General features: G+C 39.7%; 1 protein-coding gene across 4 annotated transcripts; it reads right to left on the minus strand.

Annotated features, from left to right (window-relative positions):
- Positions 1-25,050: 25,050 nt before the first annotated feature.
- LOC113037463 (uncharacterized) lies at positions 25,051-39,305 on the minus strand. 4 transcript variants are annotated; one of them, XM_026194565.1, is made up of 7 exons: positions 37,259-39,305; positions 28,094-36,011; positions 27,847-27,933; positions 27,380-27,759; positions 26,063-26,431; positions 25,745-25,881; positions 25,051-25,658 (listed from the first exon to the last, which is right to left on the minus strand). In XM_026194565.1, exons 2-4 carry the CDS (start codon positions 34,763-34,765, stop codon positions 27,754-27,756), a joined length of 6,765 nt encoding a protein of 2,254 aa, XP_026050350.1. In that variant the 5' UTR covers positions 34,766-36,011; positions 37,259-39,305; the 3' UTR covers positions 25,051-25,658; positions 25,745-25,881; positions 26,063-26,431; positions 27,380-27,753. The 4 variants fall into 4 exon arrangements, with proteins under 4 accessions (XP_026050350.1, XP_026050349.1, XP_026050346.1 ...); XM_026194564.1 differs by having other exon boundaries at positions 27,380-27,933; XM_026194561.1 differs by having other exon boundaries at positions 26,063-26,416; positions 27,380-36,011.
- Between the last annotated feature and the right edge of the window lie 32,784 nt (positions 39,306-72,089).

A 72,089-nucleotide genomic window follows, 5' to 3' on the forward strand; every position in this document is an offset into this window, starting at 1 on the left:
ACCTCTGTTTGAGCTCCTGAGAGGTGCTGTGAAGAAGGGCAAGGGAACAACTAAGGTGAGGCGGCCATGCAGGAAGTTGAGTGCTTCGGATTGGACATCCAGAGAAGAGGAGGCTTTTGAGAAACTCAAGAGCTTGATGTTAAATACAGTCGTTTTGGCTCACCCAGACTTCTCTCGCCCCTTCTTGCTTTCGACAGACGCATCACTGGATGGCATTGGAGCAGTGTTGGCTCAAATCCAGGACGGTGGAACTAAGCCCAGACCGATTGCTTTTGCCAGCAAATCCCTGTCTCAGTCTCAAAGAAACTATCCAGCACACAGGTTGGAGTTTCTGGTGTTAAAGTGGTCGGTCTGCGACAAGTTCAGTCATTGGCTCAAAGGTCACAAGTTCACCGTCTGGACTGATAACAACCCCTTGACCCACATTTTAACCAAGCCAAAGCTGGACTGTTGTGAACAACGCTGGGTGGCTAAACTTGCAAGCTATGACTTTGACATTAAATATGTCCCAGGCCGTCAGAACGTTGTGGCAGATGCCCTGAGCCGATTGCCTTTTGTGAAGGATAATGTAAGTGACAGACTGCTGGCTGAGAGATATGCAGACTTCCTTAATGAGGCAAAAGATGTTTCACATGCATCAATCCAGGGGGCGTTTCGGTGGTCCACCGACTGCAAGGTGAATGGTGGATCCGGTGGTGGAGCTTCCATCATGTCCCAAGGCACGCAGAGTCTGCATCCCTTGGTTCTGGCTGAAGATGCTGTCACAGCTGTTTTGCAGTCACATGTCGAGTGGGATGTCGGCCCAAGAGGGAGAGCAATAGAGGCTTTACATCACCTGCCACAGATGGTGTCCCCCAGTCTGGAGGCCTTACCTGCCCATTCAGAGAGAGAACTTAGGGACGCACAGCTGCAGGATGCAGTGCTTTCCCGCGTCGTCTTCTACGTTGAGAGACACAGGAGACCCTCGAGGAGAGAGCGGGTAGGGGACCCAGTCCTTGTTAAAAGATACCTGAGCCACTGGGAGAAGCTGGTCCTCAACAACGGCATGTTGTACAGAGTCTCCAGAGACCAGATATCAGGTAACAGACGACTGCAGTTCGTGGTTCCCGACTCGTTGAAGGCTGAGGTCCTCCGAGGGATCCATGATGATGCCGGTCACCAGGGCCAGTTCAGGAGTTTAGACCTGGCTAGAAAGAGATTTTTCTGGTTGAACCTTGGGCGTGATGTGAGAGACCATGTACGGGGATGCCAGCGCTGTGTAGTCAGTAAGACTATCGAACCAGAGGGGCGTGCTCCTTTGGTCAGCGTGTCCTCGTCCAGACCGTTGGAGTTGGTCTGCATCGACTTTTGGTCGGCTGAGGCCTCACACAACAAGTCCGTCGATGTCTTGGTCATCACAGACCACTTCACTGGCTGGGCGCAGGCCTTCCCATGCAAGGACCAGTCGGCCAAACAGGTTGCAAGGCTTCTCTGGGACAGGTACTTCTGTGTGTTCGGGTTTCCGGAAAGGATACACAGTGACCAGGGTGCTAATTTTGAGAGCCAATTGATAAGTGAGCTCCTCAGAGTCTCTGGTGTAAAGAAGACACACATGACACCTTACCACCCGATGGGGAACGGCAGTGTGGAGCGCTTCAACCAGACTCTGGGTGGAATGATTCGTGCCCTACCACCAGACTCGAAAGTGGACTGGCCACGTCGCCTACAGACTCTGACGTTCATGTACAACTGCACCGCACATGAGACAACTGGATTTGCACCCTTTTACCTAATGTTTGGTCGCACGCCCCGGTTGCCTGTTGACATTCTGTTCCGCTCTGTCCTGAGCGATCCAGCTGTTACCTGTTATGACAGGTATGTGGTTTCCCTCAGGGAAGATGTGAAGGAAGCAATGGTCATTGCACGTGCCCGAGCTACGCAGGAGAAGCGTCGTCACTCGCAACTCAATAACAGGAGAGTGAAGGGTTCCAGGATTGAGGTTGGTGACAGAGTCCTGGTTGCTAACAGGAAAGAGAGGGGAAAGAAGAAGGTTGCCGATCGGTGGGAGTCAACGGTCTACACCGTGATCGATGTGAACCACGATACTCACACTTTCAAGATCCGTGATTCTGTGAGAGTGAGTGATCCACCGGAATCTGCTGTTGGTGGCGAATTTCCTGTCCCTGGAGGATGATGCTGGGACCTCGGATCACGTCTCCTCTACGTGGGATGTAAACACGGCGCCTGAAGATGATGATGGGGCTGCATCTGGGGAGGGGGATTTGAATGCCCCTGCTGTGAGCTGTGTTGGTGCTCATGGTAACCGCTCACCCAATGCCATGGGTGGGACAGCTGACCCAGAGGTTATCTCTGAACCTTTGGACCCTGGAGAGAGGACAGTTGCATGGGTGTCGCAGTTGACGGAGTCCAGCCGGTCTCAGGGAGATGTTACTGATGTTTCAAGCGTGGATTCAGTCTTGCCAGCCGCATCGGCCTTGTCTGTTGAAGTGGACTTTGACCAAACCGGTTCTAGCATGGCGTCCCAGGAGGTCAATATTGCTACGAGCTGTGGGGAGGGTGTACAAGTATGCTCTACTACACCTGACGTAGTGGTGGATGTAGTTGCTCCTGCCATTGCTGCTCAGTCCCCAGTGGTTGACTATAGCCAAACCGGGAATGGTTCCCAGATCAGAACCAGACTTGGGCGACTTGTCAAACCTGTGAATAGACTGATCCAGACAATGTCAAATCAAGTCGTGGTTCGTGACAGGTTTGATGTGAAGTCAGTTTGCAAGTCCTTGATCCCATCCTTCTCTAACTAAATGTTCTGTTTATATGCCTACCTGAATGATGGGATTTGTACTTGCTGTTATGTACTCTACATTTTTGCTTTTGTTTTTTTTTTCCTTTCTGTTGAGCCATGGTACACACCTTGTAAGGGGTTATTAGTAGGGTGTATTTCGGGCACCCTGCTGCCAGTTGCTGGGTTGGGAGTTTGGCGCTGCTCCCATCCCACTTCATCCTTAGGGATACGTTTAGTTGGTGTCTGTGATTTTTGACCTCTGGCTGGTTGGTGCATACTAGTGTGGGTACCTGAGGCTCAAATTTGATAAAATTCAGTGGGGGTGAGTGTAACGGAGTTAAAAATACATATGAAAAACATGCACTTACCTGTTCTTAATTATCATTTTAAGTGTGAATTTTATCATTTTTTTTATTGTATTTTATTTTGAAAACCCAGAAACCGGATCTCACTCTAACGTTTAGAAGCTGCTAAGGCTTCCGCTCCTCACAGCGCACATTTGCACTGTGAGGGAGCTACAATTGCTGTACCATCAGAAGACACCTGTTGAGTGTGTTTTATGTCTTCTGCAGGAATAAATCGTGAAAAGCCAATCTTTCTGAGCTTCTGTGATTTTTGAAGAGCTGGAAGTGTTACACTAGCGCACGCAGGCTTTCAATTAAAATCAGTTATACAGCGATAAAAAGAAACACAAAAATGTCAAGAAGCCGTTGTATTATTAACTGCAATAGCCGGTCGCATGACAGCCACGGGAAGCCGACGGGTAAAGAGATCGGTTGTTATCGGATTACGTCATTGAAGAGAAATTGTTCAAGCCATGTTTCCGAAGTAACAAAGACGCGACGGATGGCCTGGATTGCAGCCATTCAAAGATCAAATATAACGTCCCAGAACACTCCAGCTCACAGGTTAGTCTGCTCCAAGCATTTACACGAAGGTCAGTGTTTTTTAGTAGTTAATGCGTCATTTTTCTTAACGTAATTGGTGATATAGGTTACAAGCAAGTCTGGCGCTGAACAGAAATTGTTGCGCTATGCTCCTTTATTTATTGTGCATAAATAGTGAATTGTCCTGACACAATATTGTGTTTCGCTTCTGTTATTATGGTACATTGACAAAAACATATTCTTTTATTCACAGGATAAAACAGGTTTTTTGTATCACTAATTGCCCAGTACGATTACAGCATACAGTATTATTGTCACTGCTACATTTCTGTGATGGGTACCAGAAATTATTTCCACTACTAATTAATTACCGTTGAGCTCAAAGGTCCTATTAATAAACGGTTAAGGAATGTGTATTTATGACGACAATTTGTGAGACTGGTAAACTTATGATACGTACGATGGTCTTTCGTTCTACACGGTGCATTTCAAGGTCCTGTACCCATCCGTCGGTAAACTGTACCTGGGCTTGTTGCAGTGACCTGAAGTTACTAAACTTCATGAGTGTATGCACTCACTCCAAGAACCGTATGATTATAAATATGCATATAAATATGCTACGATGAGATAGCTGACTTCATCTAACTAGCAAATGTTGTCCAGGCTACGTTGGTGATACAGTTTTTTTTTAATGTGTATGATATTTTTGTCATGCAATTTTAAAGCTGGTCCTACAACCGCATCCAAGAATAACATGCAGCGTATCTCAGAACTGTCGGTGAAAATTATTCTTGGAGCTAGGTTTAATTGAGCTGCATTTTAAAGAGGTGCAATTTCACAATTTGTGTATATTTTCTAAGTTCACTATCTTGTCATGTGTTGAGAAAAACACAGATTTTAAAATTACATGGTCTAATATTTACATTTAGCATATAACTGCAACATTATTTTTTCGTTTTTTTTTTTTTTTTAAAGACTCGAAAGGACTTGAAATTCAAAGTTTCAGACTTGTGACTTGACTCGGACTTTTACACCAGTGACTTGAGACTCGACTCTGACTTGCCTGACATTACTTGAGACTTGACTTGAGACTTGAGGATAAAGACTTGAGACTTACTTGAGACTTGCAAAACAATGACTTGGTCCCACCTCTGGTTTTTGAACACTTAAGTACATTATACTGGATGATGCCATGAGCCTGATCCAAAGCCATTACTCCTTGAAGCCACTAAATCATCTCACCCAGTATTTGCATGTATTCATTCAAAAGTATAATGCCTCTTTCTTATTTGTCTTCACTCTTCCCCATAACTAAAAAAACAGAATGGTACACTCATGCACATGTGAAGATTAAAGCACACACATACATAAATCTTGGTTTCAGACATTTGTGGAAAGCATTTGGGCTGCATAAACACATGTGTCAGAGGTGATGACTATGTTATTGTTCCCTATGGACTATAGGCACCGCGTGTCCACGTCACAGTACAAAAACAGTCTTAAACCTCGCCGTGCTGCTGTGTGATAATAGTGCGCCGTGTGACTTGGATGTTTTTCCTGCTAGATTTTAGTTTATATGTTTTTAAGCAGATCATCACAGTTTTGTTTTTAACCTTGAAAAAAGTTTTCTGCCTATCAATGTGGGAAGGGTTATAAGGCCATTTCTAAACAAGTTCAAGTCCATCATCCTACAGTGGGAAGGCTTACTCACAAATGAGAAGCATTCAAGACAGTTGCCAGTATTTTCACAAGACACCACAGCAAATTCCAACTATGCAAGTGCTACATCTTAGACTTTCCAAACTTTGGTTAGCATGTTAAATATTAAAGGTCACGACCGTACATTTAGAAGAAAACTGGACAAATATGGCTTGTTTTGAAGGGTTGACAAGAGAAAGCATCTCTCTGATAGAAAACGTCAGCACAGCTTAGGTTTGCAAAGCTGCATCTGAGCAAACCACAAGACGTCTGGAACAATCACCTCTGGGCAGATGAGACCAAAGTGGAGATGTTTGTCTAAATGTACAACACCACGTTGGGCAAAAATCAAACACAGCATGTCACAAACACCTCATACAAACCGACAAGCACGGTGGTGGAGGGCTGATGATTTGGGTTCGTTTTGCAGTCACAGACCTGGACACCTTGCAGTCAATGAGCTGACCGTGGACTCCTGTCAGACAGCTAAAGCATGGCCAAAGTAAAGTCATGCAACAGGACAATGATCCCAAGCAAAGCCGCAAATCTCCAACAGAATGACTCAAAGAAAATAATTAAGGTGCTGCAATGGCCCAGTCAACATCCAGACAAGCAGACCAAAATGCTGTAGAAGGGCTTTAAGAGAGCTGTGCACAAATAAATCCCCACTAAACTCAATGAACTGAATCAGTGTTGTAGAACAGCGGTCCCCAACCTTTTTTGTGCCACGGACCAGTAATGTCAGATAATATTTTCATGGACCAGCCTTTAAGGTGTCGAGGATTAATACAACAAAATAAAGTGATATGTCCAAGACAAAAACTGTGGAATTTTGTAAATGTAATAATAAACGCGAATTCACTCTGTGATTGCGTAACTTTATTAGCAGCGTCCTCCTGAAATGCGCCTACAACATTGAAAGTAACATCCTCCTCTCTGCCCCTTAATGCTCTCTGGTCGCTATAGTAACGTGTAAATATTTCTTTCAAAATAAGACACAACTACAACACAGGAAAAGACCCAGGGAAACCGAGTTGACGATAAAAACCCTGAAAACCATAAACTTCACACCTGAGTCTCAACTCTCGCGGCCCGGTACTAAACAACTCACGGTCCAATATTGGTCCGTGGCCCAGGGGTTGGGGACCACTGTTGTAAAAGAAGAGTGGCCAAATGTACCCAAAGGAACTTTGGTTTCCTTTAATGACACAGTGTAACAGGTCATGTGTTGCTGTTCATCTGAGGTTGTGTTTCAGTAATTTTAGGACCTTGTAAGGAGTATTTATTTTTTACATTTTAATCACTTCCTGATACATAAATCCTTGAACTGAAAAAGGGTGTACACAAGTCTTATCACAAGATTTATTTTAGCCTCTCATACTTTTATGTTTTGTGTTCATCCCTCCTAAAGTGTAAGATTTAAAACCACCTTCGCTGTGACACTACAGGACATAGGTGTGTTATTAGATTCTAGAATTCCAATTAAAAGCTAAGTCAAAATGGACAAGTCTCCAGGCACCACTGCCATAACAGATTAAAAACCCCATCATCTTTTCTGTCTTAGCTGACAATAGCTGCCTCAGTACCGTTGCTTCTGTAATATTGCTGCTCCTGCAGCCATTTATCTGCATATTATGGAACATTTATTTTTCAATTACTGGTCTGAGCAAAAAAAAAAGAAGTGTACATTACATTTGAACCCTCATGTGATTATGTGAAAAATGTCATTTTGAACAGAAAATAGAGTCCTTCAAATGTTACCAAAATTTGCTGTAGAACTGAGTGAAGACAGTGAAGCTAAAAAGCTATACATACTATATGTATAGTTTTTGTTAACGTCCCCTTAAGCATGATCACTGAGCATGAACGGTCAAATGTGAGTTTCCTGGCTTGCAAAATAAAGCAGATGTATGAAGCAGCTGTCAGGTGTGAATATATAGTATTTGTGTATGAATGGGATGCGGGCTGATACAGTATTGCAGTGTTGGCATGATTTCCTCCTTTTCCCCCTGTATTTCCCTTTTGTTTTCTCCTTTTGTTTCCCATTGGATTGCCCCTTCTGTCTTTTCCTATTGTGTGTGTTTATGCCAGGGGATAGGTTTGTGTGTGCATGTGTATGTGTAAGTCACTGTGTACGCTGGGTGTGGCTGCAAGCTCTCCAACTGCTTGATCAAACTGCACACCTGAGGCTTATCTTCTCACGTGACCCAACTGGATAACTCTCTCCTCTACTGGGTTCCAAGATGTTTCATTTGTCATGTAGGACTTGTGGCTACAGCCAACTTTTAGTTTTGTGCTTTGTTTACTTTGAGCTTTTAGTAACCCATCTCTCCTGTGTTCTATTACCTGCTCTAGTTCACCACACCAGCCCCCCTCTCCAGCCATTCAGTTCAGTCTGCAACTGCAGACAGCCAACCAAGGCCATCTGCCATTCTCCTCAGTTTCTTCTCTTACTACAATAAATCAGACTCAAATTAAACCATAACTGTATTCCCGAGTCCTGCTGTTGGGTCCAGATTCACAGGTCAAAATGCACAATTCAAGAGAAAAGCATGAAAAAGTGTTTATACAGCCTGTACCAGATGGCACACATGCTTGTTAGAGTTTGTCTGTTGTACCGACTGAAAGGCAAAAACAAAGAAAAGTGCTGTTTTCGCCACTCGTATCAAACTGTCACCACCCAGCACAGCATTATGTTGGTGTTGCTATTCTTTTGGTGTTTATCAAAGACCTGCTCATTAGCCTAACATCTGGGTTTCAGAGTTTAACTTTCATTTCAGCAAGACTGTATGAAATATTGAACAGCCCACATTGTCTATGCTCCAAAAACAAATAATGATGCATATTTTATACCACGCATTCTAGCCATACTCCTCCTGTACTGTACTTGAGTCTGTACAGTATATTGTGTTGTGGTAGCTCACATGGGTACGGCTGTGGCTCTGTTAAATTGTATGGCCTTGTTCTGTTCGTCCACTGAATCCACACTTTTCCCTCTAAATTGTAATCCCAACTCAGAAGGAAAAGCAGAGTAGAAACTGGGACAATTTAATTTATAAAGTGCACTAAGCAAACACAAATTTGCTTGAAAATAGTTGAAGGGGTAAATGGGCAAAATACAAATTGCAATTTTGGGATAATAGTTAACAAAATAAAATAAACATATCATTTTGAATGGCTATGCATTTCTGACTTGTCTGCAGTCCAGTTTCTCCCTCAGATTTATGATACAATCTGTCCCGCCGTGCTTCTTGTCTCAATCGGCTTCCTTTTCTTTTCTCGTGAGCATTTATAAAGTCGTGCTTTTGTTAAAAAGCCGACCTCCCAAATGCAAACCAGACATTATAAATTTGAATGTTAAAATCTATAAATCCCTTTGAATTGAACTTATTAGACGTTGTGCCTCCAGCCTGCAGGCTTGAGTCCACTCTCCCAGCTGGAGAAAGCGTGGTGTTAGTAGTGCCCCTTTATTCCCTGCTTAGGGCCCCCTAACCCTCTGCCCATGGTGAATTTTAAAACCAGCTCTAGATGGATGGAACAAACATGAGGGTCCTCCAGTTTTACCCCTAAAACACTTAAAATACCTCAAACGACATGGTTCAAAGACTTGAAATATGATCATCTGGCAACAAGCACATTCATAAACTGAAATTGGGTAGAGAGGTTATATAAAAGATTTCCTGCTTGTTCCCACATCTGGAGTCCATTAATTATATTACCATGTGTTATTATAGTCTATGCACAATTAGTTTATCAGTTGTCACACTGGAAACACAGAAAGCGGATATATTGCACTATTGCTATCTAAAGGCCTTTGAGTGCTTATGTTCTACCTAGTAATGGTTCATATGAATGCTCTGTAGGTTTCGAGGTTATAAACCTGGCGCGTGGATGGGGAACCTTGATAAAAGGAAGCGCAACTTCCCCTTAATTGTGGAAAAGAAAATGTAATTTTCAACAAACTAATAAAGGCTTCATTAAAAATGCTCGCATTGTGAGCCAGATAAGCAGCCCATTTGTTTTATCCGTGTCTTTCCCCCTTTCTTGCTCAATGTGGCCGATGAATTACTCGTCAGCAACTGCTTCTGTTTAGGCAATCGGTTGCTTTGAGAAGGAAGCTAGTTATTGGCTTGACATTTGTATCTACGTTTCTATTGGGTCAAAGGTCATGGTCACCACCTTTCACCGCATTTTTGTTTAACAACCTCAGTCACATAAATACATGGGATGGGGAAAGCTGATAGACTCATTTGACATGACAGAGTAATGAATAAAAGTCTGAATGTGACCTCTAAAACACGGGGTCATAAACACTTTATGCTCTGTGTGTAAGAAAAAGATGGGGAACGCATTACTTGCAATAGCGAGGCGTATGCCTTCCACATGAAAGGTTTGTTTTGTGCACTTGGGAATAAGCCCAGTCAAGGCCACCTCAAGTCTAACTTAAGTCACTGGAATGAAACGTGTTTTGTTTGACTGCCAACTCGAATCAGGATTCTTTGACGACTTAGCCATTTGTAGCTTTCAACAAAACACGATCTAGCGGTCCAGGTGTGGTCCGGTGCAGTGCTCAGACCTGCAGTACAGTATTTATTCTTTTTTGTTAACTAAAGGTGCAGGCACTTTTAGAAGGAATGATAAAAAATAAGAACTGCAGCGTCTGTCTAAGTTGATGAATTTGCTGAGAGGTTAGACGAGACGTCTCCTCTAAACATAGATCTTGGATTTTCCAGAAAAAGTTGAACTTGAGAAATTAGTGTAACCTACACATAATGAGTAAGCGCATTACTCAGGCATGTAGGTATGAGACATAGCTTTTCACATAACCCTGTGTAGCCCTGTGCTGTAAGCACTTCAACATTTAACTGCAACAGGTTCAGATAAGATTAAAGTTGACGCTGTAAAAAAACGAGATAAGCCCAACCGCTGTGACACCAGTAAAAAAAAGAAATAAAGAATTTGATTAACAAGCTTCTCTATAACCTCTCCACCTCCTCCTAATGTTACTAAGTAGAAAAGAATCTGAAGTAATTCATTATATAAAGTCATAATGATGTTAATGGAGCAACTATTTAGGTCCAAAGGCAAATATTCAGATAACCATCCATCTGTTTTCTTCCATTTATCCAACTCTGGGTAATCTGGGACCCTACATACAAACAGGGAACCACCTGGACAGGTCGCCAGTCAACAGACAAATCACTAAGTAACCTAACATGCACGTCTTTGGACTGTGAACATCCAAACTATTCTCAGAAAGACCTGAGCTGACTGGTAGATTCAAACCTGCATCAGTGTGCAGATATTCAGATAATCTCAACTTTAAAAATCAGTTATTTAAAAAAGGCCTTTAAAAGTAATCAATAATTGAGTTAGAGAATGATTTATGCAAAGATAATAACATAGTAATCAATGCAGCATGCACTCTAGCTGAATATGCAGGCTCATATTAGACTTTCATGTCAGTAGGGTACTTATTACAGCATCTAAAGTAGTATGGAATACATGATGAATATGTCAAGCCAAGCCTGTTCATTTTTTAAAACTAAACCTTACTAGTGTGTGTTCATGAATCATTTATATTAAATCTCACCGACTGCCACAGATGAGGTATAGTGCCTGCTGCAAGATGCCTCCAGAGAAGCAGGTGCTGCTAGGTAATAAGTGAGGTGACTTTGTGAGTCGACACGGAGGTGGAGGACCAGTATGAGCTCTTTATGTTCCAACAATGATATGATCAAGGAACCACTTGTAGTTGCCAGATGACAGAGTTATTTGTAAACCAGGCTGTATGTGTACATGATTGTGCACGTCACAGTGTGTGCTGAAGCAGTCGGTTTTTGCTGATGCCCTCCCTTTCTGTGTTTTCTCTTTTTCCTCCATGTCTCTGTTTTGACTCAAAGGGTCAGATTTACTGAGCAACGAGAGTTAGCATGAGGTCACAATTTAAAAAAAAAAAAGATGTGAGTGCCCAGTTCTGTGGGTGATCAACCGACAGCACACAAAGTTATGAAAACTGACACAGCTTGTTCTTTTCAATAATGTAAGGCCAATATACCAAAAGCAGTGCAAACTAGCAAGCAGGACTGAGGAGGGTGGGACGACCACTAAAAATACTTGTAATGTGATCGGCTTTGTAGTACATAGAAAGCTATCATCGGTTTTTCTCTCACTAAAACACAGACCAGGAGGAGAACGAGGCAGAGGACGCAGTGTCTTCTGCTACAAGTGCAAAATCTTCAGGCAGACAAAGACAAAGACTAGTTAGGCTCTTGAAGTTGGGGACACTTCTGGATAAATTCTAACAAGCCCAAGACTTCGGCATTTATCTTAAATATGTACTGTACAATCTAGGGCTGGGTAATTTGAAAAAAAAAAAGAGTTACATGTCAGACCTAAATCCCATTAATAGCTGGATTTTGACAGACACATTACAGACACGAGCCGAGAGAGAAGTCAAAGAAGCAAAATAATTGAAATTTGATTTGAGATGTTGATCAGCTCTGTGCGTGCACACTCCTGCTGACTAAAGACGTGAAGTGAAGCTTTTGAACTCTGTATTTTTCATTATGGAGCTATCCATTTGTAGAAATATGAAGAAAAAAACCCTGAAAAACTTGGAAAAATACTGCTCTGCCCACCGTTACAGGCTGAAAAATATCTACAACCTTTGTGCTTCTTCTAATGAAAAGCATTGTCAGCTGAGCTTTTCAGTTATCATTAACTCTCTGGACCTGTTTGTTGTAAGTGACATACCTGCATACTGCTGACCGCTTGCTATTAGCTTGCTTAATGCTCCAGATTCCTTGTGGGATGCTTGACATGCATTTGACATTTACTGTGTCCCATGATTAGCAAGAGTTATCAAAACGTATCATCCTTATCAGCTAAGGTCAGGAATATCAAGATGTCACGGAATAAATGTCAGTTTAATGAGCTAGCTAGTGTTTGGGTACATTTTGAAGCTTCCCAGAAAAACAAAATAATCTTAAAGGGTGCTGCTATAGCTCACTTGGTTGACTGAAAGTCACTCCTGTTACTCTTTCTCTGTTTTCCCGTCTTCTCTATACTGTCTTGTTAAATAAAGGCTAAATAATAACAATGAATTTGAGACTAATGCCAACACATGCTTTTTAAAGGCTGTGTCTGTATGATCCAATGTTTTAAATAATATATAATTTCATTTTACCCTTGTCAGGCTTGCAAGCTGTGCTAACAAATCATGAATAGGTTGCATCCATTCTATATCAGTTATTAGTCATGATATTTGTTTATCAGCATATATTATTTGTGCTGTTAAAACTAGCATGCCTCTTTTCCTGTACTGTGTGATTAAATAAAAATGTGCATTCACAGAAAAGCAAACATTGAGAAAAAAGAATGAAAACATCAGATGAACACATCCATCCATCCATTCGCTTCCGTTTATCCTTTTCAGGGTCGCGGAGCCTATCCCAGCTGTCATAGGACGAGAGGCGGGGTACACCCTGGACAGGTCGCCAGTCTGTCGCAGGGCCAGATGAACACAACATAGTGTTAATATATCAATAAACTAACTGAAAGTAGGGCTCAAACTCTTTTTCTGAAAAATGATCCTAATGTATAGTGAGAAGTGTATGAACAAACCATCTCAACTAAAATCCATTTTTCATGAAGCTCAGAATAGGTTCCGGGACAATGTCAGAGCCTTGGAGCTTGAAGAGTTCTTATCCTATTACCTGTCAATCATGTCCTCCCACAACTCGATTATCCTCTATACCTGTGACTTCAATTACCTTCATTGGGAAGGCAAGGTGTCAAAATATTGATTTTCTTAATGTCGCACTCAAAATAATGACACTCAACTGAAGAGTTATGGCCTTCTGGATAAAGGACTAATAAGCAAGAAGTAATCAAAGGATGGCAGTGATGAAGCGGGTGACATTTGGAACTTGTAAAGAAGTCTGTAGCGCTCCAAACAAAGGAAAGCCCCTAGTGTCTGCAACAGCGGCGTCATCCATCTAGATCTATTGATGGACTTCTGTTACAGCTGGCCTTTTAACTAGAGGATGTCACTTGTCATTTTCTGGTCCTGGGATAATAGGTATCATAAAGACAAAAGGAAAACCAAGCCATAAACTGAACAAAGCCTCAATTTCCGATTCTAACAATTGACAATTTTGCTTTATGCGCAAGTGCCATATTTCAAAAATCCAAAAACTGGGTAAAAACAAATGGATAAAAATATATATGATATTGTTCAGCCTGACAGTATTTCATCGAGCAGATTCAACCACATTGGATTTAGACGAGACACTGAAAAAATAAAAATAAGAATCGATGGATTAAATGTTTAAATAAAAATATCTGGTGCACTGTTACACTTATGGATCCTTTTCATCAGTGATGGGTTTCAAACAGCCAATAACTAAAGTTAAGGGGAATAAAAGTGACAAGACCGACCTAGACCATCTCCTGTTTCCACTCAGTTTATCATCAGATCTACTGCTGGGTTTTTTCCAGAATACTTCCACAAGTGTGACGTGTGCTTACTGTGTGTGTGCTGGAAAAGCATTTGTTTCTGCAATGGAAAGCTCCAGTCTTTTACTGCTGATTGGTCTAACCACAACATGAAGTTTGCTTGGAGATCCTAAGTAAAAGGTGTGCTCTTATCGCGAATGTATCTGCTGACGCGCCATGTGCGGAGACACGGTCTTTCAAACAAAACTGCAACACATTTTACCATTTACTGGCAGCAGAAGAAGAAAATGAGGGGTGGGAAACTAAATGCTGCAATAGCTGTTTCATGCCAGAATAGTTTTAGGGCGCCAGCAGCTAAATTGGTTTACAAGTTGATGCATTAGAAAAACACTGATGGAAACATAATCAAAAGCACCGGGCTAACTCGGCATGCCAGCGAGGCGACATATAAATCAGGAAATAGCAGATAAGAGGGAAAAGGAGGCCAGGAGGGCAAGCTGAAGACAAATAACCATTAAATCTTCGGGAGACACTAAGCAATCTAGACCAGACGGCACAATTATATAGCGCCCGTCATAAAAGTCCCAGGGATTTTAGGCCAGGAGAACTGCATGGTGATTTTCCTGTTGCGGTGTTAGAGGAAGTGAGCCAAAGACTCTGGACCATTTCAGTCTAAACCTCCAGGCAGGTGTTTTACAGTAAGAAGTCATTGTGTGTTTGCAGTGTGTGCATGTCCAACAGCGTGCACACACTTCAGAGAGTTTTTGTGGATTTTTCTCAACCCTAAAGGGAGGAAATTGCTTAATAAAATAGCTTACTCATTGTTGAGCTATTAAGCATTTTGCATTTCCATACACATTTATTTAAAAGCAACATGCTATTCATTTGCAACATGTGTTTGCTCTGACAGAGCAGACGTCTTAGCCCTCTTAGAGACAATAGCAGATATGTGTTAAAAGTGTGGTGTCAAGCAGAGGAGAACGGCAGCCTGGAAACATCTTTCAAGATATGACAAGAAAGTGTTGAGCTTGTGTAGCCCAGACATGAGAAAACAAACTTCAGCTCAAGCAGGCTTTCCATTACTGAAATGTGTATTCACTCGTTTGACCTGTGCTCAAAATAATCTGCTGTGTCAAAAAATATTTACTCCTTTTAAATATAGTCAGAGACCTCAATTAAGTCTGCTCGCCACCTTTCTGATGGGGCTAAATCGACTAACTTCTTCCAAAAAATTGCTTCTCATGCAGTCTATTGTGGATACTTTCTGGGAAACGAACAGGCAATTCAGATATTTCTTTTGGAGACTTAATGCGTTTTTACATTTAATTTTTTTTTTATCTAAAGCTTAGCTATTCATTGGGCACAATATGTTCTTCCGGTAAAAATGCCCTGTGAGAAAAAATTCAATTCTTAAACTGTTTGTCTAACCCATCGTGCTTTGTTTCAGTCTTTACAGCCAAATAATCTCGCAACTGTTTGCCAAAGCATATCTGTGTCTGAACCAGTTACATGCAGTAATTGATAACATATTTATGAGGGAATGAATACATATCATTGAGCTCACCTTTCAAAATGTCTCAACACTGCTGTGTCACCGGCTGTTTACGAGCAAATCCGAGACTGTGACAAAAGCACTCTTTTTTTTAAGCAAAGTCAACTTTTCTCTCTTTACATGAATTATTAATGTGATTTTGTGGTGAAAACATGCAAATAGAAAATGGTATGTAGCTTATTTTTACACCTACACCCTCGTAAAAATGAAACAGAGTAATTTACAAGCTCAAAGAATCAAAACCACGCATTGCAAGACAGGCAAAAGCTCCACGCAGTCAAGAACAAGAACTGACATTTTGACTTGATAGATACATTAAAGATTATATAAAGGTAAGAAAATTCCTCCAGGCTATAGGTTCAGATCAAAGGTTATATTTAAATAATGTTTTAGAACTGAGTTGAACTTCAAACACAATTCAATCCAAGTCGACTTAGACTAAAATTTGCTAAATTAGGGTTTGTCCTTGTCCCTGTAGGTACTCAGTCAACCAGGTTGTAGTAGTCTTAAGAAGGCCACTGGATAGTTCACCTCTCATCCAAGATGCTTCTTCAGTTCTAAATCCCAAAATATAGAGTTGTACAATTTGTCCTTTTGCCTGTCTTATTGCTTGGTCTACAAATTTTTCATATTTATCCAACATAACCGCTTATATCACTGCAGTCTCATGCTATGCAAGCATTAAGTGACTCTTAAAGTATGGTAAATCAAGAAAACAAATCTGTAAATAAAGGCATTTCTGCAGACTTTGCACAGTCAGAGATAAAGAACTGGACATCTAATAAGATCCAGACTGAAGATAGGCCGAGCTTTACATTAAACTAATACATAAAGACAATTTTTAGCCCTATTGGTGAATTAAAGCCGTTTTCTGTCACACTCTGTACTTTTCAAAATCAGAGCTCAATAATCAATTTGCAGTTACATGTACAACTGTAGACTAACATTATCTTTGGCCCTAAGACTGTAGAGAACTACAGACGATTCTTATGCGGTGTTATACTGTAACCATTCGCTTCACATCAATTGGCTATATTTCCCTTTTTTCCCTCTCTGCTAACCCATCTGCAATTCTGATTCCACCTCTGTGCAGCCAAGTGTGTCCATTCCAGTGCCTGACAGGCCCACTGAAAGTGTACAGGCAGCCTCTTTAAGCTGCAGAGGATGACGGATAGCCAACGTACCCCACTGGTCGGGTGTGCTCATGTTTAATTCTGATTGCAACCTTTTTCACAGCCAGTCATCCAGGTGCTCAACCCAGGCTTCAGTCTGGAGCACCAGGGGAGCTAGAGAGAGTGTCGGTTCCGAGCAAGGGCCCTCTGTCCATCACCTTCAACATTTGCCTCAGCGATCATTCAATTTATTTTATAGCACCACTCCACTTGATAGCACTGACCTCTCAGATCCCTTGGCGAGTAATGAGATGACTGAACTGATCTCCCTGTTAAGACTCAAAGACAAACCATCTAGTGAGGATCTTCAAGAAAGTTGCTCTGTAATAAAAAGAGAGTGGGGACAAAAGGGGATTAATTTCAGTCAAGTGGTTTTCTGATTTCGAAGACAGCTGCTCCTAAACCCTGCTGAGCACTGGTAGCATTGTCCCTTTGGTTTGTCGTGGATGAGATCCATCATGAAATCTAAATACACTGAGGTTTTTTGTTTTATTTTAATGAGACGCTGAGAGTCTGACATGATGCCCCCCAGAAATTGAGTGAGAATGTCACAGCAAAGATCAGGGCTGTCAGGAAAGAAGTCACATTTCAATTTGAAGAGTGCCATGCTGTGGCCAGAACGTGGAAATACATTTGGAATTTGACTAATATTAAGAGAGCAAGTATTCTTTGTCAGTGATGATCCAAGATTATTAACCAGTGGCCTCATGGGCTGTAGCTATTATGCCAGAGCTGTTAACCCATGAAAAATAATCACGATTTGGGGATGGCACTGCATACTTATCCAAGTAATACTGGAAGTAACATCTCCAATGAAGCATAATTTCTGTCTCCTGTGGTCATATCAAGTCTCCATTGTGTCAACATTTCAAGAAAAGTAGAACTTTATGCTAAAAAGAGTCAGGAAACAAATCTTTGAACTTATTTATAAAATAAAAATAAGATTAAAAGAGTTTCCCGTGAGCAGTTTTTAGAGAAACTAAACAATGAAATTAGGAAATGGTATTTTTCCACAGTGGTGTTTAACATTTTAAGCTAAAAGCTGTGGGTTGTCTTCAACTACACCTTCAAGCCTCAGACAACAGATGTAATGGTAATCATGATGAAACCAGACCATGCCGAAAGAAACAAAAGAACCTTTAATAGATTTTTATTTCAGATAGAGAGACAAATATACTTTATTTACCATGCTGTTCAAAAATCTCGAGCCACCCATTCAAAGCTCTTCTTTGGATGTTGGCTGCGTTTTACTCTGTTCCCTATCAAAATGATCCTACACTGCTTCAGTAATGTTGAGGTCCAGCCTCTGGGAAAACCAATCCATAAAAGATAGTGTTTCACTGGGTTTTTTCTATCCTTACTGCATTGGCAGCATGTTTGGCATCATTATCGAGCTGAAAAAATGAAGCAATTGCCAATCAGATGCTTTCCAGATAATATTGCATGGTGGCTTAAAATCTGATGCTGTTTTTTCTGGTCAAATTTCATCAATTTTGAGAAGATCTCCAAAACCACTGGCTGAAATGCAGAGCCTCTACTATGTTTTACAGACACTCACTGTTCCAGCTCCCATCTGATCTCCTCCATACATATGGATGATGTTTCAAGTTTGGATGAATTACTCAAAATGACCTTTTGCCACAGATTTTTGGTACTATCAAAAACACTATGAACATGGCATCATGGCAAAGTCATTTTTTACAGATTTCATTGTGTTTCATCATAGTTTCACGCCATAATCTTCGGTCGTTGAAACTCAGCTTGCATTGGCTGTTCCAGCCTGGAGCCTGAGCCACAGTTTGAAAATGATGCTAAACCTTGGTCGTATATTAAACATTAATAAAACAAATTTTCACTAAAATAACACAGAGATACTTAAATCAATTTAAATATATGCGTCGCATACACACGCTGCAATAACTGAAGGCTATAAAACCAATCATTTCATACATAACGTACACATCACCAGTCTCTTTTTTTTCCAGCGCTCTGTCACATCTACACCCAAAGCCAAATTCCTTCCTGCCCCACTGATTAATGCAAACATAAATCAGACCTTCAGATGATTGCTGTAAACAGTATTGATAGTCCATGTGGCCTTGGTGTCAGCACGTTTCTCCATGTTTATGTGAACCGTTGCCCATGCTTCTTTCTACACCACCTGCTCATTAGCATCTCACCAGCAAACTACAGCGCAGCCTAATTCCACTGGGAGGAAAGCATGAAGGGGAAAGTCTGGAGGCAGAAAGAGAAGAGGTGGTTAGTGTGAGAGAAACTTGGAGGCTGAAAGGGAGGAAGTGAAAAGGAAATTGGGGAGAGGAAATTAAGTCAGTGACAGAAAAACGTAAAAGAGTTTTGCAAAGAGGAAGTGGCTGAGAGTGTGGAAGATGGAGAGGAAGAGAAATCTGGCAGAGCCAGAAGTCCTTGAAGATGAGAAACAGAGAATGTGACACTTGGAGAGGGTGAGGACAGCTGTGTCTTCTTGATGGCACAGGGTAGCGTTTGGGTCCTGTCTGTCTTGAATGCATACCATGAATTTTTCTCCTGTGAATTTCTAAATAACGCTTTTCTTCTTCGACAGCCTCTGGAGAGAAAGGTAGCCTTCCCCTGGGTTAGCATAAGAGAATGACAGTTGGGGTGTTTTTTTGGAAGAAAGAAAAAAAATTATATGACAAACTCAGTTGGGCTGTTGAATCTCAATTATTCTCTTTGGCGCTCTCAAACACAACTGTCTTGACAGCGCTGAGCCTTCAGCCCAGTCCCAGGCAGTCCTTCAGGCTTACTGCAGAGGAATGCAGAGCAGGACTGACGGAGTTATAAATATCCCATCTTCTCCTACATTTGTTGTGATTAAACACTTTTTGAAGTCCACACACAAGAACAAGGAAAAAAAAGAACCTTTCTTTATTAATGTGATATTGTTTAGGTTCAAAGCCCCCACTCACAGTTTCCACAGCACTTCTCGTGATTGTGCGCAACATGGGCCAGAGCCTCATGATAAGGATCATGCTCATTGAGACAATTTAATGCTATTTCTAGGGAATTTCTCTCCCCAGACTGATCCCTTTGAACTGGTTAAATTAGCACGGAAACACTATTTTCCACTCCATTCCCCAAAATAAATGAATAAATACATACAACTTGCTCTTTCTGTCGATAAAAGAGCCATATGGAGGGCTAGAAAAATATCTCGGGGAAAGAGTGGGAGAAAACTTCCAAATAAGGAATTGGTATGATGAAGCAAAGGGGAAAACAATGTTTTAATCATTCGTGATTCATGACTGATAACAACAATCGCCACGATCTGCACTTGCGTTGGTTTCGACACACTCTGCCGTTGTATAATTTTAACGAGAAGACAGAACATTGCAGAGGGGTTTCTGGCAATCTGTGCTGTGTGCTTTCACACCAGGTAATTTGTTGTGACAGAGGTGGTCTGGCCGCCTTAACAAAATATGTGCTCGATCCAGAGCTTTGATTTTCGAAGATGTGCTAATATTATTCCCCTACCTTGCAGGCTTATCCTGTGCTGCCCTGCCTTATTATTAGATTAGTTCCTTCCTTTTCCCTTAAAACATCTGGAAGCCATATCTGTGGCTACCAAGGACTTTAAAATCCAAGGGCAGGGACTAAACAGCAAGGGTATCATACCATAGGGGCATTTATGTGGCTGGTGGGACACAACAGTGTGGGCAAAACAGAGAAGTCAGCGGTTTTCTTATTTATTTATTTTTGGCAAATGACTCTTGGCAGCATGCTTTTTGTTCTGAAGTTAACTGAGTAACAAGGACATAGTCAACACTGGTCAAATGATTTAAAGATTTTAATCATAGCAGCTTTGGCTAAATGGTATGGACATTTATGCTTCATAATCCTTTGCTGTAGGTGCAAGGAACAGGGCTTGGTAGAGTTATTTAAAGGTGAGACTAGAAACCAGTGTGCGTGGATACTAGAGATGGACCGATCCGATATTACGTATCGGTATCGGTCCGATACTGACCTAAATTACTGGATCGGATATCGGAGAAAAATAAAAAATGTAATCCGATCCATTAAATATCACGAAAGCACCTCACAAAACTTGCAACACGCCGTAACTCGCCTCAGAACGTCGGAGCAGTATGCATCACGTGATAGAGCAGCTGTGGCATGCGGGACCTGTCGGTGGTCTGGATAGCATTTGGAGCTTCGCTAGCAACCTGGCATTTCATCTCCGACAAAGTTATCCCCGAGAGAAGTAAAGCAAGTGTGTAAGTCCATCTCTGAATGTTTGTAAAGCATTCCCACGTTAAGCTTAACGAGCGACTGCCTCTCGCTCTCCGGCTGCTACTTCAATCGTGAAACTGCTTAAATCAGCTGATCGGCTTTTCTGTCGCGAGTCTGTCTCTCGTTTGTTTTTGGTCCACTTTGCACCAGAAAGAGGAAACCAGCGGCTGAACAACAGCAGCACGTTTAAGCTTGATAAGCTGTTGTTACAATTTATTTAATATTACTTTCTACACCAGGATCTTTTTCTACGTAGCTGACGCTGGTAACTGTGCAGGGGCGGATCTAGCAAAGTTTAGCCAGGGGGGCCGATAGGGCATTAACTGGGAAAAGGGGGCACAAAGACATACTTTTCTTTCTTATTCTCATTTAAAATGTCTAGCTTTTAATAACTAATTATCTGACACCCAAAGTTTTAATTTGATGTAAAATGAATAGAAGTCAATTACTGTATATAGTGACTATTAAGTCTAATATATATATCCTAGTAAGCTATAGTACATTTTCCTTTGGGAAGGTACCATCTGTGCAGTCTGCAATTTTGTTGAAGAAAGATGTTGAATCTATTTAATATTTCTTGAAAAATAATTGATTTCTGTGCATTTTTTTTCACACTGCATCAAATTAAGGTTGATTACGTTGATTAAGCATCATGAGGTGGAGCGTGAGGGGTGGTTCCCTATTTTTTATTTATTTATTTTTGTTGTTGCTGGGAGTTGGAACCCTATTAGTTAGGTTGCTTAATATTTACGCTAAGTACTCTTTAAAATACCAGAATAGGGAGGATGGTGTAGGTCTAAGTTTATTAGATTGATCAGTATTGCTGAACTATGAAATATTTTTTTTGTATACAGGTATAACAGAATAGCTTTAGTGTAGTTGTTGTTTTAAACTTGAGTATGAACTTGCAGACTTGCAAAATGCAGCAAGATATTTTAAAAAACAGTTTTGTTGATTAAAAAACACTATATCGGATTCATATCGGTATCGGCAGATATCCAAATTTATGATATCGGTATCGGTATCGGACATAAAAAAGTGGTATCGTGCCATCTCTAGTACAGACAGCTTCAGCCCAGCTGATAGGATGAGGCTAACCGCTCCTGCCGCCAACATTGTTGGCTTATAGCTACAGTATTTGTGTTAAAATGTGAACGTGACTGTATTTCAAAGTTAAAGAGAATTTACACCTGTGGCATTGTTTAAATAACATATTTGACAATGTAAACCGTAGATCATGCACCATTTCCTGTCCATAGCATATTCCACTATAACCACACAGCCTAATCTTATACAAAGAGATGGCAAGGGTTCCGGCACTTCGTTTTACTCAAGTTGAACTATGAGTTTTCATTGAGCTTTTTCATGTGCAAACCTTATCAGATCTCAACCACTGAGTTGACACATCAGAAAGTACTCAGTTGATAATTTCTATAATGTTATCTTTAACAGTTTAGAAAGGTTAGAAAACAGTGACGTGGTTTATTTGTAGAGAAATTATAATAAACTTGTTTTATTGTTTGGTTTAGGGGTCTTGGAAGGAGCACTAAATCACAGCAACAGTTGTCTCAGGGCGCTTTATATTGTAAGGTAAAGACCCTAAAATAATACCCCAACAATTATATCACCCCCTATGAGAAAGCACTTTGGCGACAGTGGGAAGGAAAAACTCCCTTTTAAGAGGAAGAAACCTCCAGCAGAACCAGGCTCAGGGAGGGACGGGGCCATCTGCTGCAACCTGTTGGGGGTGAAGGGAGGAAAAGAGCCAGAGATTAATAGCAACACTAGAAAAATTTGCATTTCCTGCGAAAATGCAGTGTGGATGCTTAAAGCTGAAGCTGTCTGCAAAAAGTAGCTGAAAAAGCTGAAAAGTTGCAGAAATTGTAAAAACTTTGCAGAAGCAAAAGAACTTTGCTAAAATGTAATAACTTAGCAGAACTGCAATCACTTAGAGGAAACTGTAAAGCTGAAGCTGTCTGCTGAAAATAGTTGAAGCTGAAGAAATCAAAGTCAGTGTTTAAAAAGTTGCTGAAATTTTAATAACTTTGCAGAACAATATCAAGTTAAGAAAAATGTAATAACTTAGAAGAAATGCAATAATTTAGAATAACATAACTTAACATAACATAACAAACAAAAGTAGTGTAACCTAGCAGAAATAATATAATTTAGTAGAAAATTAAAAACTTGGCAGAAATATTACAACTTATCAGAACTGCTAGAAATTTGCAGAAATGTAATAATTAGGCAAAACTGTCAACAGATAACAGCTGAAAATGCTGAAGTAACCTCAAAGTTACTTGTTTAACTGTGAAAAATTACCAAAAACATTAGAAAAGGAAGAAAACGTGCCGGCAGATAAACTAATGTGGAACAAAACCAAGGTAAAATTGCGAGTTTGCACAGCTGGTGAAATCTAAAAATGGCAAAAAAACATAACAAAGGCAAGACCCACACAAACAACATTTAGGTAATAAATGCACAAGATGCTGCGGTCAGAGATTAAAACACCCAAAAATAATGTTATTGAAATGCCAAAAAGTGGTAGAAAGTTTAGAAAGTAGAAAACCAGTAGTAGAAAAGTAGAACATTCAAATATTTTTAGAAACATATGATACAAAATATTTACTCAGTTGTTTCCAATGATTACAATAATGGCATAAAGAAATAAAAATACCATTTGGGACAAACAGAAAAATATTAATAGAAAATGCAAATCAAATTGATCTAAAATCTATACAAACAATTGAAGCATCTGTTGGAATTGTGAACATATCCTTGTTTGCCATGTTTATGTTTATGGCCCTAAGATGCGCAGACACATGATAGGCTATTAACTGCAAAAATATACACATATATAGCAAGTGAGAGACAAAAATATATCCTCTGATTTGCTGGAGTTTTGTGTAAATACCATTTGGCAAGGATAAACAACATGTTCCTATGCCACATTAAAATTTTCATAAGCTTAATTTTTTCAATTAGTTTACAGTTTCCTGATTTGATGATAAATATGGTACCAATCTACAAAATACTGTCAAAATGAAGTCCACATTGTGATATATTTGAGGTGTGGAGAGTCACACAGCTGAACAATCGATTTGCATATTTAAAGAAACAAGGATCAAATAAAGAACATCGTTGTGGAATAAATTACAGTGAAAAATAGTCACTGCTTTGCGTTAGAGAGTGACTTATGATGAGGTATTAATTGGCTTAACTTTACCTCTAACATCTTTTCACATAGTGCTGTGACCAGGCTGAAATCCATCATAAAGTAACTGTAAACAGTAGAACCATTAGCATGAATGTTATGGTTCTACTCTGATCAAAACTCAAGTCAGCTGTGTGACCTGATATAAAATGATAAAGAGGAACACATATAAATGGATGTGACCTTTATGAACTTTTCAAAATGACTTTATATGTCTGACCCATTATCTATATATATTACAGCAGCGGTCCCCAACCCCCGGGCCTCGGACCGGTACCGGTCCGTGAGTCGTTTGGTACCGGGCCGCGAGAGATGAGGCTCAGGTGTGAAATGTATCGTTTTCAGGGTTTTTATCGGTTTTCAGCGTTATTTTGTTATCGTTTTTATCGTTTACTCGGTTTTCCTGGGTCTTTTGACGTGTGTTATGAATAAATTTTCTTTTTTTCGGTACCGGTACTAGTTTTATTTTGTTATATTTATCCGCGACACCTTAAAGGCCGGTCCATGAAAATATTGTCGGGCATAAACCGGTCCATGGCGCAAAAAAGGTTGGGGACCGCTGTATTAGAGCAGATGTGGAAAACCACTGTTAGACCTACTCTATACTAATGTAGTTACTGACACCCCATACTAAGGCAGGATTCATACAAACACACATTATTTATTCTCTTAAACACTTTCTTTTTTCACATTTTGAGATTGTGTAATTTCTAAAAAGAATACATGTAATGGTTCAATAGATATAGTTATTTAAATGTCCATAATAATCACATGATCATTTTTGTACATCCTACAATCCAGGATTTAGAGCTGTGTGTCTGTATGAATTCAGCTTGCTATACTTATAGACTTAGATATATTAATCCACTATTTACCCAAACAAGTTACATTGTTTGGGTAAATAGATTGGGTTTGTTCTACAAAATAATTATTCAACAATAAAAAAAACACAAAAAAAATCTGCACATTAATCCAGAGTTCAGTTTCATATGTCTGATATTGTTTGTTAAATCTGGTGACACAAACACAGTCAATAATTCATTGCTAGTGTGACATGTGGTCCTTTTTGCCTTTGACCAATGATATGCTGGTTACTTGGACCAGTTTAGTATTTGCTGTCACAGAGGAATGTTAACCATAAATCCAAAAGACAAAACTGAAAAAAATATGTTAATTGCAAACATGTTTTTGCTTAGTAAGAGGATTGAAATTACATGGAAACTGTCACCTTAAAGCCTCATTGTAAATATCATCACAAACAGATGTTTTCCACACGGTTAACAAAGCTCCACCACATCCAATCACTGCATATAAATCTAAAAGAAAACAAAAACAAATAAAAAAAATAAAATTAACACAAGGGAAGACTTTTGACTTAATAACTACGCTTAAAATAAGTGTTACCTTTGAATATTTGTGGGAAAAATCTGATGCTACCCCAAGAATACAAAGCCACACTGGAAACGATGACAGGCTTGCAGCCCTCTGTCTTCCTGGAGTCAGGTGCCTGATCAGTAGCAGTGAGTTGACAGAAGTCGGTGTCTGTAAGAGTGGCCAAACACTGATACTCTGTCCACTTGAGTAGAGTCTAAGAAGCTGGAATGCAGGCACACTGGACGAGCTTGTTCTAAAAAATACAGAAAAAGGAACATTTTATTTGTGTTAAGGCCTAAAAACTACAAATAAGTTATGCAATGAACAATGTTGAAATACCTTATAGGTGCTGCAGGCCACATAACCAGAATCCAGAGCAATCTCACACTCACATGATGGTGAGGAAAGACATGAGCTCTGCAATGAGGTTTGAATGTCTCAGTTGGGACACTGAAGAACTCAGAAGACAGCAATACCTGCACAGAGAGACAGAGTAGAAAAAGCATAGATTTGTAATCCATAATGTGAATTAAAACTCAAAAAGTGTCAACAAGTATAATCATTTGAGTGTGGAATTATTTATGCAATAAACAGGATTTTAATTAATTAATTGAATTAAAAACACTGACATTTTTTATCAAAGATAAAGAATCATACCTCTCTCTGCTCTGAGGATCACTGAGCATCTCTGACAGGAAATACAGTTTCCTCAGTAGGAGTCATCATTCATGGTCTCAGAGGTGTGTAGTGTGGCAGCATGATGATGGTCTCCAGATCAGGCAGGAGGTCAGGTGATGGGTGTGTCATCTTCTCCATTGAAGACACACTGGTATGGCAGTTCATAAAACAGCAGTCTCTGTGTGGCATGTAGTTATCTGTGCAGTCCAGCACTGATGGATCAGGTTTGGCTTAGCAGTTCATGAAGATGGTGTTAAGATGTTGTTGTTTCAGCTGAGGATGGTGAAGTTTGAAGGTTTTCCCACAAAGGAAACAGGACTGTGTGTGCCCTGTCTGAAAAAAATACATCTACAAAACATACAGTGCTTTTAACACCACCCACCCACCCTCCCCACCCACCCATCTCTGCCCCCAAGTGTCTATATAATGCTGGTATGGGGTGTCAGTTACTAAATCTAATTAGTGCGTCAGAAAGCGGGGGCTACACCTAAAGCCCCCGCTTTCTGATGTCTTTGTTTATTAGCAGCTTTTTCCAGCTGCTCAGAGAATTCTGACTTGGCCTTTATCCACCCAAACCCAAACCCACCCGGATAAAAGCCAAGTCAGAAAATTGATGCAGAAACTTTCCATGTACTTCTAAATCAGTTTTTATACAAATTCTGTAAGCTGTGAAAATGTTTTTCTCTACATAATGTATAATTATAGACATCTCTGGTAGCCTAAAGATAGTTTAAAACTTTTAACATTTTTTACCTGTAAAACATGATAAGCAAAACCTCATTCATCCAAAAAACATTTGATTCTACAAAATTTACTATAATCAAGAAAATATAATTGTCTGTATTTATTCATGTGACCCATAATAAATACCTGCATTTATCTGTGATTTATTTATTTACTATTTCATATTTGAAAGCATCTTGGAGGGGAAGATCTCGTTTGTTGAGATACATACGTCAGAGTAAAAAAAGTATCAAAAAAGGAGATGACAATTAACATCCATGAAAAAATGTATAAGTAGATTTAGTCATTTAAAACGTGAGAATAAAAAATAAATTATGTCCGTTTAATGCAGTATATTTCAGATCTGAGGTGCATGATAACAGAAAGCAGATCTCCCGGCTCTGCATGAAGTACAGCCATGATTTGGTGACATGATTAATAACATTGCAATAAGAAAGGGTCTTCTTACAGACAGAGTAGGGAAGACAATTTTTTCCAATGAAAAATATTTTTCATACTCTACAATCAGTAAACTCTGTAACAAACATGATCTGTAATTGTTTCAAAACTCACCAGACGACTTCATGATTGGCTCGAGGACAGGACACAAAACACAGGGTTGTGGTAACTGTAGTATGATCTCAGAACACCGGAATGGAGACATTGATCTGGCTGAGAAATAAAAATGAGGTCAAGCAGGGTGTTCTTGTCTGTAGTGGCAGAAGTGATCAGCTGTGAATACCCTCTCGACTGAAACTGCTCCAGAATCTGTTTTCTTCCACTCTGCAACTGGTTCTCATTAAAATCTCCACACACAATGATTGGGTGACAGTCCATTATTTCAAGTGAATCTAAAAGACTTACCAGGTTTTGCATGAATGGTGTCAAACTGTAGTCAGGGGGTCTGTACACAACAGCAATGAGTGCAGGGAATGGAGCCTGAACCTTCAACACTAAAAACTCAAGATCAGTGACATTATGCAGATACTGTTTTACCTGAACCTGAAAATGATTCCTCAAATACACAACAACTCCACCACCACTTCTGCTGGCCATGTGAGGAAAGTTTGTGTAGGACACATGTCTGTTGCGTTTGAACATGGTGTAGCCGTCCAAATGAAGACTGTCTGCAACAAAGGAGCCTTGGAGGTGAGACTCTGTGAGACACAAAACATCTGCTAAACACATTTCATGATGACTCTTGATGTCACTGATGTGAGATGGCAAACCCTCCGTATTGTGATGGATCAGTGTAAGAGTGTCAGGTCTGCTGGCTGTTTCTCTGACCTGAAGAAGAGGCATCATTTCCTCAACGCTGGCTTGTCTCATGGTTTGGAGTGCTGCAGTTACCTCGGGATTGGAGTAAATCTTTTTCTCATCCAAGTCCTGCAAATAGAGTCCACTGAGAGACGTCACCCTGCTGAGAGCAACATAAGCCATACCTGGTTCAAAAATGTTCTTCATTGAAACTACAGCTGTCTGTGTTGTAAGACCCTGAGTTTTGTGAATTGTGCAGGCAAATGCTAGCTTTACAGGAAACTGTCTGCGTACCGCTCCTTTAAACTTCAGACTCTCCTCTGCTCTCTCAATGTAAACCAGATCATCAGATGCTGCATTAGCACTGCGGTTGTGTCTCATAGGCTGCCGGTTGTCCATTCTGAGCCCCAGTTTGATTATGTGTCCATCATTTTCAGATCTCACCACCTTTACCAGTATACCAAAAGCACCGTTGACTAAACCGTTTAGTGTGTCCAAGTTTCTGGTCAGCATGACTCGAGCTCCTTCAGCAACATTCAGAGTGTCAGGTAAATCATTTCTCCCACCTGTAAATGGTTTGTCTCTTCGTTCCATTCTGCCTGTACGTTTATCCTTCTGGAAATCGTCTGCAGTGATGATTATGATGTTTGAATGAAGCTTCTTCAGGGTATCTGTGTTATGGGATTCCACATTCTTGTTGGTGGCATAAATGTGTAAGACCTCAGTTGGACATTCTTCTGGTGCAGTCACAGCCTGTGACAACAAATCTCTGTCGCACTGAGAAAGCTCATCTGTCTTTTCTTTGACTCTAATCCTGTTCAGCATCTCTGCAAAGGCCACATCATCTTTCTGACGCATGATCTCGGTTAGAGTGATCATCTGAAAATGTTCCTGCCATAGGTCAATCTGTTCTGGATCGTAAACACAGAGAGGTTTAGACTGTCGCACTGGTGGCAGCTGGTAAAAATCTCCAACAGCTAAAACTGACATTCCACCAAAAGGTCTCTGAGTGCCTTTGATTTGTTTCAGTCTTGCATCCACATAAGCAAAAAGGGGTTTTGAAACCATTGAAATCTCATCAATAACAATAATTTCAGCATTCATCAGCTCAGATCTGACTTCATCCAGTTGGTTACCAAGTCCTTGAATGGGTGGTTTCAGACTCCTGGGTAGTTTCAGTAGAGAATGTAACGTAGAGCCACTGATAGAAAAAGCTGCTGTCCCGGTAAATGAAGTAAGTAAAACAGTTGGATTTGATATGTCAGCTTCTTCTGCATTAGCAGGCAGTCTGCTCAGGATCTTTGATGCTTCAGAGTGAATACATTTAATCAGATGTGACTTTCCAGTTCCTGCACCACCGTTGATATAGAAGAAAAATGGATCTGGGTTCAAACCACAAACTCGCTGAATACACCAGTCTCTTATGGCATAGAACACGCAGGCCTGCTTCTGGTTCAGATTCTGATACATTACACGTACCACGGCTGGATCGACTGCAGGTTGTTCTCTGATGGCTCTGATCTTTGTTACAGCATCAGACTGACGACTGTAGTCAGGGACATTCTCCTGTTCGTTCTCATCATCAGAATGTCTCTCAGGAAGATTCTCATCACATTGCAGCCTCACAACTTCAGATTCAGGAGCAAGATTACACCATTCATCAATCACAACATCCCTATTTTGTTCAAACTCTTCCAGTGCACTCTCAATATCCTCAGAGTTCTTCTCATACTTGTCTTTATTTCTTTTCACAATCCGTTTCACAGACTCACTGTGGTCTGAACATGGAAGTCGCACAAAACCCGAGTTGTAGAAGGACTGATAGGTTTGGAAACATTGTGGTTTCAGTTCCTGCTCTGATCTGTGTGGAAGGTAAAGTCTCAACAGTCGACCATAATATTGCTCAGGATCTTTTTCCTGTGAACAGTGGTAATATCTGATTATAGCTGGTTTATCATTCTTTCGCCTTTGTACAAATCCAAGCTGGTTTAGAAGAGGAAGCACATCTTTTCCTTCATTTGGACCACTCACCAACCTGCACAAGGCAGCAAAATCAGCCAGTGACATTTCCTCATATTCTGGGGTCTCAGGTCTGCATTTGTATTTATCACTCAAACTTGTCATCCAAATATTACAGCTGTCATGTGTTGTGCTTTCCAGGAAGCTCATGGGCCGACTCATTTTTACTGGGTTATCATCTGTTGGTACAAATACAACACTGCGGGAACATTTTTTCATTTTTAGGCCACAGACTCGAGTCACACACTCCTGTGCGCTGATCTCTCTCTTTTTTGAGTAAGCCTGCATCACAGCTCTCATTTCATCACATTCATTGACGGTGTTCTTATCAGAGTTATCGATAACTGTCTTCAGGTATTCAGAGAGGCCAGATTCTTTCTTTGTTATATATTTACAGAGGTATTCTACACATGAATAGGCATTCAAAATGAATGAGACATCTAAATTAGAGTTCCAGGCTTCAAGCAGATCTGGGTTGTAATTGTTGATCCAACAGTCCTTTGGGTCACGTTTCAGAATCAGAGCTGTTTTCTTGTTTATGTTCTGGAGGCATTGTTCATACTCATTCATTGTCAAGTTGCATCGTGACAGAATCTGCTCTATGGTGAGGGAAGCAGCTTCAGGTTCCTTCAGCAGGTTCAACAAAGGTCTGAGTTTGGCTTTTGCAGCTTCAGTGTCTGAATCCTCATCCTGTCTCACAATCATTGTTCTTGTGGATGGTGGTTTTGGAAACCCAAATCTACAACCAGAGTTCACACTCTTAAAGCATGTCTTTGTGTGGTTCTTGCTGTGCTTTTGTAGTTCAGAGACTTTTTTGTGCAGTTCAGGTTGTTTTTCTGGATCAGGGAGTTGAGCTGAGATGTATCTGTCCACAAAGTCACAGACAGTTTGGTCATCATCCACATCTGCTTCTACCTTTTCTCGAATCCACAGCAACATGTGTATATGCGGACTACCTCTGTGCTGGAACTCAACTCTGTAAAAGTAATCAATGATCTCACCAAGGGGCTGTGCAGGAGAAAAAAGCAAATCTCTGAACAAAGCCTCAACACGCTTATCAAACATCCGCATGGTGGTTACTGGATTTGATCTTAGAATTTCACACTTTTCTGACCAGTCCAGGGCTTCAAAATCAACCTCTTCACCTTGCTGTCTCTTTATTGCTTGAATCACTTCAGGCCATCTCATCTCAGCAGCAGAGAAAGTGACAAAGAACTGAGGTGTTCCTATTTGACGAATCATACTGAATAAATCTTTGGTAGTTTTCTGCCAGTAAGCTGGAGTTCCTCTGAGTGGCTGCATAAATCTGATTGCATCTTTATTTCTTACCAGCTTCTCTACTTCTGTCTTACTTTGTAACATTCCTGATGTGATTTTGCGTCCATCTTTGGTCATAGTTTTACCTTTCCTTAGCTGTATTGTCATGCTGGAATTAGCCAAATGTATTTCAGTGACAAACTGTGAGAAAAACAGGTAATTTGTGTCTTTAGCAAATCTTGCATCAGTGTTGAAAAGCCTTGACTTGAAGTAAGCACTTGGTGTGAGTTTAAGAAGTCTCTTTTCATCCAGTGTATTCTGACCAGTAGGAAACTGCACAGGAAATGCCATGGCTTCCAAATGAGGAGTTCTGAAGAAGCTGACAGGATTGTTTCTTTCTGCAGGAGCCACACAATATGTGTTATCACTGAAACAGAGAATCTCTTCTGAAATGTCTACAGGCTGCAGACAACTTTCTAGAGCAAAACCTCCATTGTTCAAATCACTTTCTGGTTCCTCTGGATTTTGTTCCTCTGGTTGTTCATCACAGGATGCCATATTAATATCTTGTTCTATTTCAGACTCGTTTTCGCACAAAAGGGCATCTTTTTCATAGTTGTCAATTTCCATTAAATCTGCTTCATTATAATCATCACTTGCCATGCTGGCTTCATCACTGCTGTCATCATCAGGTAACGTTGGATCACAAAGCAATGCATCATCTCTGATAATAATATCTGTGTACTGTGGATGAATTTGTTTCAGTTTACGCAGGGCTTGAATGAGTTTAGACCAGGTGACAGTCTGGAACAGCTGATGGCCTTTGTAGCACAGTCGTCTTTTCAGCTTTATCCTCATGATCTGTGATTGGCTTCTGATCCTCGGTAAACTGTCAACTGTTTGTTGGACTTCAGATGGTACACACACCACATTACCACGTATGAGTCTCTGTCTCCCCTTTGGAAGAGGAATAATCTTAGCAAATGGTATGCATTTGGCAATCAGATGTCTCTCCAGAATGTTGAGATCACAAAGTTCAGCTGGAATATCCTGCAGTTCTAAACCGTTAACAGCAGCAAGCCTGGGCATGCATCCACTTTTGAGGGAACTGTGACACGTGTGACAGATATACTCCTTTTTTCTCTCAACAGGAAAGCTGCAGTGATCATGACATGCTTCATCACACACATGAACAAATTTACCAGTTAGACACTGCTGAGCTACAGTCTGGTGTTTTGAGTAATTTTCTCTTTTGCAGATTTTCACCTGATTAGGAAAAGAAGCTTTTAGACAAACAGTACAAACATAAGATGGTGCTGATTTAATGTTGGATCTGAAACGAGATATGGCCTCATTCATTAAACTGTTATCTGGATGACACTGTAAACTTTCAGCTGGTCGATGCATCTGACGATATTTTCTTTTTATGTTCATTGCACATCTGATATTATGCATCTGTCTAAAAGAAAAACCGTTCCAATATTTTACTCTCATTCGTTCTCTCATATTGTCCTTGTGTTGCTGCTGAAATTGTCTCTCTTCTCCATAACGTTTAGTGATGTAACATTTTTTTTTCTGTCTAAATTCTACACTTTCTTTATATAGGTTAGAAACATATGACCTCATGTAAGCTTTATGTTTCTCTCTGAATCCAGCACAAGTTCTGTATATTCTTCTTATACGCTCTTTGTGCTTTTCTCGGAACACGGGAGATTCTCTGTATGTTCTTCTTATACGCTCCTTCTGCTGTTCTTTGAATATAGGAGATTGTCTATAAGATTCTTTATATGTTTTTCTCATACGTTCCTTCTGCTTTTCTCTGAATAAAGAATCTTCTTTATACATCCTTATGACACGTTCTCTTTTTCTCTCTCTAATTTTAGCACTATCTCTATAGATTTTTCTAAAATGTTCTCTCTGTTTCTCTCTATATGTAGCATTGAGTTTATACAGATTATTTTTGTACACACTCTTTTTCTTACTGTGATCAGGATCATGAGACTTTCTACTAGAATCTTTTTTCTTTGCCTTAAAGCTTTCATCAAAAGTGTACATCTGTCTTTCTTTCTTTTTCTCATTTTCCTTTCTCTGTGGTAGTTTTTCTTGGACCAACAGTCGTCTCCTAATCTTTCTCCTTTGCTGTTTATTATGCTTCAACAGTTTATGTGAGAGTTCATCTGTTGTCATAGTTAAACAGGAGGCAGTGTTTAAATCATTCAGAGGAACAGAATCTTTTGTTACCTGAGTGTCTCTTACAGAAGATGCAGAGGTTTCTATTTCTAAATAATCAGAATTGTTCAGCTCAGCAGCTGGCTCATTTGAATAATCCACTCTGGATGACATCACTTCAGTAGCTAAAGTGTCGGCCACAGTTTTCTGTGTTTTCTCAGTGGATTTGGGGGTTTCAAATTTAGGTTCATTTAAAGCTGGTGCTGGAACAGTTGTGGCTGTTTGTCTGTTTTCATCAGCATTTCTTTGGTCAGCAACGTTTTCACTGTGGAACTCAACAGGCTGTAGCTCATAAGCACAGGTTGGTGCGATGCTACACATTCGGTACAAACGTTTGATCCTGTCAATCATGTCGTTAAGACGTGTGAATTTTAACATAACTGCAGTTCCACCACTTACACTTAGCGACAATGGCATTCCTGTAGACTTACGTGGGTGAGGATCAAAATATGCGTATTCACCTGAAGTCAGCCTGGAAACTGCGATGGCTGTTCCTCCCATGACTAGCAAAGCATAGCAAATGTCTGAAGCCAAACACTGTAGTCCCTGTTCAAGGCTCGGAAGATGATCTGTACCGTCAAATGTGCCATAAAGAGCAAACTGAGACATGTCGACTTGATACTCGTGTCTGCGGCTGATGATCACAGTGGGAAGTTCATCACAGGCTAGAAACACGCTGTTCACAAACCTCTTTCTGGCATCTGAATACACGGCATGGCCTTTGTCCAACACACGGTTAAGATCTGCTCTGGTAATGAATTCATCCTCGTGTAAGAATGACAGGAAAACCAAACTGTTCGCCATGCATTGCTGATTCCGGTACTTTCCATACTTAGCATTGGCCTGGCTTCGGGATGCACAGATGCTACTCACTCGTGGACGACTTTCACTGTTTGTAACCTGTACATGAGACGGTCCTGGAGCTTCTCCATCATGCTGCGTTTGCACAGTTAGCTGGGGTTTAGTCTGGATTACCTGCTGTACTTTAGCATTTGGCACCGATGATGAGCAAACACCTCTCTTTACCACATCTGCATAAGACACTGCGGCTGTCTGAACGCTGAGCTGCACTTCTGGACTGGGAATACTTGTAACAGACACCTTTACCTGTTCACCGGTCTGAGAAAGATTTACCTGTTCCTTCTGCTTTTGCCATCTAAGCTTCTGGGACTGTGACCTTTGACCTTTCCTTGGCATTTTGTGCAAGTACAAACTGGACCTTATATGTATTTATACACAAATGTATACAAAAATCAACCTGTAAACACTGAAAAACTCCTCAAGTTTCTATTAAATGGATAAATGTAAAACTATACAAATGGTAAAGTGTTCTTATAACTGTTTAATTGATGTAAAAGGCTGACTTAAATACAAACTCAATATAAAAGTTATTGAAAGATCTTTAAAAAGTTTTATTGTAGCTTTTTCAAAAACTGTATATTATACTTTTTTTTTTAACCAGACTGGTTAATGAATAGGTCTATACTTCTGTGAAGTAATATGCAGAATAAATCTCAACAATCAATCAACAGGCTATAATTAAACTCTTAGTTTTAAAGTAGACTTTGTGTAAATCTTTCAGATATCTAAAATCTAAAGCAAATATAAGGAGCTGTGGTGGTGTAGTGATCAGATGACAGGCGATGAGGATTCTTCAGCTGGATGTTCTGCAGCAGTCAGGAAACAGGAAGTCTGGGTTCTCAGGGCAGCCTCTAGATGACAATTGTAACTGAATACTTACACTGAGTGACAAAAAAAGGGTTTGTCCTTAAATAATAATAGTTTAAACTTGTAGTCAAATGTTATAGCCAGTGAAACAGACTTGAAAAATGTATTTGAATCTAATTTAATATTTATCTAAATAGAGCAGTCTGAATGTATATATTACAAAATAACCAGATTGTCTTATTACAAATAAACCTTTAAGAGGTGTATATTTTATATAATTTCTCAAAGTAATTGCACCTGTAAGCCAAACAGCCAATCAATGTTTATTCCAAAGTGTAATGCAAAATTAAAATGACAAATTTAGGGCTGTGTAAATAGTTTCTACAGTGACTTCTACTGTACTGTATATTCAACTTCTTACTTGTAATTTCCAGTAAAATGAGTGGATATGAGAGAGTTTAACGACAGGAAAGAAGGAGCAGTGAGAGCAGAGATCTCTCAGATTTCTGAAAACAGATCGTCGAAGTTGCGGTAACTTCAATTTCCAAAAACTTGGTTTGTTGTCAACCTTGGTTTGTTGTCAAACTTGGTTTCTTGTCAAACTAGGGCTTATGCTTGTCAAAATTAGATAGAGTACATGGCGGAGAAATGATAGAAGATAGAATCCCTTGTCAAAAAAGATGGAGCAGGGAGAGGGAGAGTGATAGGACAGACTGAATTTGCTTGTTAATGGCTTGTTAATGATAGAGGGAGAGGGTTTTCTGCAGCAGGTCACCTGTAAGACAAAAAGAAAGTGGAATTAGACACACTTCCAATAAACCTGGCTTTACCGTATTTTTCAGACTATAAAGCACATTTAAAAGCCTTTAATTTTCTCAAAAATAGACAGTGCACCTTATGTATGGTTGTGCTTACTGATTTCAAACCAATTCTATGTGGTACACGGCACTCTGTCAAATGTTTTAGTATGACTTTGGTAAGCTACAAAGCAGCACCACTTGATGTATCGTCGGAGCATGGCTACCATAGTCAGCACCCTCGTAGAGTAATTCGTACTGTGCTTCAACATAATATGGTGTGTGTGTATAAGGGCCTGGCACCTGTTGAGAGCCATGCTTATGTAGCAGATTTCAAACTGATCAATCCACATTCATCAGTCCATAAATCCTGAAAAGTAAGTGTATTGTTCTGTATTTTATGTCTTACAACTGAACAATTTTGAGAGTTATTGTAAATGAGTTGAATAAAGTTTGACTTATCTGTTTTGTTTGGCTTAATGTGCCTTAGAATTTAGTGCGCCTTACAGTCCGAAAAATACAGAACATATATATCATTACACACTGAAGAGTTGTACAGTACATTATTAGATTCAACTGAATAAAAATGTTTATCATATGGTGGTGGAACATTTCTAAGGACATTTTCGCATTCTATTAACACAATAAAAACAAACAGAGTCTGTAAACCAAGATATGGTGCTATAGTAACTTACTATAAACATTATATGGTCAAGCTAAACCCACACAATGAAGTCAGAGCAGACAGTTTCAGACCACCTGCTTTAAACACTTCACATGCACTCAACTCACATGATCCTAAATGCCCAAAGGTCTCAAATTCCCGTTTCTGTGTGTACTTACCTGGTACAACAGTATATCATAATGTCTGGGGAGCAGTTAACATAAAAGTAAAAAATAATTTACTCAGTATGACTTTTGGCAAAATGAAAAATTTGGAGACAGATGACTCCTAAACAGCAGTTTCTACATTTTTTCAGTCAAATTTGGGGCATGTTTAATACACACTCCACTAAATCTACAATAAACTTAGCATGGCCGATATTAGGGCCTAATTAAAAATGTACTATGATGATAAGAGAGATCTGTAAGTCTGGAAATGTTTACATAGACTTTTCTATGATCTGATTATTCCCAAGAGCTGTGCTGACTCACTGCACTAAACTGAATGTCCTATAATGAGAAACATTTCCCAGAACTGCACCTCAGACAAACCTTTACTTACCAGACTGAGACGATCAGATCAGCAGTCTAGAGAAAGGAAACAATTCATCAGATCACTGTTTGATGATTCAGACTGTTGAGCCTCTTCACACACAATCCAATTTACTGTGACATAAATTAACTAGTAAATTTATTTAAGGCTTTATGAGCTTACTGTAGTCTAAAGAGGAGATAAATGAACTGCAGCGTCTCACATGGCTATAGCAAGTGTAATAAAAGCATTCTTTACTACAGAAATACAAAGAATAGCCACCAATATTTGTTGGCACAAGTGCAGGATATACCAAATATTTCCTACACAGAAGCTTTGTGGCTCCAACATTTTCTACAACAGGTCAGTACTAGTAAAGTGTGAAAACCAAAACTTTTAAAAATGTTAGATACAAAGTAATTATATAAATCAGAAGCAACAGAAAACCTCATCATGTCTGATATGAATATGTAAATTTTAAAATAAATATTGACATGTTACAATAGCAGAGGTGCACCATGTTTTGTAATTAAAATTAAATGTCTTAAATTTTTACACTAAAAAGTCCTCTCATTGTACCCGTTGCTAGGAATATTTATGTATTTTGCAGTGTACCTTTTTGGCAACTTTTCTATTTAATTTTAAAACACATTATATTCACCAAATAAGTGATAAACGAATTAGACACACTGGCTGTAATGTACCTAACAATGTCCACTCACACCTCTGGTTCTCTTAGTTTTTCATTATGACTTTGTGTTTTTGCCAATCAGTAAATGGAAACATATCACAAAAAGTCAGACTACTGTATGTAAGTTGCCAAATGTGCTACGCAATGCCAGGTTCATACTGCTTCAGTTACAATCACTGTTTACTTACCAGCAAAGGCAAAACCAAAGATCTCTTTCACTCTGTGTAACAAAAGACAAAGCACAAAAACACAGAATAAGACAACTCAAATCAGCATCACAGTCAATACTGCATCACTCTGTGTAGTCCAAAAGATTCAGTACACTTCTTTGTTTACCACAGCAACAAACAACTCACCTCTTTTTTCTACACCTTATTAAAGATTACGTCTTCATTAAGGTAAAATGTGGTTTCATCCATTTGTAATAAGCCACACACGTTTCTCAGTTATGTGATAGCTCTATTAGTTTGGTGCTATTAGATAACACAGTAGATTTAATAAGCAATGATTTACTACACCTAGCTCTGCACACTTTATCAAATTCTGACATCACAATTTCAAAGCATGAACAATCATAAATGAAAGCTTGGATGATATTTTTGTAGGCTTCAACATTTGAGTTCGTCTGCATTCAAATTCTGCTTCCTAAAAATATTATCACCTGCACACAGTATCATTTAATATGCTGTTGTTTTAAATATCTACATATCATATTTATAATATTAATGGTGCACTGCTGCATTTTATTTATTTGAAGGTGGACGTTTTTTATATTTCGTTAGTTTTTCACAAAGTGAGAAGTTAAACAGAACTGCAGGTGAAGGTTTTATTTAAAAAAAAAAACAACCTGCACAAACAAGTGTTTGTTAAACAGTTCTTAAAATTTAACTAAAAAACTAAAATTACCTAATTAAAAAAAACTTCTTGTTAAGAGATGTTATTATTCTTATATTATGTGTTTCATCCTCACTCTCTCTCTCCCTTCTGTTAATTAACCCACAGCACAAAAACACACCGGTACAGGCACGTGACTCTTCTTCTCCCGGCTTTCAATCAGTAGCTGTGTCCCAAAATGTCGGCTGCATCCTCCGGAGGCCGCATTTGAAGGCCGATTATGTCACAGCCAGTCGACGAAGGCTGTCTCAAATGCCGCCGACAAATGAGTCCTTCATTTCATAAACTTTTAACATATTTTTAGGCGAGAAAGTAGCGGTGTAAATTGCAAATATCTGCTTGGTTTATCAAGACATCGCATATTTGCAAAAGTGTGCCGACGTTTTCAGAGACGTCTGTCACCCACCGGCTCGATGGCAAGCCGGGAGGGGGGTTCAGACCCCCGCTCTTTCGCTACTCAGGTTAAACATGATATACAAGTCACTCTGATAACTTAAAAATGTAATTGTTTGCCTTTTTCTGTGTTTTATTTGTTCTGGAGTAAATCGGTTTGGCTGAGATCAAAGTTATTAGATTATTAGATTAAATAAAGCTTTATTAATCCATCCGGTGGGTTCCTCCGGGATTTTCACATAGCTCAATAAACGTTAAACGGTCGAGAATTTACGCCAGTGTCCTGTTATATTTTAAATAGCAAGGAGCAGACGGCCGAGTTTATTAAACTCCAGCGGTGACGCAAATCTGAAGGCTAGACCGTCCAGTTTCACAGCCTTCTCGGTCCACGTAGACCGCGAAGGCCGGGTCCTCCGAAAGATGCAGCCGACGTTTTGGGACACAGCTAATGGCGGTAAAATGGCTCCTTTGAAGTTGCCGACCCTGCTGCTTCAGCAGCTAATCAGTGGTTCTAAAATGACGGCTCATTACCTTACAACCGAAAGAATGAGGCCGTTTTTAACTGACTGATTTGTGAAGAGAACTAACTTCAGCTTCCCTAACAGACTCAGAAACACTAACACACCGAATGAACCAAATACAACACAATAACTGTAATAAACAATCAAATGAACCATATTAATTTCACACTGGGCCTATAGCAGCTAGGCGTTAGCACTTAGGGCTAGCATACCAAACACTCCTTTTAAATAGTAAAATTACAACGTTTCACTAAAAAAGCAGCCATTGTGTTACTTTAACACGACTGGCTTCATAAGTCACTAACAACAACTGGGTAAATCCCTCATACAGCTTATAGACATTTCATTTCAGAAAAGAGAGACAGAGAAGCAGCGCTTACCGGTGGGGATCGAGCTGAGAGTGGACGGAGATTCAGGAGTCAGGCAGAGACGTTAAAAAAAGAGGCATTCACGGGTAGTGGGAAACTCCGCAATTACACAAAATTGGCATGGAAAACGTGAAAAATATATGTAAATTTAAATATTATTATACTAGATTTTTTTGCAACAAAAAGCAACTAGCAGAAATTTAATTCTATAAGTTTAATAAATGTTTAAAACAGGATTCTTTGAATTTGAAATAATGGTTAAAAGACATAAATAAACACAAGGTCATTATGTTAAAATGTACTTTATTATGATAGATTTATTTAACTGACTGCAGTAATAAGAACAGTCTTCTGCTGAACACCAACACCAAGGAGCTGGTGTTGGTGATCGCCTAAGCATCCTCACAGTAGGAGCTGCAGAGGTTCATCTCACTCCACTGCAGGACTCAAGAGGTTCAGGAGGTCCCTTAACCCCACTGCTATGAGACTTTTTAACAGGGACTCCTGATATGTTCATTGCACATTTGTTTCTTTTATTCTACTACATATTGGTTGTAATCATGAATTCTGAATTGCTTTAAAGCTGAAGCTGTCTGCTAAAACTAGCTGAAAAAGCTGAAAAGTTGCAGAAATTGTAAAAACTTTGCAGAAGCAAAGGAACTTTGCTAAAATGTAATAACTTCGCAGAACTGCAATATCTTAGAGGAAACATAATACTTGGCAGAAATACAATAGCATAGCAGAACTTTGCAGAAATATTGTAACTTACCAGAAACATGATAACTTCTCAAAAATACAAGAATTTAGGAGAAATAGTATAAGATAACAGAAAGAATATATTTAGCCAAAAATACTTAAACATTACAGAAACACTATGATTTAGAAAAATAGTACAACAGAGCAGAAATATTGTGATTTACCAGAGACACTGTGATGAACTATGAATATTGTAATTTTAAATTAAGACTATGTTTTAGCACAAATATTATAATTTGGCAGAAATACTATAATTTGGCAGAAATACTATGTTTCAGCACAAATACTCTGGTTTAGCACAAATATTATAACATAGCAGAAATACAATTATATAGCAGAAATGCTATATTTAGAAAGAAAAATATAATATAGTAGAAATAGTATGATTTAGCAGAAATACTGTATTTAGCACAAGTACCAAAAAGTAGCAGAAATACTATGATTTAGCAGAAATACTATGATTGAGAAGAAGTACTAAGATGTAGTAAAAGTACTTTGATTTAACAGAATTACAATTATGGAGGAGTAATACTTTAAAATGGGAGAAATAGCCTAAAGGGAAGAGTATTTGTGCCATGGAGTGTTAACAAGAATGTGAGGTCCATATTAGAAAAGCTGGTAAAATCACAAAAGTTTGCAGAATTGTAATAAATGATGAATATGAATTACTGGTCTGTGACAGTGTATTAATTTGTAGGGAAAAAAACATGTTGACCAAGGTGGAATTGAACCCACAACCTTTGGTTTGCAGACCCGTGTCATTACCAACTGCGCCACTTGGAAAGAGAGGAGCCGCTTTGAAAAACAGGGTGATGAGGAGTCCGAATTAGATCGCGGTGAGAGGCGGAAAACCCCATTTTTTGCAGTTACAAAATGTTGTGTAACTCAAACACTGGTGTACTTTGACTGCGATTTTCATTGCTCTATGTACAACCGTCACTGAGATATGACGAGAGAGGAAACGGAAGACCTCAGATATGATTGGCTGACTGGGAAGCCGTGCAGGCCCTGATATGTGATATGTGTCTGAGTCCTCACAGAGGATTGGCTGCCTGGCAGAAATATATAGAAATAGTATGATTAAGCATAAATACTACATTTAGCAGAAATACTATATTAAGCACAAATCCTATAAAAAGCAGAAATACTATATTAAGCACAAATCCTATTAAAAGCAGAAATAGTATGATTTAGCACAATAGTAATAAGTTAAACAGAAAAATCGGAAAAGCAAAATGGACAGCTGAAAAAATGCTGAACATGCTGAGGTTCCCTCAAATATACTTGTTATATACTTGTTAATTGAAAAATATCTGCAAAAAAATCTATAACAGCCACACAATCACAAATATGTACACATAAGGAAACACACATGCACAGAGAGACACACACACAATATCCAATTCAGTCAACCAGTCTAAATATATTGAATTTGAATCTTACAATGAGATCATCCTATTAAAAGCCTCTCTCTCTCTCTCTGTCTCTCTCTCTCTCTGTCACACACACACACACACACACACACACACACACACACACACACACACACACACACACACACACACAAGATCCAATTCAAACATATTGAATTTTAATCTTACAATGAGATCATCCCATAAAGAGGCTTTCTCTCTCTCTCTCTCTCTCTCTCTCTCTCTCTCTCTCTCTCTGTCACACACACACACACACACACACACACACACACTGGGATCATCCCATAAAGAGGCTCTCTCTCTCTCTCTCTCTCTCTCTCTCTCTGTCACACACACACACACACACACACACACACACACACACACACACACACACACACACACACACACACACAGGGAGAGAGAAGTAAGTTTCTAGGTCAGCCTGGGAGCTGCTGAATTTGAATCCACCAATCAGAGAGGCTGTGTACTTTTTCCCGCCAAAACAGGTGCACACAGGCTGTACAGAGAAGGGGAGAGACACAGGATTATTCCAGTCCATTTCTCATAGTGACGACTCCCCTCAAACAAATGACTATAATTTCCTAACCGTAGGGGCTAGAGCGGTCATTCTTACACCGTTTTGTTCAGAAGAGATGGGGGAATCTTCCAGTGTTAACAATTTATCATTAAAATATGAATTATTAAAGATATTTGACTTGTAATGCACCATAACTGAGTAGAGCGAAGCAAAAACTGCCTTGACTTGCCCTCAAACAACGCTTTCTAACTCTAAATCTATTTGGAGTATCGATATCATTCTTTCACCGTAAGAGACAGCAGGCTTTGGTGAACAATCATGGAAATTTTCAGGTCTCTGTGGAAATCCAACAAAAAGTTATGACGAGAGAAAAAAGGGGTTCATTTCCAGAGCTTGAAATCTGAAGAAATCTGAGCGAAGGACGAATTTCCTACCCTCAAACAAGTCCAACTCATTTCAGAACGGTAATAGGTGAGAAAGAAATTCTTGAATTGTGAGCGTCAGGGGTGTCTGAAGATATTCGGGGACAAGCCTCATGTCTTAACTTTGCTTCGTTAAGGAGATATGACGATTCGAATATGCCTCTCATTACAGAAATGCAGCGGTGATTTTGAACAAGCTCTCCATTGACTTTATATGGAGAGTTTTCTGACCTTGTGTTAGTCTGAGGAGATTTGCCAAAATTCTATAAATCCCACAACAATGATGGTGACATTTTCTGAAAGCCAGCAAAAATACCTACGTTTTGATGTATAATTTGTGGAAGTTGAGTGAAAATTGAGCAAGTAGCAAACAGTTGTTTGGATATGAAGTGAAAATTGCAAAACCTTCAGTGACACACTGGAAGCCAAGAGCATAGCAACGATAACAACGCATGTATTTTGTGAAAAATCACAATTTTGCAACTCAAAACTTTAAGAGGCATAAAAGTAAAACAGTAAAATATTTGAAAAAGCTGAATCATACCTGAATAGCCCAATAATTTGTGAACATTTTAAAGTTTGAATGGTTGTTCTATGTGAAAGTATGAGGAAGTAGTTAGGTTTCAAAAACAAGCAAAATTTAGCAGAATTTTGGAAGTTTTCCATTCATTTCAATGGGACAAATTAAAGGAAAAAAGCTTAATATTTTAAAAAGTATAATAGCAAAAAATAGCAAAAGTCATAGCGCACATTAGCAGAAATAGCAGAATAGTTTAAAATTTGAACGGTGAAAATCGGCTGAAAATTGTGGAAGTAGTTAAGTGCCAAAAAAAGCACAAAAAGTGGCAACTAGAATAAAGTAGAATAAAGAATAAAGAGAAACAGGAACTCAATAGTGTGGATGCTTAAAGCATCCACACAATTAGCAAACAGCGAGTTATTATTATAGCATCCCACACTGAGTCTTTGGTAGTGTTTAATCGTGTGCCTTGCAAACTTACAAAGTTAACTGAGCTAATGATCCACTCTCTGCCTCACAGAAATACTGTCTGCAGAACACAAATGTTGCTCATGGTTGTGAACTACAATATGAGATTTTTACTGGTGTTGTGTTTGGTAGGTGGCATTTATAAAGTCTATATCTTAACCTTGGTCCGCACAGACTCGAATTCTGTGGAACAGCAAAACAGAATGATGGTTTTAGAAAAACACATTTTTTCGGCTTTGTGAGTTTGTTTAATCTGTGCAGCACCCACTTTTGTACTCAAACTGTGTCACCTGGGAGTGATCTTTGACAGCACTTTAACTTTTGATAAACGTATGAATGCTGTTGTTAAAAGTAGCTTCTTTCAACTTTGGTTACTTGCAAAGGTGAAGCCATTTCTGTTTCAGAGACTTTGAAAAGGTTATTCAAGCCTTCTCAACTGGACTGCTACAGCAGTCGTTATTCAGATGTCAGTCTGTTACTGATTGGGCGACAGCAGCTGGTCTGCTGCTCTGCTGTTATCTGGCACACACATATCACCTATACTGGCTTCCTTACATTGGCTGCCAATCAGTTTTTTAAATAATTTTAAGATTTGGTTATTTGTTTTTAAGTCTTTCCATTGGTTGATGCCTGTTTGCTTCACTAATCTTTTAACTCTGCACACTCCCACCAGAGGACTGAGGTCTTCTGAGCAGATGCACCTAGCTGTCCTGAGGTCCAGATTAAAATACAGAGGAGGATGGGTTTTTCAGCAGATGTCTCTAAATTGTGGAACAAACTGCCTCTGTGTATCAAGACTTCTCCAACATTAGACATTTGTAAAACTCACTTTTATTCTTTGCCTTTTTCTCAGTTTATTTTTTCCTGTTAAGAAAATGTGTGATTGTTATTTTAATCGTTTAACTGTACAGCACTTTGACCAGCAGCAGTTGATGTTTAAATGTGTTATATAAATAAATCTGACTTCACTTGACAAAACATGCACATGCGCAACTTGTCAAGAACACTTACAATTCTTGGCGTCCCATTTGAAAGCACCGAGAACGCATCGTTTCTTTCAGTCTGCAAGGTTAACGTAATGTTGTTCAGCATTTTAAATGAGTTTATGAATCTAAACCTGTATTTGTGTCCAAACCTACCATAAAGCTCACAAAGCTGGGCATTTAATATGTCTTTGGCCAGTGTGTGTGATGCCAGCAGCATCTGACAGACCAGTAGCATGGTTGTCTTGGGGATGGGAATACATTGGTGAAAGCACAGCCCCTTTCCCAGACATCACATTTGAAGGGCCTTGCTAAAGGTCTGCAGTTGCTGAGAGAAAGTGAGGTGATACTGATTTCTGTTCCTGGAAATGGGGTAAAAAAACTAATTAGACTGTCGGACTGAAGTCTCTCACTGCAAACAAGTGTTACTCATTTTACATTATCATATGCACATTCTCCTTTAACAAGGGGTCTGGAGCAGATCTAAGGAATGAATGTAACATGTACCGGAAAGAAGTGACAGAGCTCTACAGTGTTGAATTACTCGAGATCCAGCTGTAAGGTTTCTGGAGGCCTGGAGGCATTGTTGTTTTATTTTACTTGGAACAGAGGCCATAGCTGGAGCTTTAATAACATTGACCACAGTTGGAGTAGCACATCATTACAAGGTGGAAGACCGGGAAAGGGGGGGAGAGCGAAGCAGAGGAAAGGATGGGCTAAATGAGTTTTTTTTTTTTTGGTTTTTTTTATATCACCATATATGAAACATTAAACCCACCACAGAAAACTCACAGCTTGACCTGAACAACACATCTAACCTTTAGCCCAGACTTTTTCACTCAGCTGTATATAAACTTCTTCTTATCCCCTCCCTTTACATCTCTTTCTTTTTCTTCCTTTCCCTGCATCTTCCCTTCTTCCTTTCAGTTTCCTCTTTCACTCACCCACGAGACCTAGTGGTGATACTGTCTGTTTACAGAAAAAATCTCAGGAAGTCAACATCAGATAAGCAGATTCCTTGGATACACAAGAGGAGCAGATATATTTCCAGTAAGACATCTCAATGTTATTGCCCAGGGAAGGATGTGAGTTGAGAGTTCAAGGGTAAATGAACGAATGTGTGCGTGCATTCGGAAATTTAGCACCGTTTCCAAATGACAACATATTTGGAAAGTTCTTGATCACCCATCTAGCAAATAACGCAAAGACAAGGTGCCATTAACAAAAACCTAGCCTTCCTGCCTCACTGCATAGTATTTTTTTTCTTCTTCTCTGTTCCAAATTTCCTAATTGTCCTTTACGCTCTTGATCATGACACTACTTTGTGGCCAAATTTTTAGCCAGCTTAGAAACCAGCCCTCCTTTCTCCACCTACTCCTTTGTGCCGCATTGCACAAACGTCATGCACTCTAAATGGATACCAGGTGCTTCCTCACAGCGCAGCTCATCATTCTGAGTTTTACTCTAAAGACAGTGAGGAAAAGCTTGGCAGAAACAAGTGCACAGTGTCTTGTCATAGCTTGTGCTCGCCTACCAATCTGCCATCTTTGTCTTGAAAGAATCGTTCCAAGTTTTAGGAAATACAGCTACTTTCTCTCTGTCAGCGAGAAGATTAATACCACTGTCCTAGTTTATGTCCAGCAAATAGCATCACAAAATCTTACTTCCAGACACCATAAACATTAAACAGCGTGCTTCATTTAGTGTAGATAAAACTCTATGCAAAAAAACTACAAATTTTGTACACCAATAAACAAATAAACATCTGCAAAACATCCAACTGTCATTTTTACAAGTCAGCTTTTGAACCGTAACCTCCTATTTAAAGATTTAAATGAGATTTTAATGCAGATTTAACAACAAGATCAAATAGTGCAAACATAGTTTTTATTCTTATAAACAGACATTTTCTCCTTACTTGCACACAGCTGTGAGTCTATTCTACAAATCTAATAGCTTGCCCAACCAGGTTTACACAATATGTCATTTAAATTGGAGACTTTAGTCTATAAAGTGTTCCAATCCAGCACAGAAAAGGTGCACAGAGCCAGGTTTCATCCCAAATGAAGGACTCGCACAAAAGGTCGGCATTTGTGGAGGATGCGTGTGGAAAAAGAAAGAAGGGAAACTGTTCATATCCCCGCTGATCTCCTGACACTATTAATACCTGCTTATTTAAGATAAAGTGGCACCAACAGAGGGGAAATCACTGGCTCAGCATGAGTCAATAAAACAAGGCTGATTGCATTGTTTAGACTCAGGGTCACATCTCTGCAGTGAGACAAAGAAAGAGGGAGAGAGACCTTCCAGTGAATCCGTCATTATTTCCAAGCTGGAGAGGAGTGGTGAAGAGCTGCAGTAATGAGGTGTCTTATACCTGCCACTTCAATTGTTCCATTTATCTTTTCATTCCTGTTTCTCTCCCATGTTTCCAAATAACACTTAATGCTTGGGTTGTACTTTCTTACAATCTCGTGTTATTCTCAATCCCACTTACTTATAAAAATCTTCTAAAGTATATCAATGGAGAACTAAATAGATGGTCATAGATATTCCCAGTGGCACATGTGTTAATTGTTACTCATGCCCGATTTTGCTTCATGTAATTAAAACTGCAGAATTTCCAATTAATACGTCCACAATTGCGTCTCATTTTTGCACAGGAAAAATGAAACATTTTGAAGACAGATTCAAAGAACTGATGAACTGAGCTTACCTTTTAATTACATTTGTCAGTAGTAAATTAGCTCAGTAGCCCACTGCCACCCGCGGATTGAAATGGTTCATCCCTGTACACTGCAGTGGATGATAATTATGTGCTTTCGGTGAGCGATCCCAGATTGTTTCTGACTGTTTTAAGCCACCTGAGTTAATGCAGTGGCTCGTTCTCTGTTGGGATGTTTTGATTAAACTGAGGATGATTTGCATGGTGGGCCCAAAGAATTCAAACATATCTGGGAGATACATCTATGAGTCCTTGAAGTAATTACTCCTCAGCTCCAAGATGAATCACATTCAAGTATTCGTCTGGCCCACCAAAAACAACACGGCGCACTTCTCCTGTTTCGACGGGAGACGAATGTCCCGGGCCAAGAAGTCAGTTTCGTGTTGTTTCGGATGTTGTTTTCGGACACGCCACGTCCCCCTTTTAATAAATGTTTTGACTCTGGAATTATGCCTGAGAGCGCAGCTTACAACACTAAGATCACATGTCTGCAAAGTCAACCTGCCACCCTCCAACCTTGCTATTTGTCCTAGCACAACACTTGGAGTCAACCTGACATATGATGAAATGTTGGTCCCTTGTGACTATAATTTCTCAGTCCCTGTACAGTGAAGGAGCGATGAGCCGCAGAGTAATCCCTCTCCAGAGGACCACAGTCTCATTCAACCTTATCATCACTTTGTTAGCCTGTGCATGAGAGAGATTTGTGTGGTGTGACAACCAGCAATTTCCAGCTGTGTAGTTACTTATCTTCAGATTCAGCAACTTTGATAACCGCATACTTTTTTTTTTTACACGCCCTACTAATGTATAAAATCCAAACACTGACATAAATTTGGAAACTTCCTCCCTGATTAGAGCTGAATTACATTTACAGCTTTAAGCATTAGTAGTTCCTAATATTAATTATACGTTAATGTATTTGATACAGGCGATGGAGTTTTACTATTCTCCCTCTGTTTGTTAGCAGTCTACCATCCACAGGTTTTAAGATATCATTTTCAAATTTTGTGTGAAAATCAGGTCTGTTACACTAAATTATCCACAATTTTTTTTTAATGCATTATCTTCTGAATTCACAGCAAGATAACGGGGCGGGTATCTGGCATGGCAGGCATGAGTAACTTGCGCTTCACCTTGACCTTTATTGTAAGCGACCTTGAAAAAAAACATTTTCAATATCGAGAGACCTGCACATCACACTTATTTCAATAAGACACGCTACGACGTTACAAGGACAACATAATAATAGGTTGAGGTCATCATACTGTAATAAAAACAAGCAGATGCCAGCATGTTGCAATAAAAGTTTAATAAAACTTCAGTTTTAGTATAGTCCTTGCCCATCGGAGAGGAGTTGTGCTCTCAAAGTGCACTTGTTATTACAGCAATTGTTCCCATCAATGCCCATATGGAAAAGATATATAAATCTTATAAAGTTTGTATCTGCCTTGTGTGAAACTTCTATGAAAAGCATACAAGAGTGAAAACAGATATAAGATCCCTTGAAAAATTATATAAATGAAACTTGTATGTTTTGGATACTTCCTAAAACAATATATGAAAGTAATGAGAAAGTGGCCACTTTCATGAGTAAATCATGTAAGCCTTATATGATTCACTATATGAAGTAGGCCACATCTTATGCAAGTCTTTTATAAGTTTTTACTATTTCTTTTCCATATGGATGGGAATCCAATCATGTTAATCTTTTGAGCTTCAATATATTACTGTATATAGTCAGGGTTCATGAACACCAGACAAAATATTAAAATGTTTTTTCTTCTTTGCATGCTACATATTGATGTATAAGACAACGTAAACAACAACGGTTAGGGTAATTGTTTGATGACCAATTATTTACAGATATGCATGAAAACACAGTGAGCCCAAAGTGCCACTGCACTAAAAATAGTATTTACGTATTCGCATAATGCACTTGTAATGTATACAACGTACATGTAACGTGTACGTAATGTTGCTGTTTGTATTGTGAACAGCTGCAACACATAATATATAGAATTTGTAAGGATTTGAGTGATAAAAGTAATTTCCAAAAGCTATATAGATGTTGATAATCGTGGCACCAAGTTTCATCCAGATTGATGAACGCGTCTACAAGGAGTTAGGGAACAGATATACATAGATATGCTACTATCATTACAATTTGTTGGTTTTTTTAGGCTTAATTTTAGTCAGACTTTGAAGCAGAAACAGAGTTATCAAGCATACTTTCCCCATGTTTTCCTTTTTTGCAAAATTACAAATGGTTCCAGCTAAATAAATACAATCTAATTAATCTGCACCCTTCATGTGTGGAAAAATGGTCTGCCACACTTGATTTGTGAGCTGTTCCATTTTAGGTGATGAAGAGGAAAGCAGTTGAACGGGGAACTCCATCAAACAGTTGGCTTGCATGATTAAACTAAAACAAAATAGTTAAGAATGCTCCTTTCACCTTTTAAGTCATATCCTATTATCAGCCTGCTGGCAGACACATACTGTATGCGCACAACTGCTCTGCATCGTGAAACCTACAGTTTAACGTGCTCGGTGGCATTTAAAAGATTGTATTACACAGACAGATATGAATCAAAAGCAAACAGAAATCAGCAGGGAACATGAATATAAATTGAATATGCATGTGTTTCCCTGAGATTTGTTTTCACAGAGAGAAAAGACTCTCTGTACTGTATTCTTGTTTTATTATCTTTAAAAAGCACTCAAGCAACTTTTGCTAAGTATCCACTCAATGAGGAGACTTTATTTGGAAGAACAGAGCATGGAAAATCAAGAAGTTTTAAGTAGTTTGACTTAGATAAGTGTAGATAGTGACTTAAACACCTGGTATTAAAAACTGTGTATATAACTTTTAGTAAGAGCTCTGAAAAGAATAGTGCTTAACTATCTAGAGTATGGAGTATACCCTGCCTGCCTTGCAGTGGAGCCCCATTCCCCGTTGTTCTCCTGCTGTTCTCTCTCTCTTTGGGCAGCAGATGCTGTACAAGAACAAGAGACATTGTGTCGCTGTTATTTATCATTTTACATGATTATGTGTAAAATTGAAGCATATCCAATGTCTTAAACTTATGTGAACGGTGAGTTTCTCAGATGATGAGTAAATCAGGCAAAACCTGCAGCCAAGTAGTTACAAGCTGCAAGTTTTCATGTTTTTTTCTGTTCTGTGGAATTATTTTTCACTTTGTTCTCAACAGTGTTCTCACTTCTTTCAGTTTGCCTTTGTTGCAAACTTTGCAATTCCATCCCCAAATTTAGCATCTTTTCATACCCGCTTTAGCAACTATTTTAAATTTTAAACAAACACCTAGTGAAAAACCTATGGGAGTTCTGGTTCAAGCTGGGAGTGAAGGACACCTCCCTCTGCTCAGCAAGCAGCAGCCCTCAGTATGTAAACAGCGTGAGAGACTTTCTGTTGTTTCAAACCTTCTAAGTAGTTGTAGAACAGCTACTGTGTTTAAGTTGTTTTAAAGGTTTTTTTTTATGACATTGTGGTTAGAAAAAAAAGACCCAACCCCCACCTCCCTCTGGCTGAGTCGACTCCTTACTGTTCATTACCATCATAAGCTCATCGGGAGCTCAAGAAATGGTATTCTGGGAAGCCCTACAAATGGCTTATGTAGACTTTGGATGAAATGCATGCTAGACGACAGATTAATATGAATTTAAAGAACATCAACTGGGGGCATAGCTGGCTCGGAGAGCACTGTTACATACATTACATCTTTGGATAAGAGTAGCAATGTTGAATTTGAAATGAGGTGATTTTGAGAGAGTTGGAAAATGAGCGTGGCTGAGAAAATAGAACAGCAGGAATGTCCATATCACCAAGAGGAATGGAGACTGAACCTTCAAAATAAAAGCTGATGTATGTGATCGCAAAAACAAAGTATCAACATTTTAAGTGGCTCCCTCAAAGGTCAAGGTCACGTGTATGTATGTGAGTGATGCCTGTTTGAGTAATGCAGAAGCATTACATAGAAAGCCAAAATATCTACACTGCACTTAAACATATCCTGTCATTCATGGTGAGCAGCCTAATACAAAACATTGACATTGGAGGGCAAAACCCCCGCACAAAGTAATGGAATCCCGAGTGTCATTAACCCACCGACAGCGTTTATCTGCCGACAGCAGACACAAAGCTTGCAGTATATCTGTCTTCACTAAGTCCTTATTATATGTGTAACTTTGCAAAAAGCTGTCTGTCTGTAATTCTTGCACTCTGTGGTTTCTGAGGTGAAATGTTAGCCCTGATAAACGACTTCTATAAATCTCAAAGTCCAGAAGGGCCAGCTGAGAGATGCTTGAAGCCGTTTCCTGTATTACAAGTTTTATTTCAAAATATTATTGTGAATGTAGGACTACAGATTGATTAGTATTGGGAAAACAGACATTTTCTAATAATACAGTAGGTTTCTTTTTTTATGACAAGTTAATGTCTGAGCCTGTGTCTCTATTACAGACTGAGCTCTACTGCTATTAAGAGTTATAAGTTGCGGTGCTTTCACAGCTATATTTTAAACATCCCAGTAAAGCCATAATAAATCAAATAAATACACTTTTATTTCACAATTGCAAAATCATTGATAGACCGCAATTTTTTTACTACCAACTACAGCATATGACAGATCTCGATTATATATTTCTTCCTCTATTGGAGGAGCATTTTTGACATTGGATCCCAACCGTTTCTTCACTTGCACCATGCATCATGTATTCATAAAATGCTATGCTCTAAAAAGCTAATCCCAGTTTGGCTGACCCTTCGATTCCACAACATTTAACATGTGTGCTTGAGCCTCTCCCACCATTCAAAACCTTCCGTGGCTCAGTTTAAAACTCAAAATGTGGTCCTGAGGCAGTTCTCAGGGTTTCCAGAGCACATATTCTGTTCTGTCAAGGAAACACAGGTTAAGTTCCTCTCTCTGGGGTGCAGTGTCTCAAAATGTGTACACAGACACTGTTCCCCTGATGGCTAATGTGTTAACGTTTACCCCAAGCGGGAAAAAAAAAGCCCTGGTGTTCATCAACACTGAACCTGAGCAGAGACCGTTATAGATCAAACTCTGTCCTTCTCAAACTTGAGGGTAGAAGAAGGGTAAAAAAAAATAGTAAAAAAGGTATAAGGTGGTATAGTGTGGAAATGTATTGATATGTGTTTGTAGAGCCCCTGCAGAGTAAGGCTCCTAAACGATTCTTCACATGTCTTCATAAGAAATGCTTGGAAAAGGTGGGTGGATAAAGACTCTTTTTTTGGTGACGGCCACAGAAGAACTTTATATCCCGTTATTGGGGTGGGCGTTCTAAGGGTTCAGCCATGGACTCGAGCAGATGAGTGTGTCAAAGGCAAAAGTGTCCCGGGGATAAGGAGGTCTGTTTAGGGGGTGGAAAAGAACAAAGAAAATACAAAATTTGTGATGGTACAACCAGCTAGAACAAGTGGGAGGGAAGCATCTTTTCATTGGATGCTTTGACAGGTCAAATGGCTGCTAAACCTTTGATTTTCAGTTACAGGATAGCAGCCACACCAATGCTAAAATATGAGCATAAAAAAAAACATGTTAATCTGGTAATTCATATAAACCAGGACTTTACTGTGTTTTAATCATGATTTCTCTGACATGATGCAGACAGACTCCACATTCTTTAAAACTACTCTACTAATAAATAAAAATAAGAATCATCTCATGTATTTTTTAAAAATGTGTATAAATACCTTTTACTTTCAGAGGAACTCTGTTCTTTACTTTTCTTTCTTTGTGGTCATCAAAGACATTAGCTAATCTGTAGTCTGTTTCAAGTGTGCTCAGTATTCCTACATCCCCCCCTTTCCCGTAGAACCTGCATATTCTCTCCAAGAAACTCAGAAAGACACGAGTCCACCAGGGAGAAACCCTTTGAAATATATTCTTTGGTTGTGTCTTCAGTGAAAAAGCTTGCATAAATAACCACACACAGGTCCTCATGAATGCTTGAGACACCAGATACTGTGGCTGAGCCAATAATTGGCCTCATAGTGTATTCTGGCCGTCCACGTTTTCACTGATTTCTGTTATTCTCCAACAGTGATTGGGAAATATGCACATTTCTCTGAAAAATGTCACCTAGCCTTTTGTTATTTTTAAGGTTCTCATTTAGACTTCTACCTGTAACTCTGGTGAGTAGCAGTGCTGTCGTATTTAAAGGTTCCTGAGTTATTAATCCTTAGTGGGAGAACAATGGTAGAAGGAGTGCTTTTTCATATATGGAACACAAATACGGCCTCACTATAGAGTGAACCCGAGTTCCACTCTTTGACCTACTTTAAAGAAACCCAACCTCAGACTTTTAGTAGAAAGCTATGAGGTTAAGTGAATGTTTTATTGGTTGTGCTGGGCATTTTAATAGATATTCCTGAAGCATTTTTTTTTCCTTTTACAAAAGCATATTTTAGCAGAGCTGGTTTCTGTATGTTTTATTTTTTTGTCATAAGGGATATCGTGATTTAGCCCTGAGCGCTTTTTCAGGATATGCTTGCTATCTACAAGATTTGTGGACGGTAAATGTTGCCTAAAGTTTTGCCTGTATTTTCAGTCGTTCTGTTTCCTCACTTTCCTTAAACAAGTCATATTGGTTAACCCTTGGGATACCGCTGAGATCGTTTTATTCATTCTTGGCTTTTTGTAAGCTGGTGCAGTGCATCAGAGTGTTATTTTTCTCAAATTTTACTCACTGGCTCCAATTTCTGCCCTGTAAGAAAAAAGTGAATGCAGCTACGAATTGTATTATCTAGGGTAGGATTGTGACTTGCTAGTTGCAATTCAAAATACTGCAGTTATTCCGCCATTTCTTTGTGCTTCCATTGTCTTTTTCCTGGAATTTGTCTTTCCTTCTTTTTGAACTGGCACTGCAGGGTCTTACTTTTGGATACAAAATTCTTCTTTAGTTCAAATATCAGTGTTGTGTGACCCATTAATTGGTCACTGGTCCAGGGCTACTCGGCAGGCATCTAAATGCTTGAACAGTTGTATCGCAGTGTATGGGAAGGGAAAAAAAGAAAGGATATAAGAGGCTCCTTACAGCCCGATGACCTAGAAGAAGTCAAGGGAGATGAAGTCATTCTTGCCTGATTTCCAACTAAAACAGAGGACAACAGCTGAAAGAGCCAATGATCCGTTTTATCTCACTCAACCACCCACCAGCATGTCTGATACACATGAGGACATATGCTCACGCAGGCCAATGTGTGCTCTGATGGTCGGTTTACTTCCTAAAGAGCGATGAAAGGGTCCAAGATTAAGAGTGTCTTTAAGTAACGGATAAGTGACCAGTGATCGGAAGAAAATTTTTGTCTGTCACCAGTTGTACAAATGGCTGGATTCATCTTAAAGACCCCAGAACCTCCTTTCAACTCATGACTTTTTTTATGTTCTTCTAGTTCTGCTTTTTGGAAAAGATAAATTAAAGCGTGCTAGACACAGGCAATGCAATCTACAAACTACTGAGTCCAGAACAGCCCAACTTTAAAGACATCATCAATTATCACTTATAGTAAAAGTGTTCTTTGTGTTGAGAATGCATAAGGATCAAAATGTAACAAGACGGGGAGCTGTGTTTTGTGTAAAATGTAACAACACGTGGCAACCAATCCAGGAGACACCACAAAGATGAGATGGCTCCTTTCCATTGAAAACATTTTCAAATAATGGAGCACTGCGCCACACCTGACCGTCAGAGGGACTCTACATGTGTTTCCATTACAGAAATACTCCCCAAGAATTTGTGAAGCAGCACATGGAGCTCACTTCAATACACACCCCTGCCATATGGGAACAGTTAGCTCCGTCCTAAGCGCTGATTAGGAATATCAGTAGATAAAAGTTTAGCCCATCTTCTCTGACGTCCACTTCCACACTTACTTTAATTTAGTTTCCTTTTAAAACTTTAACTGGAAATCGTAGTTTCTTGAAATAACCTACATTCTCTATGGCAAACATTTTTCAGAGTAAACGAATGTTCTTACACATAACATTTGTTTGTGATGTATTGCAAATACATGGTAAAAGAAGGAAAAATTCTATGGTTTTACGTATCAGGGCATAAAAAATAATCAGCAAGTATAATAACTCTCCCCTTCCTGACATGTTGTGCATGCACGCACACACAGTCTCACTCTGTAAGTGCAAAAAAATACCGTATCGCATCAGTAAAATTAATAGCACCATTCAGGCTTTTGATCAGCACCTTGGACAACATCTGCAGCCAGAGGTCGGGGGAACAGATACATTTATCTAAGCTCATACTATAAACTCACCTCTAATCATGTTCTTCAAACAGACTAACACAAACCCAAAACAGATTTAGCCTTGCTAAAGTAACACAAAAACAACTGTAATGGAGCATGGAATAAAAAAGAGAAGGGGGTCCTCACCCTATAACGAGCGCACTCATTCATACAGTTCCTCATTCAACATTTGTTTCCAGTAGACCAGCTTCCACATATATCACAGAAATTTTGAGCATATAAGTGGTTAGTGTTTCTGCACTCCTGTACAAAAACACTAACTATATCTTTCAGGTCTACACTCAGCAAAGTAAAATGAGAACTCTGCTCTAGTCCTGTTGGTTTACTCATTCTGCTTTCTTCTCCCCTTCTTCTTTTGAGCAATGCTCTTTTTTATTTTGCCTAACATAATTTAAAATGCACCCACACCAAAGGGATGCTCTATAAAACGCTGGATGAAAAAAAATGCATTGTTGAATTGTTGACGTCAACAGGTTCACAGGTATTTTGCACAAATGACAGGTAGCAAAGGTGGTGAGCTAAAACAAATACAGAGTAAATATTTAGAGAGCTGTAATTAATTTCATAAAGAAATGTATTCTGCACAAACAAAAGCTTGGTTTATAAGATAAAACATAGTCAAACTCTAATTCTAATGTGTCTACTTTATTAATATCATTGTGAAAATGTTGTAATGTAGAAGAAACACCCCTACTGATAGGTATTTTGATTGGGGCCCTAATACCTTCGGGGTGCAGGATCATTGTCTTTGCTACACTGTCAGATGTCACACCTTTGAAAGTATCTCAAACTAGTTAAAAGCAACCTCAGATATAATATAAAGCATAGCATATTACACTATCATTATTATTTAACAAAAACTAAGCAGAAAGTTTGCAGAACAGTGTGTGATAAAGTAAATACACCCTTACTGCTTCCATGGGAACAGGAAGAGAATTAATCAAATCCACTTGATTAACTGATCATTAGTAAGTTTGAGCAGCTCTGTAAAAGCAGAAGTTCTGACAGTTTGCTGGTTTGGAACTTTCAGGCTTATGTTAACACCACACCAAGGAGGAAAGACATCAGCTATTATGTTCTTCCTCCAATTGTTGCTGCCTGTCAATCTGTAAGGATTATAAGGCTATTTCCAAACAATTTAAAGTCCATCATTATTCACAAGAAGAAAACATTCAAGACAGCTGCCAGCCTTCTGAGGAAACAACATCGCAGCAAATTCACCCCAAGGTCAGAGTGTGCAGTCCTCATTGAAACGTCAAACAACACAAGAGCTACATCTTGTGTAGCCTAAAGACTCTACAAGCGTCCGTTAACATGTCAAATTTCATTAGAGTTCAATTAGAAAACAGACCATTTTTATTTAGAAAAAGACTGAGCAAATATGGCTTATTGTGAACAGTTGCAGGAGAAAGCTTCTTCTCTGTAAAAAGAAGATGGCAACACAGCTTAAGTTTGCAAAGTTGCATCTGTACAAACCACAAGACTTCTGGAACCATTTCCTTTGGAAAGGAGACCAAAGTGGAGATGTCTGGCCGTAACACACGGCACCACAGCTGACCGAAACCAAACACAAGTATATCAGCACAAACACCTCATACCAACTGTCACATATGGTGGTGGATGAAGTAATGACGTGAAATCCTCTGTATACCTAAGTATCCTCACGTCAAATAAGAGACCATCCGTACAGTTTGTGGTCAAGCTGGGCCACACAATAAAGCAAACCAAAGTCCGGACCTCGACCTGAAAGGCTGAAATGCTCGACCTAACCCTAACTGAAGCAACCCTGTAAAGAAGAGCGGGCTAAAATTCCCCCACAGTGAAGGGAGACCTGATAAACTCATACAGAAAACAAAGACTTCGAGGCGGTTCTATAGTTTACCGATTCATGCATTTTGGCTTAATAAATAAATAATGATCCGGCGTGATGTGCTGCTTTTCATTACAGGTTGCATTTGCCTAATTTTAGGCACCGGGAAGGACTGGATAAATTGCTACATAAAACCTTAAAATTGACAAAGGTTGTACGTTCTTTTTACCATCACTGCATGTTTTTAATAAAAATATATTTCCATTTAATAGGATTTCTTCTGTCCCCTCTGGAAACCAAGCACATATTAGATGTAGTAGGAATAGTCACCCGGAGAACCATCTAACCACCTCTCTATGGTAAGGTTTGCCAAAGCCTTTCTCAGCCTTACCAAGGAGTTTGGTTAAACATACTTGGTTGGCAATTGTGTTTTGGACTGACGCAGATCCTTTCACAAAGTTTACAATGTTAGAACATATTTTAGACAGAGTTGCTTATGACAGAAGGCCATAATGTGGAAACTCATCAGAAATGGTGATTACAGGCCACTGAATTGAAACCAGCCAAGGGGAAACCAGATCTTAGCCTGCAAGAAGTATTATGGTAGTTAAATCGAATAAAAACCTTGGCTAAACACATCACTTGTGTTTTCTCTGTGCCTCCCCCACCAACATTGCACATTAAAAAGGGGATGAATCAGGCATCTGCAGTAGAGAGAAACAGCCCTTTGAACCTTCAGCAAAAGACAGATTAAGAGGAAGTAATGGAGAAGGAGAAGCAATAAGGGCTCAGGTAGAAGGTGAGTGACTTAAAGAAAATGCAGAGCAGTTTATCACAGCTCGCAACAAGAGTTATCGGTCTGAATTAGACATCCAGATTCCTGGCTACCAGGGGCTGCTAAAGAGAAAATAGTACCCAAGGACTTTCCTCTCTGTCTCCCATCCCCCTGACCAATCACAGTCCAGGTGCCTCACCCTTCCTGGCTCACGTTATTAAATTAAAGGCCAAGATTTATACCTTCAGTGCCAAAGCAATGGCTTTAGTCAGATTTAGAATCATTTATCCCATCAGAGGGTCGGCGAGTCAGAGGTTTGATTGATAGAGCAAGAGCAGTGGGGGGAGGATACGGTTACATACTGCTGTGTTGCAGGCCAGAGCTCCTGCATCTTTAATTCAGTGCTGAAAAACCTTATAGAGTCCAGACATAGCAACACTGTGGCACAGATAAACAATCCCCCAGACAGCAGTGACAGAGTATGGAGCCATCTCTTTGCAAGCAGTTAAAAGACCAGACCTGAGACTAAATTTTAATGGGGAGTTTTGATGAAACAGCAGGGCAGCTGTCTGGTTATAAACTGCCCTCCTATTATTCCACTCTTCTTACCCATCTTGCACCACCATATGTCACAATAAACTTTACTTGTATACAGATGTTTATTAATGAATAACATATGAGGCACTATGCGTTTGCTTTAAAGTAGGAGCTGATTTTGATGCTGTGGTCAGAGTGGATTATCCTGATTATACCATAACCAGCTGAGAAACCCTAAATAAATATAGAGCGGAGTAAGAGGAGCGGCAATTTTCCACAGCATTAAAGAACAGGTGCATAGTGGACAATACAATGAGCAATTTAGTTTTTTATTAATAAATTATAGTTATTAAAACTTCACTATCAGATGGGAATGTTGGATTTTAGGTATTCTGTGTATTTCAGATAACCCACAGCAGCATGAATGAGACGGATTCATCTTTCTAAATACATCATTGTCATAAACTATACTGCAGATACTGAATTCCTTCAAAATTGGTCAATTATGACTTTTTCAGAGTTTTTCCTTCCCTCTGGCTCTCTTTCACAGTGTTCCTTGTGCACCCTCAACCAGTCACAGCAGGTGGCTTCACCTGGAGGATTCTTCCTGTTAAAAAGGAGTTTTTCCTGCCCACAGTTGCCAAGTGCATGCTCACTTGGTTTGTCTGATCATTTGTGTTTTTCTATAGTCTTTAGCTTACAATGTAAAGGTGACTTTTGTTAGTTGAATTCATGTATTGTTGGAGAAAACACAACAAAATTTTGAAAATGCCCCTTTGTAACAACAATTGACACACCTCACAACAATGTGTACCCATGCTTGACTGTCATTCTTTTTACAGTCGTTTAACCAGCAGGGTACTGTGCCACTATGACTTTAAAGTGCTCCAACTGCCAGATGGGTTTCCAGACTGTCACCCAATCTGGGAAACCATCAGCTATAGTCTGATGACTTAGCCTCTGGGGACAACAGCCAATATTATGACTTCTGGTGAAGCCAACAGACATCTGAGCGAAGCCTTCCCGTTCTGTGCACAGGTCGTCGTTTATGGATGTAGATACACTTTAAAAAGCTAATGAAGAAAGCCCAATCATTGTCAGATGATAGTCTGTTTTGCCAGACGTTTTCCCTCTTTTGCTCTTCCCAGATAGACTGTTCAACTGCATGCAATCTCAGGTTGCTCAAAGATGAGCAATCAATAATTCAAACTGACAACAAATGGAAACTGAAAATCTTGCAACTTTCTTGCAAATTCTGCACATACAAATGCAGAAAAATGCTTTTGAAGATTAGTGGTCACCTAATGAATGGGGTGTAATGTTGATCGAGGGTTATAGATTTTATTTTTCAACTATTTTTTGGTTGAAATCGAGTCATTTTTGCCAGAAATTCATTAGCCATTGATAGATGCTTTTTAGAGTGCTTATGTGGTTGTGTGTCATTTTATTTGATACAAAAACAACAAGCTCAGTTTCAGAAACAGGATTTAAGCACATTTGAGTTAGAAAAACAGGATGCTGGCAGTATTAGCTGATGTTTTTATTTTCTCAGTTCCTGTAGGGATGTGGCAATAACTGTGGAAAATCATCAAAAGACCACAGCAACACATGCATGTGAAGATGAAGGTTTAAGTTCACCCCTAGGCCCCAGTGCTCATTTCAACATTTTGAACAACACTTGGCAGCATATTATTTTCATAAACAGAGGAACCAAAATCCTGAATGAAAGGTGCAGCGACAATTAAGATGATTGAAATAAGAGCAGTCTGAATTTGAAACATATGATCTCAAGGAATTTAGCTTAACACTATTAAGAAACACTAAAGGATCGTATTGAGGCGTACTGACTAGCTGTAAAGTGTGCGTTGAATTACGGTGGGCCTCTCTGATGCACTCAGTGGCCTCTGCACCTGGTTTCAACATCGTGACATCACCGTAGGAAATGGGACTGTTTGGATTCTCACAACTGAATCAGAGGAGTCAATCAATCTTCATCCTCCACGGGTATCCACTATCACAACAGCACCTAATCAAGAGATTAAAGGAAGATCCTAATTTGTCCAAATTTGTGGTCAAAAAAAAAAAATCACACAAGTCGGGCTGTAGACGAAAATTGCAGATGATATAAATGTGGAAACGCTCCATCTAGAATATGGAAAAATATTTTGAGGTTTGCCACAGCGGCCATATGAATGTAACCATTACTTGTGACACAGATGTTGAAATTGCTAGCTTACTGTTCCAGTGATTGCATCTATGAGAAAGTCTTCTTTGCAGTCCGCCGCCTTGGTTTGAGTCATTTAAAAGGTTCAGATTTTATAAGGCATAAAATTGTGAAATCAATTTAATAATATATATGGATTTATTTGTAAGAATATCTGTTTAGTCTGGTTTGTTACATGCCTTTATATACCTTTGAAATTAGTGTTTTGTTTTGTTTTGTTTTTATTTAGAATTGCAAAAAAATCTTGATTGATGGGTTCGTATCTGGCAGCCAGCCGATCATGTGTCCACCTGCTCTATATCAGTCCTAAGAAAAAGCAGCTGTGGCTATGGCAAGCTGACACATGAGCGCTGCATTTTAATTCAAACTCTAAACACACACTTTGATATAATGACCAGGTCAAAGGTCAAAGAGTTTGATGTTTAGTCTGACACTATGACTGGTTTTCAACCCAAGAGTTTCAAAGACTGACAACCTTTCGGGAATTTTAATGAGTGAGTTTTCGCAACATTAGAATTGCTCCAATATATTTACAATATATTTATATTAGAAAAACCAAAGTATTGCAGAACGTGACTCTTGATGTAGACGCTTTTTTAATTTGTTAACATTATTTCTACTGATTTTACTATGACTTTACTATAAATGTGTGCAGTTTCATATTTAATTTTTTTTATTTAATCTCACAGCTGTTACAAATAATTACTAAATTATACACTCACTGACTAATTTATCATGTACACCTGTTCAGTTGCTTGTTAGCGCAAATATGCAATCAGCCAATCACATGGCAGCAAAAAAATGCATTTAGACATGTAAACATCATCAAGACCACCTGCTGAAGTTCAAAGCTCAGCATCAGAATTGAGAAGAAGGGTAAATTAAGCAACTTTATACATGGCGTGGCTGCTGGTGCCAGAGGGGCTCATCTGAACATTTCAGAAACTGCTGATCTCCAGGGTTTACAGGGAATGGTCCAAAAAAGAGAAAATATCCAGTGAGCGGCAGTTCTCTGGGCGAAAATGCCTCAATGATGCCAGAGATCAAAGGAAAATGGCCAGACAGCTTCTAACAGATAGGTAGGCAATAGTAGCTTAAATACAGCTCTCATTACTGCCAAAGAATACAGAAGAGCATTGTGCTATAGCAGCAGAAGACCATACTGAGTGCCTATCAGCTAAAAACAGGAAACTAAGGCTACAGGTAACACTACTCATCAAAACTGAATAATAGAAGACTAGAAAAAACATCTCAGGAATCTCAGGTTCTGTTTCCAAACAATGTAAAAGATCGTCTATTTTAGCAAAGGTTTAGCGCGGTGGTCTAATTGAGGGATGTTTTCTTGGCACGTTTTAGCAACTAAGCATTGTTCAAATGATGAGTACCGTTTTATGACCATGAGTCTACCCATGGCACAGTCCGCCATGTCACAAAGCCAAAATCTGTTTCTTGAACACAATAATACGTTCACTTTACTTACATCACCTCCACAGTCACAGGAGATTCACATCATGGATGTGCAGCGGATAAATGTGCAGCAGCTGCGTGACGCTATCATGTCAGTATGACCCAAAATCTCTGAGGAATGTTTCCAGCACCTTGTTGAATCTGTGCAACAAAGTATAAAAACAAATCTGTTTGAGTTTCATCTTGAAATAACACCATAATGTATTTTTAACAATTGTTTGTATTCTCTTTCATTACATGTTTAAGGTGTGTGAGAAGCACTGCCTGGGCAGAGTGCCTTTTACCCATAGTTTTCATGGGAACTTTTTTAATGTTTCCAAAAAATTGGTAAAAAAATGAAAGGTTGCATAAAACATCTGGCAAACACTTGGTGTGCTGGCTGCGACCACTTAACCAGAGTAAATGGATGAGGGAGAATTTTGCTGCTTCGTATATCTTTTTTCTTCTCCCTGACAATGGACAGTTGTATAAGCAGCAGTTCTGTATTGGGTGATATGTTGGGCTTTCAGTATTGACACATCAGCAGACGAAGCTGTTTTGAATCCCTGTAGGTGTCCTCAAAATGATTTATTTATTTATTTTTGCTTATTTTGAGCCTTTTTTAAAAGGACTTCAGGTGCAAGTTACACGTCAACTTCCACATGACAAAAGTCAAAACACACACACACACACACAAAAAACCCATCTCTGGGTAATGGATGAATGAATAGTAATGCATCCTTTCCTTGATGTGTGTAACCACACTGTTCCACATTCAAATGCCACATTTAACTAGCAAATTCCAACACCCCAGACTACACAAGGACAAAAGCTGAATGCATGGAAATAATAACACGGCACATGTCATCAAGCATCTCTCCGTTCCAACCTAGAAAACTCTATCTGGTTAGTGTTAAAATAAAACGCAAAGTATCCCAGTTCTCATTTCACTCATAACTCGGGCATTTCTCAACTGTCACTTGATGCTCAAAAAGCAGTTTGGCTTCCTTCAAATGTATTTCATCTACGAAGGTAGTTTGTTTGAGAGCACATGTTTGGATCTGAGGGCTGTTTGAAGCCATATGTAATTCCTGGCTGCATCCTTTCAACAAACTGCCTCCTGGTAATTGGCCATTACTCTAGAACTGAGAGACGTGCTGTCCAGGGGGCAACTACACTTGTCTGGAAACAATCATGGAGTTAGTAGGCTGGCAGACAGCCTTGTCACTATATGCCTCCCCTGCTGTGTGTTTCTTCTCCTGGGAAGATGAACTCTGAAAAAAAAAGAAAAAAAAGATTGACATCCAAAATATAATTTTCCAAGCTTCATCAGCACCAATGCAAAACAAGGTCATCAGTGTTTTATCAGTCGTGTTTGTATGATGCTCTGTCAGGAGGCATGCATATTTTTTACAATATTTTTAAAATAGGAAAATAAAATCAGCCTTTTCTGAAAGTAAAAATCCTTACCTTAAGGACTAAATGTATTGAAACGACTATATACAGACTGTAGACATCCAAACGACAAACTACCATTCTTGGCATTTGGGGGAAACGTGTTCAAATGCAACACTTGTGCTTTTTTTGTGGTCAGTTTTTGGTCCGTGGTCCTCTAATAGCTTTTTTTTTTTTTTTTTTCGTGCAGCACGAGGATGAGTTGCCCTGTGATGCCACGTTACATGACCTTTAACAAGTGACTCCATAATTACAGAAGAGCACGCGAGGTATGCCAAGTGACCTTCCTTCATCTATGACCAGACCTAAACATCAGACACAGAAAATAATAATAACATCTGACACTTCTACCTCTGGCGCAGACTGACAACTGGATCCAGATGGAGGGAGCATATCATTACCGTTTCATTGGGTGATATCAAAACAGAAAGGCACATTCCAGGAAGCCGTCACTCTCTCGCAGATTACCGCGTCTGAAATGAAAAATTAAAGCCGATATTGTTTGTACGCTTTTCTCCCTTTGTTCTCAGCGAGCGCTTCAGACGGATGCAGTTTATTTGGGGGTGGGTAAAGCACCAATGTGTTGAGAGAGGCAGAAAAGTGCAGGCCGAGACAGCAGAGAGAAAAACTCAGGCTCACTCAAAGACGTGCTCCTGCAACACCCTGCGCCTAACTGTGCAGAAACACGTGGCTGTAGCAAGACCTGCAGCATGCTCACCTAGCTTTTTTAATTAAAACATATGACTGGAAGCAGGCCACCCATCCTTCTTTGAATTTTCCTGCAAACATCATGCTGACTCATTTCTTAGACTCGAGGCAGTGCAAGACTACCTCAACTGAGTTGACTTTAAGTGCTGCCACCCTTTCATCCTTGAAAGGTAAGACTCCCTTTTTTCAGGTCATGCGTTTGCTGTTTGGAACGAGGGATTTTTTTTTCAGAAACTCCTTACAGCTATCTTCCTCCTCTTCACTCTTTCCTTTCACCCCATCTGACATCCAGGAAGCGTTCTTTGATGGTCCCTTCCCCTACTTGAATCTTAATGCTTATTTCTCTGTATACCTGTAGAAGTTCAGTATATATTTTTACCACTCGTCCCTTGCTGTGGCCTCCACAAGCACAAACTTCTGTTTTCTTCTTTAAAGAGAGAATCACATTGTCCCTCAAGTGTGTTCCAGGAGTGTTGTGTTACAGGTTTCAACTAACTACCGTAACTGACGTATGAACGTGCAGGCGCTGACACTTCTACCTCTGGCGCAGCGTCACCCAGAAGTGATCTAATCAGGCTATGGCCTGATTAGATCACTTCTTGGTGACGCTGGTGGTGGGCCTTTAAAAGAGGAAGTGTACTAGACCCTGTGAGGCAGGAGAAGGTTTGGTGTATCCCACTTTGATCCACTGTCAGGAATTATTGAGAAGCAGCTTCTGAAAGAGTCTTGAAGACAAGCCAAGAGTGATGAGAGGAAAGGCGACCTGACCAGGATCAGTCCCTGGAGGCCACACAGGAATCTTAGTGCCCATAGATCCTCTCACATAAATACATGACTAAGCAACTATGACTGGTGAAGCTGTCATAAGGAAAGTTAGCACTGAGTATGAATAGGAAGCTGTCGGCTCGGTGAAGAAAGGGGAAGTTTGGTGATACAGATCTTTGGATTAGACAGGTCTTCAGGTTTCAGAGTAAATTTAAGATTAAAGAAGAAGCACTGTGATATTTAAATCCTGGGCAGGGATCCAGAAAAGGAAAATGTCCTCTTTTTTTTCCTTTGTGGCATTTGTGTGAATGATGTCAGTGTAAATTAAACAGTAAACATAATCATATAAGTAGGGATGGGTATCGAAAACCGGTTCTTGTTGAGAACCGGTTCCCACTGTTTCAATTCCTTGGAATCGTTTGCCATTTTTGCAAACGATTCCCTTATCGATTCCAGTCGCCCCGAATGACGTCACCACGTTTCGGAGCGTCATTTACCTGGCAGGAAACATGGCGCCTAAGCGGCTCAAACGCTCAAAAGTTTGATTATACTTTATGAGAACCGATGACAACAGGGCAACTTGCAAAGTAGATATTTCATTTAAGGGAGGAAACACTACGAATATGCAAAAGCATTTGCTCACAAAACACGCGATGACACGCGTTTTTAATTCCGCTCCGGACTCGTGACTCTCAACCCAGCAGCAGCGCTAACGTTTGCACGTCCTCTCCCGTTAATGCGGCAGGTAAATAATCAACTAACAGTGCATATTATGTTAGCGCAATCTGCCTTATTACAAGACCTGCCATTACTGTACATGTAGGTGACCATGATGAGAGAGACAGACAGAGTCTGGCTGGCGCTCGCTGGCAGTTCTCGCTGCAGTCTACCGGTAGCGTCTCCTTTCAGGCCAGGATAGACTAATGTCACCGAGCAGTGTCTAAGTTTGTGGTCAAAGGCTTGCACCCATTTGCCACAGCAGATGCCCCCGATTTTTGGTAAGTGAATGTGTTTAATTGTAGGCAGGGACATTACTGGATATTCTTGTGTAATTGCCACAGAACAATTTATGTTATACTTTGTTATTGCTACAGAAGAATGTTGCAGCTTTAAGGCAGGGATGACTCCTGGAGTTGCTTTCTCACTGCATATGCTTTATTTCACAATCAGATCGATTCGATAACAAAAACATACAGCAGCTCCTCTCCTACTCCTAGCCCTTCGCTGCGGTGGAAAAAAGAACGACTTCAATCCCCTTCAAGGAACATACGTACAAAATAGTTTTCCTGATACACCAATGGGGCGTTCAATGCCATCTTGTAAATATGAGTACTCTGGCAGAGTAACAGTTCAAATGAAAAATACACCAGAACAAACAAGCAAACAAAAAAAGAAGTGTGGGGTACCTTTGAACCAATGAACAAAGTATAACAATTTATACTTTTTAACATAACCCGACCCCGTCAATATGTGATATGTCTCACAAGAATATTTATTTTATTATTTTACATTTACAATTTTTTTTTTTCCTGGGGACCCTGTGACACCCCATTGAAGAGCCGTAGGCTGGATCTCTCAAGATCTCACTGTTGGGTTTGTAAGGCCATGTTACTCCTAAATTTCTATCTTGTTCAAAGAGAAGATATAAAACAAAGCTCTGAGCTAATCGACCTTAGTGTTCTCCTTTTTTTAAAAAAAAAAAAAAGAATCGATAAGAGAATCGATAAAGAATCGAATCGTTAAACAGAATCGAAAATGGAATCGGAATCGTTAAAATCTTATCAATACCCATCCCTACATATAAGTATACTGATGTTTTCATTTCTTTTAAATATTAGCAAGCAGATGTGTGCTGCTGGGTTTGGCTCTTCATAGTGACGTTACTTTGACGCGTACAACCAACTTTAACATTGTTGCAGGGAAAAAAAACACCACGCAAAGCAGTGGCCTCGCTCGGCTGCTCAAGTTGCTCCACAACACTCAGATCATCTTCGAAGTGGAATAAGCTGCCTTATGCAATTAGAGAACTAGCTACTATTCCTAGTTTTTTTTTTTTTTAAACACACACATTTAAAAGCCCATTTACACAGTTTTTAATTATTGTAAATATTGTAAGAGGGTGATGTTGTGACCTGTTTTTGATTCTTGTGTATTGCGCCTCAAACTTATTGATATTTACATGCTTATATTTTTACAATTGTAAAACCTTACTGTGGCTGTAAGAGCCAGATTATGTGGACATTTTTGCATCTATTTGATTGTGTAAGGTTTTATTAGATTAGATTAGATTTTATTATTATACTTGCAGGCTTGGTTCCCAGGAAGACCACTATCGTGGAAGCTAATGGGGTTCTTATATATATATTTAAAAAAAAAAAAAACACTTAGAAAACATCTCATGATTGACTAACAGGAACACAGCAGAGCCTTGTGTGTTGATCTGGTCTTTAAACTCCCCAAATCTCAGTTCAATCAAGTAACTTCAGGATGTGCCAGAAAAATTCAGATCCACAAAGACCTTATCACACAACCCACAGAATCCAGTGTTGTCCTGCTAACATCCCAACACCAAGCAGAACAGAACACCTCCGAGGGGTCTGTGCCTCAAAGAGTCAGAGCTGTCTTGGCAGGATACCCACACTATATTAGAGTGTTAAATGTGGTGGGAGATTAGTGGATATTCAAGTAAGTAAATACAAATGAAGGTTGCTAAACATAACATTAGAAACCTTCCCATACTGAGCAGTAATGACTAAGGCTTAACAGGAGTATGAGATTCCCACTTCCACTGTCAGAGAACGTAATAAGCACTGGCATTATGTAGCTGCTTCTAATCCAAATGGCCAAATGGCTGCTGAGATATTATCAGTACAGCCATTAATAGAGTGCATCTGCTTTCCAAGTCGCTTTATTTTTGTCTCAGCCTAATCCAGTCACAGTTTGTGCTGTATAGTTCTTCAAATTTTCACTTGTAATAACAGTTTTTAAAGTTACACAGATAAATCAGAAAGTACATTTTTAACATACTATGGTTATATTGATGTTTGCCAAGAGCAGGGGTGGCCAACACGTGGCTCTCGAGCCGCATGCGGCTCTTTGCCTGGTTTCATGCGGCTCTTACGTTCATATCAAAGTTTCTGTTAGTGTTTTGGGGGTTTTTTGTGTTGTTGTTTTAAAATGTGCACGTTCACTTCGCTTGAGTTCAATACGGTATTTTCATCAAATGGGCATGTGTGTGAGATGAAAATACCGCAAAGTTTCCCAGTAGGAGCAAGTTCGCCCTTAAAATGGCAGGGAAAAAATGCACAGCAAAAAGAAAATATGAAGATGAACACAGGACGTTTTTAACAGAGTGGGAGAGTTTATATTTTTTTGTTGAACGCAATGGAAAGCCATTCTGCCTTATATGTCAGACGTCATTAGCGCATTTCAAAGCTTCAAATCTTCAGCACCACTTCAGCTCACTCCATGCTAACATCGACCAGGAATTTCCAAAAGGGACTGAACTTCGCAAGCACAAGTTGGCCACTTTGAAAAGTCAGGCAGAAAGCAGTCACAGTTTTTCCAAAAGTTTACGAAGCGGTCAGAGACCATAACGCTCGCATCCTATCAGCTGGCTTGGAACATTGCACGGGCTAAAAAGCCATACAATGAAGGGGAGTTCGTTGCAATCTTGTCTCCTGAAAACGACACATTAAAACACATGGTATCAGACGTCTAACTGTCCCGCCACACTGTTGAACACAGAATATCGGACATTAACACGGCTATTGAATCACAGTTGCACTCTGACCTTCAAGCATGTGAGTATTTTAGTGTCGCATTGGATGAGAGTTGTGATATACAAGACAAGCCTCAGTTGGCAATATTTTAGGATCTGCGTCAAACGATTGTGTGATCAAAGAAGAACTCCTGGATATTGTGCCATTAAAAGACAGAACCCGTGGCATAGATGTGAAAGAAACCATGATGCCCATAACGAAATTAACTGCAATAGCCACAGATGGAGCACCAGCCCTGATGGGATCTGTGAACGGGCTTGTGGGGCTGTGCAAAGCTGACCAAACTATTCCAGACTTTTGGAATTTCCACTGCATCATCCACATGGAGCAACTCGTGTCTAAATCTGTCACGGACCCGGCTCTGGAGGACTCGGGGGTCCGTGAGCAGTCTTGACTGTTGTTGTTGTTGTTATTAGTATTATTATTATTTGGTGATGTGTGTGTTTTTCTCCACAATGCTGTGTTAGTCTGTGTCCCACTCGCATGTATAGACAGGGTGTGGTTGTGCACGTGTGTATGTCTGCGGGTGTGGCTGGAGGATGGAGCACAGCCACCTGCAGGCCTGATGGGTGTGGCCCTGCGGGAGGACTGGCCACACCTGAAGTTCCTTCCACACCTGTTGGTGATCAGGCTCGTCGGGGGAGCTACTTAGGAGAGTGTTGGAGCTCCCACCGGCGCGGGATCATTGAGTTATTGTACCAAGTCAGTGTGTCAGCATATGTCTGTGCTGTTCGTATATGCCCGCTGAGGGTTAGTGTTGACGGCTGCTTCTATGGTTTCCCTGCAGGAGGAAGAGTGGTCCAGAAAGGCAGCACGCACAGGGAGTGCGGAAACACAACAGCGGGGAGCACGGGCACAGACGTCGGAGGGAAGCACGTACACGGGGTTCGAGGGAGCAACGGAGTTATTGTGTTTACAGCTTTTCACTGTAAATAAAGAGCACTGTTTGCATCGCAGAGTCTGCGTTCTGGGTCCTCCTTCCCCCACATCCCCACGGTCTGCCAGCCAGACCGTGACAAAATCATTGAATTTAGATAACGTCATGAATCCTGTGATGGAAATCGGCAACTATATCCGCACACATGCGCTTAACCACAGGCAATTCAAGAATCTCATCGCTTAGCTGGACCAAGGGCTTCCAGGTGACCTGCCACTGCACTGCACTGTGAGGTGGCTGTCAAAAGGCCAGGTACTCTCTCGCTTCTTTGAGCTTTTGGATGCCGTGAAACTGTTTATGGAAGAGAAGGACAAGGACTATCCCAGGCTCTCGGACCTCAAGTGGATTATGGATCTGGTCTTTTTGGTCGACATGCTGTGTCACTTGGACAGACTGAACCTGACCCTGCAGGGTAAGTTAAAAATGCTGCCTGACCTGGTGCAAAGTGTGTTTGCGTTTGTCAACAAACTGAAGCTGTTCAAGACACATATTCAAAAGGGAGATATAACGCATTTTCCCACTCTGCTAAAAGCCAGCGGGCAAGTCGCCAGCGCTGCCCTGAGTAAGCAAAGAGCCAGATATGCAGCGCTGATTGAAAATTTGCACGAAAGCTTTGTGACCCGGTTCCATGATCTACAATTGAAAAGGCCACAGATTACGTTCCTTGTCGACCTATTTAAAGCAGAGACCGGCTGTTTGAAAGTCCCGCTAGTCACAGATGAAGCTGCGACTGAGTTGGAGATGATCGATCTTTGTGAAGAGGACCAATTGAAACCTGCTTTAAGGCAAGGGACCATTGAGTTCTGGAAAAGTGTGCCAATGGAAAAATACCCCAATGTCAAACGGGCTGCGCTTAAGATACTGTCAATGTTTGGGCCAACATATGTCTGCGAGTCTGTGTTTTCTACCCTAAAACATGTGAAATCAAAGCATCGATCTGTTCTGACTGACACTCATGTGAAAGAATTGCTTCGAGTGGCAACAACGGAATACAAGCCAGATTTGAAGAGGATTGTTCAAGGCAAGGAATGCCAGAAGTCCCACTAAACAACATGCATTGTAAAAGAAAATGCTATTGTAGATTATTATATTTTTGTTTGTGGACTTGGTTGAACTGAGAGTTTGTGTGTGTGAGACAGTGCACACAATGTTCATTGTTGAAACATGTCATTATCAAAGTTGGTGTGCGACATTTGAGAGAGTGAGAGAGTGAGAGAGAGAGATGCCGCAATTTATGAAGAGAGTTGATAGTTTTCTCCAGCTGTTGTAAAGAACGCAAATATCTGCAGAATCAATAGAGAGATTTGTAGACAGAACAAATGCGGTAAATATTAGAATAGAATAGAATAATCCTTTAATTGTCCCACAAGGGGAAATTTGGTTGTAACAGCAGCCAAAAAGACACATATACAAACAAACAGGA

The sequence above is a fragment of the Astatotilapia calliptera genome, chromosome 15 (assembly GCF_900246225.1).
Source record: "Astatotilapia calliptera chromosome 15, fAstCal1.2, whole genome shotgun sequence".
NCBI lineage: Eukaryota > Metazoa > Chordata > Actinopteri > Cichliformes > Cichlidae > Astatotilapia > Astatotilapia calliptera.

Bases quoted from the DNA above. Each gene is read 5' to 3' on its own strand.
- LOC113037463 (XM_026194561.1), bottom strand. From the start codon at position 34,765: ATGCCAAGGAAAGGTCAAAGGTCACAGTCCCAGAAGCTTAGATGGCAA.